We start from the raw sequence: 71,461 nt of genomic DNA, 5'->3' as shown, positions 1-71,461 counted from the left end.
GGCCTGCGTGCCGGGGGCGGGGAGAAACGTCTTTTCTGGTGGAAATTAAAGTTGTTCAATCAATCACTGCCGCTGCGAGAATGAAACGGCTGCGCGGGGTAGTACTAAAGGCGTCCCCACCCTGAAAGCCGAGGCGAGCGGGCATCCAGGCACCCTACTTAGAAGGCATGTTTCCGGAAAACAAACATCCACGGATGTTTCCATTTCGTCTCCACGTTTGCTGAGCGCACCAAAGTAAACACTTGAAGCTCCCGTATTTAACGCACTTAAGTCGAACACTGAGGCTGTTTTGGCGAAATGAAAAATTTGTTTTCGAGGAAAGGTAATCATACAGTAACTGACGCAGTGCCGTAGTGGAGGTCTCCGGAATAATTTCGACCACCACATATTTCGGTGGACACCTAAACCGCGCCTTAAGAGAAGGCATAAAGGAGGGAGTGAAAGAAGAAAGGAGGAAAGAGCTGCCGTGGTGGAGGTCTCCGGAAATAATTTCGACAACCTGGGGATCTTTCACGTGAAATGAAAATAAAAATCACTTTTCTAGGAAAGGAAATAGAGCAGTAATTGTCTCATACATCGGTGGACACCGGAACTGCGCCGCAAGAGAAGGGAGGAAGGATCTGTATCGTGCACTGACATCACACAGCACACGGGCGCCTTTTGCATGCGTTTCGCCTCGATCGAAACGCGGCTGCCGCGGTCGGGTTCGAACCCGGATACTCCGGCTCAGAAGACGAGCGCCTTAACCACTGAACCATCACAATAGGGCTCTTTGGCGTGCGCTGACATCGCACAGCACACCGTTTTTGTTTTACATAGTAAAAAGATTTTTCCGCCAAAACAACACACACAAGAAAGAAGACGACACTTCAGACAGCACTCAATGCTGCAGTTGCCTGTCTCAATGATATGAATCTATCCATATCATCTAAAAAAAACAGTGGCCTCGATGGTACGCCCTCGGCCATACAATATTTTAATCATGCCCACTCTCCACCACCACGGAATCGCACTCCCCTGGAAAAGAAGCGGCCAGCGGTTGACGGTTTGCCTATGGTTCGGTGATGCGCCGCAGGGTGTCAAACAGCCTCCGCGAGCTGACATCTTCCTCCATTCTTTGGCATAGTGAAGCCCACTGCCGGCGGTTTAACTTGTTGGCGTGGCGGCGCGCTGCTGCGTCCAAGCGGTTGTAGACAGTCCAGTCGGCGGCTCTGTCAGTCCGTCGCGCCCATCGCTCTGCGCGATCTCTCTTCTCGCGCAGATTGAGCAGCTTCATATCAGGTGTGGGCTGCCCTGCCCTCACCTCTGCTCGTTGGGTGGCTGCGAGAGCGCTTCGGACTTGACTTGAAAAGAAATCGGCCCCTTGCGCTGGAGGACGTGCGTGCGGCCATCCACGACCATCTCCGAAAGCAGCACCCCGACCCACGCATCGCGGGAGGTGAGCGCCCCACTCCAGTTGTAACCAACACAGTGCTGTGCGCGTGTGTGATTTAATTCCCCTAAAATGAACTAATCACGCGCACAACCTGCACACATTCCTTATTGTGGAAATAGTTTGTACTTATTACTTCTCCCCCTATCCTCTCTTCTTGTCCCCTCGCCTCTTTCATTTCATTTCTCCATTCTGCCTGCTATCCTTCATTTCCGCTGCCCCAGCTCAGGTGCTTCAGTATCGATGGCAGATGCCGGGGCTAGCAAAAATCTTTTCCTTCCTTTTTACTATCATTTTTAATAAAACCACTACCACCACCTGGAAAAGTAGCGGTGTATACCTGGGTAACACCATCGATTATAAAATCAACTGGGCCTCTGCAGTGCAGACGCTGCTGAGCGAGTACAAGCGCACCGCCTCATACGCGAGACGCCTCCTTGCTCTAGGCGAGGGAAGTACTCTTTCTCTCCCTCGCCGCTTATATGAGGTGAGTGCTTCAGCTCGTATCGTGTATACGCTCCCGCTAATAAAGTTTTGCCCACTACACTGGCGCCAGCTTGACCCCAGATAACCCCATACAGCCATTCGACAGCTCAAATACGGCATTGTGTATGTCCAGTAGATATCCAGATTTACCCACATAACATTGCGGGGATATATACTGGATTATCTTAAATGCATCCGTACCTCTAAAATAGGATGTAGTCCAGATGTCACGGCTGCGCACATGTAGCACATCTAGTAGATGTGCACAGAGGGACAGTTTCACGTCTAATGTACTTCCTATGCATTGCTATCTGTCTCTGCAAAGAACTGGCTTAAAACTTTGCTCGAAGCTGGTCAGCAATAATGACAACAACGAACACAAATTACGTTAGGTAATTAGGGCCGTGCATTCCGAGGACCTTCAGACGGGCATTGTATACGACCGAACCGTTTGTCGCAGGGGTTCCGGATGGTTCAAAGTATTCGTGCGTTGTGATGCACACGTTTGTGAAATTTATTAGCTGATATAATGAAGAAGTATACCGGATGTAGCGAAGTTGGCTGTAAGTCGCTCAATAGGAGTGCAAAATCCATGAGGTAGATGGCGTTCCTTGCGTCCTAGAAGTAGGACCTCGGGGCCTCGGAGCGGGCATCCAGGCACCCTATAGGGCCAGCCAGCGAGAAGTGCCCACGCGCGGTTAAGCCGGAAGATGGTCATTTCCGCGTCGAAGGCGTACAACATTCGACCGGATCGCGACCACACGATGCTGTTGCTGGACTTATCAGAGCTTTGCCCTAAACATATATCTTAGAATCTATGTTGCAGGGATGTGCGCGCGCTAACAGCATAGAGGAGCCGCTAAACATCACTGCGTGAGTTCTCTGGTGCCGCCAACACAGAGGGAGCATGTGAGCGGGATAGTTCACTTCCCTGCAGTTCACATACTGAACTCCCTCGCCGCACACCCGCCCCGCCACATGGAGCTGATATGGGGCCTAACCACTCCGGGAATCCCGGAAATGAGGTCGCCACGGTTCTCCCAACCGGGCACCGGTGGCCTCAGATCTGGGGTTCTTGAGGTGCGCGTACACCCATTCAGTGATCTGACGCGGGCACACGAGGACGAGTATTGGCTCTCGTCCTTGTACTGGGTCTCTTCGTCCATGAGTCTTTGTCTTGTCTCCACACTCACTTCCGGCCGCGGCTGCGCGACGAGCTGGGTGTTCGCGAACTCTGCGTTTCCTTTCGCAATCTCCTGCACGCCGCAAAGCTTATGCGACCAATTAGCCCGTTATCGCCTGAAGCAGTCACCCAAGCGGTGCATTGGTCACCACGATTATTATTTCTAGGACGTCATGTCGTCACATCAAACGATAGGATCGCCAGTGGCGAAAAGGTAGACAGAGGCCCGCGTTCGCACGCACCTGGCTCCGTTAAACGGTAATCAAATTTAACCGTCGCCCCCTCTCCACCGCATATGTTCCACCTCCCACTGCTTCGCAACTTTGCACTACGTCGCCGCACTACAGCAACACCTACGGGGGCGCGGCGGCCGAATTTCGGTGGAGGTGAAATACATAACGCGCCGCGTTGGCTCAGTGGTTAGGGCGCTCGACTACGGATACGGAGTTCCCGGGTTCGAACCCGACCGCGGCGGCCGCGTTTCGATGAAGGCGAAACGCCAAGGAGCCCGTGTGCTGTGCGATGTCGGTGCACGTTAAAGATCCCCAAGTGGTCGAAATTATTCCGGAGCCCTCCACTACGGCACCTCTTTCTTACTTTCTTCTTTCACTCCCTCCTTTATCCCTTCCCTTACGGCCCGGTTCAGGTGTCCGCAGAGATGTGAGACAGATACTGCGCCATTTCCTTTCCTCAAAGACCAATTTTCATTTTTTTTTCAAACACATAAGACCCCTTTGTGCTGTGCGATATCAGTGCACGCTGAAGAGGCCCAGCTCATTCAAGTTAAACCGAAGCCCTCTTCCTCCCTTTCTTTTTTCTCTCCCTCCTTCACCCCGCCCTTAAAGGGACACTGAGGAGAAATTGAAGTTGGCTTGTATCAATAGAATACCAGCTCCTGATCACGAAAACACCGCTCTTACTGAAAACAAAGCTCTTGTAAGGAAGAAAATAGCAAGAACCAAAATACAGGTATCGCCGCCACAGGCCAATCTCGCAAGTACAAGCGCGGTGACGCCATAGGACAAGAGACGCCAACTTGGAGGAATTTTCCTTCATACATGGTTGGGCGAATCTCTGAGGCTGACAAAGGAAGGTTGCGCGGTCCAATATTGCAGTAAGTTTTGTTTTAAAACCGATAGTGCACTTTTATCACACAAGAAAGGCAGACAAAAGACAACCTGAATATTGGAAGCAAAGAAAACCGATGCTTGGCGTTGCCACAGGTGGCCAGGAGAGTTTCGATTTGTTATGGCGCTTCGTGTCTATGAGCTTTGCGTGCTCTGTGGTTTTGTTTTTTGAGACGCCTCGGTTTACAAGCGCCGAACAGCAGAGAAACTCCAAGTACCGCTTCAAGTGCTAGTTAAACTTTGAAGGAGCCTGTTACTTATCAGATGATCGCCACGGTCGATGAAAAGCCATGATGGCACGATGGTCGGTGATCGTACAAGGCAGCACTTGTGTATTCGCACGCTTGCCCGGCGAAACATTCCCGGCTGTGCCAGTCAACTTCAAACTACTTAACATAAATTGTTTATTAGGGACGGGAGACAAGGTACAAGGCATTTCAGAAAAATTGCTGATGGCCTGGCTCTGCTAGGCCAGGATATACAAAGCGAAAGCGCGGATATTTCTGCATCAGAAGAGTGCATTCACTAGGTGCGCCTTTATTGATAGTTGCAACTTGAGCATCGGTTTTTTGAGAGGGTCAGAGCTGATGGCGATGTTCCCGAGTGGTTGTCAAGGGTGGAGCCTTTGATGGCGCTAAAAGAATTTTAATGTGACGAAGCCAGCCCTTGGCAGGCTGACTGCATCAATAGCATGTGTTCATTGTGTCCTGTAATTTTGTTCTAGTCATTCTTGTGCAATGCCAAAGGCAGGAATGAAAAAAAGCCGTCGTTGCGGAGTGGTAGCGTCTCCGCCTCAAACGCCAAAGGCCCTGGCTCGATTCCGGACCTCGGCACAGGATTTTCTTTTTTTATTCAGTGAGTGAGCGGGGGGTTTCAGTTGCTCCCAAAGATGCCGCCACCGAATACGTTGGTTAGCGGTTAAGCGCAGGCGCGTTAATGCTCCGGCGTAACGCGCGCGCGCTGCACGGCGACGTCACGTCGGCCGAAGCGAGACCCTCTATACTCAAACTGCGCTTGACGGAAGCTTGCGGCTTCGGCGGCTTCGGCGCACTCCGACCGCACTGGCAGGGAGCATGTCTATTTCGCGCCGAGTGCGCCAGCCGCCGCCGGCACGGGCAGACTGATTCGGCTCCGCGGCGAGGTGCGCGTTGTGACGTAATTCAATAGCTTCGGCAGTTGGGCGGAGCTGTTCTTTTCGAGCTCGGCTAATTTAGTCCATTCACAGTACATATCTGAAGGTACATGCAAGTGGGCGAGAGAGCCCGATCCAGTGGACCCGTTGGATCTAGCGGAAGCCGTTGAAGCGTCATGCGCCGGCTTTAGTTTCAAGCCGCCAACTTTAAACGCGACCGCCCTTGAGCATCTATCCGTTTTATGTGGCAAAAAAAAATAAATAACTTGGCCCTTGCAACCGTGGGAGACCTCGACGCCGCCTGCTGCGCCGTGCAACCGCGCCGTTCAAGGAATCACAATCCGTTGGCCCCAAAGCCCCAGCCAGCTTCCGATGGGCGCAACGCGCCGACTTTGTCCTGGCCCCTCGCGACTCCTCGCACTGGGGTTATGATATTTAGTTTGCAACGGCTGCTCACGGCGGAAGGGGGAAACGACCCGCCGGCGTCTAACCTAACCATGCTTCCTCAAAAGCATCGCATGCTCTGTGGGGCTGAGGTCGCGAAATGCAGGCCGGAGTTTTTGCGAGAACTTCGTCGTCGGGTTCGGGAACGGGATCCAGCGTAACGCTGGCAAGACGCCGGTGCATACGTAAACGAAGCGACGGTAGCGACCCCCGATAGATGTCTTCAACGTGCGGCGGCGGTAGCTTTCATTTCGGCAGCTGCTGGACCGCACCTCTAGCCACCAGAAATCACGGAGTCTCCGCTTACGTCACGTTTCACGTCAATCCGTCCTGTGACGTCATAATAGTTCTCCGTGGCGTCATAAGAGTTCTCGAGTTTGAATCGGAGCGGCGGGAAAACCTTTTCGACTTCGAATCCAAATTTCTTTGAAATAAATGCATCTTTCGCTCCCGGTCCAGCGGCAACAACGCCATGAAATGCTGAACTATCAGATTTTGATAACAAAAATTTCATGTTGTTCTCCTCAGTGTCCCTTTAAGGCGCGGTTCTGGCCTTCAGCGCGAAGTGGGACAGTTATTGCGGCTTTTCTTTACTCGACTGTTGCCACGAATTCAAGGCGAAGGCAACTAAACGTGTGTGCTTGGCTCATGATGCGCGTGAGGAATTATGCAACCCCTGTTAAAGCCGATGTCTCGCGGCATTGGTGTAGACAGAGCGTGCGTCAGACAGCAAACACCATACCTCGGTAAGTGTTCTCTCCAAAATCCGTAGATCATTTTTATTAAGCTTGCTTTTCAGATGTTCTACCTAACAGCTAAATTAACAGGCTAATGTGTTCGTTTACAAGCCAATCTCTTATGTGTGCGGGCTAATATGCGTAATTCAAATAAAAAGTGTAGTTAAGGAGTAGTTAAGCTCACAATGGAGCTCGCTTTTGTGTGTTCAAAAGCCCGGCATAGAGGAATGGCTGCAGCAACAAGCTGGATTTCAATGGCGATATAGGTAACTTCCGTTTCGTTGCACATCGTAATATATCAAACTTTTTTTCAACCGCATTGTGTCCGTTAACGCCGAACACATGTTGTCGGTGCAATATTTAAGAGAAAAAAATAGAGCCGCTTATGGACAAGATCAGAACATGGCTGACTCGATCGGCAGAAGCGTCAGCTGTGCAGGCGAAGTGAAGTGCGGCACCACAGTCCCGAGCAGAAGCTAATTGAAGTCATCCTCGCCAGGTATATATAAATACGGTTGCCAACTGTACCGTATATTGTGGCACAGTAGCGACGACTATTTGTCACAGCAGTCTTAAATGCTTATATATTTGTATGCGCTTATGCAATGGTTTGTAATAAAATGCTTTGTATTGCATTATATAAGCAATTTGAGCGGTAAAGAGAGGCAAGAGCCCCAAATGGCGGCGATTTCAGGTACCTCGTTCACAAGTCATGGTTCAATACAATTTTTTAGGATCGATCCTGATGTCCTAGACCAATTCCTTTCGAACTAGTGCACTAGAGATGTTGTAACACCCATTATTCTTGAGAAACCATGGCGTACGTTTACAACTCTTTGCCGGAGCGGACATCTCCCGTGCCAATCGTGGCCGTGCGGTTGCTGAGAAAGTTTTTGATGTAGTTGAAGGTCTTGGGTCCGCAATCGAGGGCGTTGAGCTCTTTCAAGATGGCGTCGTGAAAGACGTTGTCAAAAGCGCCTTTCAGATCAAGTGCCATAATTAGGTGCTCGCCGCCTCTCGGGATGTTACTGAGTACTTCTTCCTTGAGAAGGAGGAAAGCGTCTTGCGTAGAAAGACCTTTCCTGAAGCCGATCATAGTGGGTGGAAAGAGGTTGTTGTCCTCTATGTAGTTTTGGAGGCGGGTCTGGATAACGCGCTCGTATAGTTTGCCCAGGAAAGAGGTGAGGGAGATGGGTCGTAATGCTTCCAGGCTTGGTGGTTTGCCTGGTTTTGGGATAGTCACGATTTTGGAGTGTTTCCAATCTGCAGGGAGTTCTCCCGCCTCCCATAGGGTGTCATTTATGTAGGTCGTGAGGACCTCGACTTGCCCAGGTTTCGAATCATCCCATTTGTGATCTTGCCCGCGCCAGCCGCCGTGTTGCGTGTGGCAGATCGAGCCGCGGCGTAAACCTCGGCAGTGGTGATGGGGGCGTCCAGCCTCTCATTTGGGCCTCCCGTGTACGAGATTGTGCTGGGAGGATGGGAGGTGCCGATGTATTTGGTTTTGAGGGCGGTGAGGAGGGCCGCGTCGTCTCCGGGGTACAGATGGCCGATTTTCTTGAGTGTACGGTTAGTGGCAGACCGCGATGTTTGCGGATCGACGAGGCTGCGGAGGATCGCCCAGGTGCGGGAGGTCCCCAGCGTGATGCGTAGTGACTCGAAAAGTTCCTGCCAATTCTGTTGATAGAGGTGTTGTGCATACTCTTGTGCTTCTGCCGTGATCTGTGATATGCGGAGTCTCAGGGGACGATTGAGGCGTTGGCGTTTCCATCCGCGAACCAGAGTTCGTCGGGTCTGCCACAACTTCAGAAGGTGACGATCGACCGCCGGATTATCGGGTGTGCATTTTACTTCGGTGGTGGCCTCCTTGTGTGCTTTCCGAATCTGTTCACTCCATTTACTCATTGATTGAATGGGGTCTTCCGGAACGGGCTGTGCACGGTATTTAGTCCAGTCCGTGATTTTGGCTGTTCCGAGGGTGCGACGAATGTTTGCGGAGGTGATAGACGTGCTTACGATGTAGTGGTCGCTACCTAAGCTCTCTCCGAGATTTGTCCACGTAGCGTTATGGATGTTCTTGACGATTGTAAGGTCAGGGCATGAATCGCGCGTGACGCTGCTTCCTTCGCGGGTTGGGTATAAAGGATCAGTAAGTATTTCCAGGCCCAGGGCATCCCGAGCTCGTACCACGCTCAGACCACGCAGCGAGTTCGTTTTGTAGCCCCATTCCCTGCGGGGAGGGCGTTAAAGTCACCGAGTGCGATAAGCTGATGCGAAACAGCAAGCTGATCTGCCTCTTGAAGTGTGTCAGAGAAATCGGCCTTGGTTGCTCGTGGGGGGTGATACACGTTCAGAACGAAGGTGCTCTTGCGGCCCCTCTTGTTGGGAATGACGTCGATCATATTGTAGTGGATCTCATGTACTCTCAATGAGTGTTCGACCACCGTGATGTCCTTAAAAACAAAGGTGGCAACATTTGGCGAGCTCGCGTTGTGGACTGTGTAATATCCTGGGAGAGTCGGCGCCGGGTCCGCTCCTACCTCTTGCAGGCAGATTATATCGGGTCGAATGGGGGTGACATTGATGTGTTGTTTCAAGAGGCTTTGTTTTCTCCTGAAACTTCGGCAATTCCATTGCCAGATCTCTAGGCGGTCAGGAGTGCCTGATTTAGAGGGCGGAGCCATCCTGGTGGCTGGTAAAGCTCCTGACAGATTCGTTGTCGCTACTCATAGCGACCGCCGCGGTCGCGGACCAGTAGGTTTTTGCTCGAGGGTTGTCAGAGCTGGTAACAGGTTTTCTGCTAGGGGCTTTGGTGTTTATCAGTGCTTGTAGGGTAGAGAGAGAGAGAAAAACTTTATTTGGTCCATTAAGTGTTTAGCGTTCGGTCTTCGTCTGCATCGCTGCAGACTCTTGACCTTCAAAGCAGGGTTGGGCCCCTAGTCCAGGGCTCCACTGAGTCGCATTGCTTCGCCTGCGTGCTGCACCATTGCCCTTTGGGCGGCGAGCTCGCAGCTGGTGAGCCGGCTGTCCCACTGCTCCGCACTCGGGGTTTTGTGTTGGTAGAACGTGTAGTTTCGCTTACACTCCCAGGTTATATGGTAAAGCGTGGGGGTTGCCCCGCACCACGGGCATGTGTGCCCCAAAAATGGCACACACTATCGACAACCTACGATCCCAGGTAGCGGAGCTAGCCTGCAAGTGCACTCCCCTCACCACCCCCCACGTTCAACCTCCCCCACCTCCCGCACCCCGGAACGTTGAGACTTCCCCCAAGCCACTGCTACCACCAGTGGCGACACCCACTCCTACACCTCGCCAACCGACAACCACCCCCCTCCCCAATACATATGAAGAAATAAAGGGACGTCTCTTGAATAGCATTATGAACAACATAAACCCCCTTCTCACAACATTCACCTCCCAGCTCTCAGCCCAAATCGCACAAATAGGCGCGCGCATGGACGCACATGACGCCAAATGTGTTACCCTACAAGCAGGATACATCTAACTTACATATACTTAGCAAGATGTATCCTGCTTGTAGGGTAACACATTTGGCGTCATGTGCGTCCAGGCGCGCGCCTATTTGTGCGATTTGGGCTGAGAACTTGGAAGGTGAATGTTGTGAGAAGGGGGTTTATGTTGTTCATAATGCTATTCAAGAGACGTCCCTCTATTTCTTCATATGTGTTTGGGAGGGGGGTGGTTGTTGGTTGGCGAGGTGTGGGAGTGGGTGTCGCCATTGGTGGTACCAGTGGCTTGGAGGAAGTCTCAACGTCCCGGGGCGCGGGAGGTGGGGGAGGTTGAACGTGGAGGGTGGTGAGGGGAGTGCACTTGCGGGCTAGCTCCGCTACCTGGGATCGTAGCTTGTCGATAGTGTGTGCCATTTTTGCGTAGTCCGAGCATTTGTGTGGAGTGGTTGTGTTCGAGTGAACAGTGGGAGAGTTCTTAACGAGCTCTGCCCAGCTCACCTTTTTGTCCGTGGCCTTGGCTTGCCCCTGGTGTGGCCGGCTAATTTCCTTTTTTTGCTTGGGTGCAGGGGGAGGAGGGGTTGACCGGTTGGTGGAGACGGATCTCGATCTGCTCCTACTGCTGCAGCTTTGGCTCGATGACTCGTCGTCCGTGCTGAACCAGCGCGGCGTCCGAGTTCGGGCCTGGTTGTCTTTCCTGGACCGGTGTTGTTCCTTGATGGGTGGGGTGGAGGATCAGACGGATGGTGGCTTTTGCTTGAGTGGTTTGAACCAATTGGGGCACTCCTTGCTGCCGGTTTCGTGTGTTCCTCCGCACAGAGCACACTTCGGCAGGCACTGATGCCCGTGAGGAGGATTCTGGGCCCCGCATTTCCTGCAGGCCGCCAGGTCTGGTGTGGGGCACACATCGGAGCGATGACCCGGCTACATGCACACATAGCAGAATTGTCGTGCTGGGCGGTACAGATGGCAACGAAACTCCGCGCTCTTGAAGTACACAACCTTGGGGGTGGTCGGACCATTGAAAGTGATCAGCATTGACGATGTTTTGCCCATGCGTCGTACGTCGGGTACGGTGGTCCCGCGTGAGCGGATGTAGAGGCCCGTCTGGAGAGCTTCCGGTGTCACGTGGTCCGGAATTCCGTGGATTACGCCCCGTCTGTCGTGCTCTGTGAAAGGTATGTAGGCGTTCACGTCATGAGTGAGGTCTCCAAGGGACAGTGTCTTGATTTGTCGAAGTTCGTTGGCAACTTCTGCGTGCGGAGTGCTCGCTACGAGGATATTTGATCAGTAGTGGGGGCGGAGGAGGTACCTTCCTACCACCTGCTGCGGTTCTCGACAGGCGTTGCTTACTGCTTGGGCAAGATTGAGATTTGAGTTCTTTAAAGCGAGTCCTCGGCGAGGTCGAATCCGGATTTTGATGTCCGTTTGCGGTAGAGGCGGGAGGCGGACTCGAAGACGGCGTTTCTTTGGCGTAGGATGGTTGTGATTTGGTGGGGGGTCCTGGGAGTCGGTGCTGCCCTGCACTTGGCTGTTGGCTTCAGTCCGGGCTGCTTTGCGAAGCTTCCTTTCTTGATGTCTGCTCAAGGCTATCATCCAGCCGTTGGGCAGACGGGTAGTAGGCGGTGGCGAGGCCGGAGACGAACTGGTCGTCGGACCGTTCTCCGTTCGGTCTTGAGAGTCGTTTAAGTCCATGTCGGAATCCAAGACTTCATTTGTTGTGGGTGGCAAGGACGCCTCCGAGCTCATTTTCAGCGCCGCGCAGCGTGGCGCGGGGCGAGGCGTGGGCTGGAGGACCGCTCTTGTTGTGCTAGGCACAACGCGAGGCCTAGCGTTCCGCGCCTGGCTCGGAGCGTTAGTCTATTTCAGGCAAAAGTGGTCGGAATTGCACAGGAAATGGTGGAAACGGGTGCCGAACACCTTCACTGACCGATTACGGGTGGTATCAGTCCATTTCAGGTCGAAAATTCGCCGTCGCGAGTAAAAATCCACGGAGCCGAGGTGAAGTGCGTCCGCTCACGGCGTTCATTCGTTGGCTCTTCCAGTGACGCCGTAGGCGCTCCGGATAATTTCGAGCACCTGGGATTCTTTATCGTGCACTGACATCGTACAGCACATGGGACTTTAGCATTTCGCCTCCATCTAAATGCGACCGCCGCTGCCAGGATCGAACCTTTTGTCAATTTTAATAATGAAAAAAAAAATAGAAAGTCAGCATTTTAACTATTGTGTTTCCGGTGACAATTCTTGCACCAAACTGCAGAGCGGGCCAAAGAATGTCTATTCGATCACTTTTTTTTTATTTTGATGTGCGCTGTAGATAACCTTTTTTTTTTCGCGTTGAAAAGAAAACGCGCGAAATATGAAAAAATCCCACGTGACCAAGCTCTTACACGCCGCGACAGCAGCGCTCTCAAATGCAGAATTCGTGAACGTAGCATCCGACCGTGGCGGCTGCGTTTTTATGGAGGAAAAACGCTAAGGCGCCCGTGTGCTGTGCGATGTCAGTGCACGTTAAAGATCCCCAGGTGGTCGAAATTATTCCGGAGCCCTCCACTACGGGCCTATTTGTTCCTCTCTTCTTTCACTCCCTCCTTTATCCCTTCCCTTACGGCGCGGTTCAGGTGTCCAACGATATATGAGACAGATACTGCGCCATTTCCTTTCCACCAAAAACCAATTATTAATTATTGGCATCATTTGATCATGCCGCGAATGTGACGAGGCGGAAACAATCAAGGGGGCTCTGGAGGGGAAATTGAAAGCAGCACCTGTGACAGGGCGGCGTTCAGTGCGGAAGAGACCGCGGCCAAATTATGCCGAATTATGTCGAGCCACAGCACCAAGGGTAATTGCATTTTCGAAATTCTAAAAAAACTGATATGGCTATTACTAACGACCCGGTGCAAATCTCTAATTGCAACTAGGTGTCTAACTGTATTAACTAAAAAGTTATTATCAAAAATTAGTTAACCGGATAACTAGTTAACTTTACTTACCTGTTTTTTTATGTCTAACGCAGAAGGCCTCTTCATAACTCAAAAAGGGTATTTTTAAATATTAGTGTCTGGCTTCCCTGAAACACTTTTTCTTTTGTGTGTCCCATAAAATGAACGGACATTGTCGGAATATTACACCTTGAACGAAACCAAAGGACAGTAGGAGGCCATGCAGGTATTCTATAGCTCATCACCTCCTCACGCACTGGCGTGCCAAGCACTAGGCCCCGGCGCTTGCACAAGCGTCACTACGTAACTCTGCCAGAGCATATATACACGCGCGTTTCCTTTCCTCAAAACTGCACATGCGCTGTCCGTGGGTTTCACGCACGAAGCGATCGCTTCTCGACACGTCCTGTGCGGGTCTCCCGTCGATAGATCAGAACGAAGACTTCCCTACAAGTGGCCTCGTTGATCTTAATCCGCCCACGGATACACTCACATCGGGGGGCCGACCTTAATCTCGCCGTAGGGGGACGACGGCGCGGTTTCCTGCTTTCAGCCCAGGCGGCGGTCGATTCGAGCAGCGTTCCGAAGCCACTACCCCGCTTACGCCCGTGTCCCTCCTCCAGACGATCCGCGGCCGGGTGCGCTGCGGCAGCCGTCAATGCCTATCCTGCGGCCGCCGACACTTTCGTCGCTGCACTGACGAATGGCTTCCACGGACGGCGCCTCCCTACGGCACTGAGGAGTCAGCCTGCTTTGCAGACGGCGCTGCGGTCGTTTTCCCTCGAGCAATTCTTTTTTTCTTAAAGAGGCCTTTCTATTTCTCTTTCCTTCACTAAGAAGGTCCTGTTTTAATTTTTATCCTGCAAATTTAACAGACGCACTTCCGCACATGAATCTGAACGATCGTCTCTATGCGGCATTTGTGAGCAAGTGAAATAGAATAAAGAAAAAAGTTATAATAAAACGCTGAAGCTGGACAAAGCGAAAAAGACTGCTAATAGCGGTACAAAAAATACGACAGCGATATTAGTTAAGAAGTCACGTGAAGTGCAAAGCAAACAGGAATAAACTACGGGACGTGCTGAAGCAGCACAGGCGCTCTTGATCAGCACGCAGATTTTCACGAGCCGCATAAAAAAGGGCGGACGCTAAAGCCGCAAAATGATGGAAGAATATATGCAGCCCGCCCGTTCCGATAAATGCAAATTACTTCTTAGTTAGTTTATATTTCTCGACAGACGTAAGAAAGAAAGAAAGAAAGAAAGAAAGAAAGAAAGAAGGAAAGAACACTGAGACTGAACCTCTCCTCCCATAAAGGAAAAGGAGAATCGGATGCTAGCTGGGAGACGGCCTCCACATAGCCTGCCAACCAAAGTGATTTGCAGACGCAAAGCGACCAGTGGGTTGACGCGGTTTCATGAAAATGGGTCCGAATACGGTGGGCGTAATCGCAATATTTCGTCCTCTCTACTGCTGCGGCATCGAGGAGCGGCCGGCAGCGGCGTCCTGTCGAACCAACGCGTAGCGGGAAGAACGAAACAGGGGCGTCCGGGAAGAGACGAGCACAAACCGAAGAAAGAAACCCCCGCGCTCTGTCATTTTATCTTCTCTTTCTTTCACTCCCTCCCCTGCTCCGCCTTCAAAAAACGGAGAACGAAAGAGCAAGACACAAAGGAGGAAAGTGCTACGCAAAGGCAGGAGAAAAAAAAAAGAGAAATGGAAAAACGCCACTGACAAAAAATAAAGGAGAGCAAACAGTTGCAGCGCAAGGCGAGCGACCGGCGAAACGCAGCCGTTTTTCCGGTAGAGCGCCGCGCAGCCATCAGCTTCGCCGTTTCTCCACGCGACGGCTGTTAGCTGCCCCGCGGAGAGAACGTGTGTCCGGTCGCCTCCACCGGTCGCAGACAAGCGAGGCGAGCGGGGGCGATCGCCGCGCTCGGTCGGCCGATCGGGCGCGAGCTGCCCGGCGGGAGGGACGCGACGTGCACGCCACCCGCTGCGCGGACGACGGTCAGGGCGGTGGGCTGCGGGCACGCGATTGAGGAGCAGAAGGCCGGGGTGTGCTAAGCGGGCCTGCAGCAGCAGTAAGCAGGTGCCAGCTGCTAGCGCCGGCTCGAAGAGCGCATTCGTGTTGCAGGATGCCTCCAGGATCGAAGACTTTGTTGCGGCACAAATTCATGCTCCAGGATAACGGAAAATAGGGACGTGTCGCTGCGAAATGGCGGCCTAAACATGCTCCAGTATTGTGTCGGATTTCACTATGTGAGGTGAGGGTGAGGGAGGATGGGCGCGTGAAAATTCGTGAGGACAAGGGTGAGGGAGGAAAGACATGGTGAGGTGAGGGTGACGGAGGGAAGATATCATGAGGTGAGGGTGAGGGAGGGCAAGATACATTGTCTGAGGGTGAGGGTGGAGGCCCGCACCGTAATCAGGGCTAATATTTTTTTTCCTGTGCAGCCCGTTATGAATGCTCGTTTTAGAACGCTGTTTCTTTGGGTGAAGGTTGCTGTGGAAGACGTAGTTTCTGCAGTCTGGAGATGGATACACGTACGAGGCGAACACGAAAGGCGGGGAGCCGCACGCCTTCTCCGTCGCCGCGATGTACTACACCGCTGCGAATACTATGCCGAAAAGGCGCTCTTCTAACTCTGAAAGCTTTTTTCTTTTTTTTTTGAGAAACAGTGTAAACACTTGGGTAAACACCCTTCATAGTGGCTAACAAGGGGGCACTGGCCGGGCCGTGCGGGTGGCAGCTAGTTCAATGAGATCCGTGGTACCGCAGTCAACATTTTCATTATCTGCCCCGAGTCTGTCAGATTATCAGAGCGTAGAGTAAAACGTGTAAAAATCATACCTAGCAAGGCTGTTGAATTCCCAAGTTCTAAGCCTTGTTTCTCGGAACGAAGTCCGATTTCAGCTCAGTGAGGTTTCATGGAATTGGCTGCAGCGCAAAAAATACTGCTACGAAATTCCAATGTCAAATCAAAGCCAGTTGGCAGCGTTGTTGTGGATTTTCTTCATTCACACTGTGAGTAGTTCAGTACAGTCGTATCTTCTTTTGATTTTTGCTAGAATTGCGGTATAGGAAGCGTTGCCGCAATGTGGTGGGCAAAGCCAACCAGTGTAGATATCCTTGCCATGGAAATAAAGCAGCAGCTTAACAACCTTGGTCTCAATCATCGCTCGCTTGGCCTTGCATTGTACGATGTGCTAAAAAAGAAAGAGTTGTACTTCTCTCCAAATAACTGGAACATCTCTTGGTTCATTTCTGTCCCCGGCGAGACGTGTGACCACGTAATCACGCTCCTGATTTTATGAACCAAATTTCTTGCAGGCATGGTTAGGAATTTGCACTCAGCGTTTGGGTAATGCGTAGACATGCAAGCAAAAAAAATCACGGGCAGTTTAGCCTAGGGTTAACCACGAATTATCGGGCGCTAGCACCATCAGATCTGGTTTTTCATGGTTTATCTTGACTTTCTATGCTTTTGCTTGGCCTGAACTGGCTTACTTTTGTTGATATATCATATTATGTAAGTTTGCGTGATATTGCATCATTTTAGAAAAATACTGGGGTATAATAGGTCTCTGTCTACAATCACAGATCTCTGGGAGAACTTATTCCGCTCCTGAGCAGAGGTGCTACGCGCTACTGCCCTGCGATGGCAGGTGCTGCCATTGGTGGGGCTTGTGAGACCCATGTTGACCCTGAGGAATCTCTCGCGTCTAATCATTAATTGAACCGCCACAGTGGGCAGCTTGGTCACAATCAGGTGGGCAGCTTGTGATGACTTCACAACGTCACGTGACCAAGGTGGCCCACAGACATAGATCCGCTTTTCGACGGGCTGAAAGCGCTAGGGCACTACAATGGCAACCACAGGAATCGTTCACGCCAGCCACGTTGAGTTAGTGATTATTATTAATCAGCCCATATCCTGCATTTTAGCGACACGTTTGATTTTCAAGTGGCCTGAATAATTTTTAGTTTAAGAAGTAGCGTAAGAGCTTCACTGCAGCTGAAAGCTGTCGTCGATATAAGTGAAGACACTAAAGAAATAAAAAAAAACTTCATAGCTGAGGGAGCGGAATCCGAACCCGCGGCGGCGCTAAAAAATCAATTCCGCTGGCCGCTGCCTCTGATCACTACGCCAAATACGCTATCATCAGTTTTTTTTTTAAGCATGGTATTTATTACATTCAAAATATATTCTATTTACATTAAATTATTTACAAAGGTTTTATGAAAGTACACGAAACACATCGCAAAAAAAAAATTAGCCGCTGCTGCGGCAGCGATCGAATATCGTGCTTTAAGACACCTAACATAGGTCGCCTGTTCGAATCGCTGCCGCCAGCTAGACCCTAACTTGTAAATTTATGCCGCGCGAAACGTCAAATCGTATGCCACTACCCCAAACGCTCTGTGGCAGACGGTTGGGCCGCAATGGCTATAAGAAGATTCCTAAAGATGTGGAATTGGGGGTACCTAGGTTTTCCTGTTCGAATCCCTGCCGCTAGCTAGGCTCTAAATTAACTAGTCAGTTTGTGTTGTACAAAACGATGAATCGTTTGACACCACCCGGAACATTCTGTGGCAAACGGTTGGCCCTCAAATTTTACACGAATGTCGAGATCTGTGTGGCCCGACCTGACACTCATATTGCTCACAGCGCAACGGAGATGGCACGAAGGACGAAGGAAAAGAAGAACGGGGTATATATACCGGATCGACATAGTTTAGTTTTGAGTTGGAGGGGTGTGCGAATATTCGGAAATTTCGAATACCGAATCGAATATCCTCGCATTCCATTATTCGAACGAATCAAACAGTGTATGTTCAACACTATTCGAAACTAATGAAATGTGTCCAAGTTTTCGAATACTTTTTGAATGATTGGCGCTAAGTTCGAATAAGGCCAACTGTATTTTTCTTCCTTGACTTTTCCAAAAACAGGGACCATACACGCCGCATTACCATGCTGTCGCGATCGGTATGCTCGGGATGGAGGGTTCAGTTCCACGGTGCGGTCAGTTCGCGTGGCGGTGTTCGTAATCCTCATACATGGCCTCAGAGGTTCAGCAAATCCAGCCTTAATGCCTAAGCTCGGAAGTCATGCCTCATACGTAAGCCCTCGCCCATCTCATGCACTCAGATGTGACATTAGTTTATTATCTTCCGTTAAGAAGAGCAACAGGTACTTTTTCTATGCGAAAAACGTGTCAGTGACAAAGTTGATACACTTACTTTGTGCTGCGAACCCCCAGACTGAGATCAATGTTGCTTCTTTTAAAAGATAAGCTATAACTGCGAAGGCAGCGCGTCGCTGTTCTTCACGATTGCTCATTGCATATTCGCACAAGTAGCGAATATTCCTCAAAATATTCGTATTCGATTCGGTAGCAACGCCACACTACTCGTATTCGATTCGGTTTGGAAAAAGTACTATTCGCATACCCCTATTGAGTTGTGGTGCTCGGGCATCACGCTGCCGCCTGTTATTATTTTATTCCGTTATGTAACCACCTCGGTTACTATGGCAACCACTGAGTTACGGTTGGCGCTGTAACGCATAACGCTGAGACCCGAAACGCGAGCTTAACGCTCTAAAAGACACAGCAAGGTATGGCTGAGCACATCAAGAGGGAGTGCCACTCCGGGTTGAAGTCGGTCGGTTCATACACTCTCCTCAGATGAACAATCAGTTGGGGTAAATCAAATCTTATCATCCTGCCTGCAAGAACTGCCGAGCTCTCGAGCTGTGTGTGCAATGTCGTCGTCTTCGTCACTTACCCGCGTTCACGCGTGTTAAACTGCCAGTCTGTCACGCTGTAGTTAGAGAGCGTGGTCTTCGTGATCTTCCATCCGTGCGCATGAAAGCGTCATCAGGATAGCATGCTGCAGACCACGCGAAATGGTGGAAGATTAGAAGCAGTCAAATTCAGAAGACCCAGTGCTGTCAAATGTAATCGGGTTGTGGTAATTAGCATATAGACATTTTTCCCTGTTCACAGCTTGATCGAGCGCGCGTGCGCCTTGCGCTGTGATGCGCACGCGCAGTAGATGCCTGTGTGAAATCCGCAAATCAGATCGATGCTGGCACAGCCCGGAGGAAATTTGACTGCGCTCAAAAGGGCAACTGTGAAAAGGTGTATATGGACGGTTCGCGACTCCGGTCGGCGCCTTAGACGACACACGTGTCAGAGTGTCGCCTTGCGAATCCCATAAGCTGTCTTCTTGGAAATCTCCACGGCGTCGGACTGAGCCACTGAGGTCTTGTACTGAAGACTCCACGTGTTTTGCTTCAACCACCTTCTTCTTCCCTCTCAATAAATGCTCATTCCTTCCTTCCTTCCTTCCTTCCTAACCGCCGTCTATACCTTCCGAGAAGCTTCAGCGGCAGGAAGGACAAAAGTCTGCACAGGCGTCGGCGAATGCGGAAGAGTCAACTTCAATGGCTGCACCAGACGCTACCATAAAGTCTGGGCAAGTGTTTCTACCTGTGAGATGAAGACGACTTCTGCGCGACGGCTCAACGATTGGGACCCTGGCGGTGCCAACAATATTGGCAGCGGCAGTGGTCACGGCGACATCGATTTAATATATTCTTCCTGTATTCCTGTACCATCGCAGAATTCCGCCGAGATTTCCGCCGACGCTCCCGCCGAGATTGCCGACGCAAGCTGCATCACCGTCAGCGACGAAGAAATAGACCCGTTTGGCGGCGCTACCACCACCAGACCGTGGATAAAAAGCGGCGCTGTGGCATCTCGGGGCACATTGGCAGCGGCAGTGGTCACGGCGACATCGATTTAATATATTCTTCCTGTCTTCCTGTACCATCGCAGAATTCCGCCGAGATTGCCGACGCAAGCTGCATCACAGTCAGCGACGAAGAAGAAATAGACCCGTTTGGCGGCGCTACCACCACCAGACCGTGGATAAAAAGCGGCGCTGTGGCATCTCGGGGCACATTGGCAGCGGCAGTGGTCACGGCGACATCGATTTAATATATTCTTCCTGTCTTCCTGTACCATCGCAGAATTCCGCCGAGATTTCCGCCGACTCTCCCGCCGAGATTGCCGATGCAAGCTGCATCACCGTCAGCGACGAAGAAGAAATAGACCCGTTTGGCGGCGCTGCCACCACCAGACCGTGGATAAAATGCGGCGCTGTGGCATCTCGGGGCACATTGGCAGCGGCAGTGGTCACGGCGACATCGATTTAATATATTCTTCCTGTCTTCCTGTACCATCGCAGGTTGGTGCGCCCCTTTTAGTTTTCCTTGCATGCCTATTGTTAGTCAGCTGTCTGACCGCTGCTGCTGCCAAGTGTGTTACAATGGCTGGTGATGATAATGAATGCCCGGAGTGTCAGTCAGGGGTAGATGATCAAAATGGCGTGCCTTGCAGCGTATGCCACACTGTGTTTCATGTAGGCAAATGTGCAGGTGTGTCTGAAGCGACACTGAAATCTAAAAAAGATTATCGGAAAACCTGGAGGTGTCCTAAATGCCGAGGACTAAAATCCAGCACGCATGCGCCTGTGAAAGCTGCAGAAGAGCCAAACATACAGAACATGTGGCATATGCTGCAAGCCATTGACAAAAAACTTGAAGTGTTATTGCCGCTGAAACGTACCGTTGACGATATGGAAACAGCTGTGCAATTTATGTCTGATCAACTGACTGGTTTAGTTAACCGTGTACAAAAAAACGAGCAAGATATCACGGAAATCAGAAAGATAGTTGAGAAACTAGAAGGAATAGAACCTACTGAATCCCTGGTAACTCAGCTTGACGAGTTGGAATGGCGGAATAGGCGAGCAAACCTACAGTTTCATGGAATACCTCAATCTGAGAAAGAAGACTTAATGGAAAAAATTAATGCCATCGCTGCTATGATTGAGCTCCCAGAACTAACCTGTGATGACGTGGACACTATACATCGGCTGCCCTCGAAATCAGATAAGATTCCAACTATTATTTGCCGGTTCACAAGACAAAAAACCTGGGACCTGTGGTGGGCAAACAGGAATAAGATAGCAAATCAAGGTAGCAAAGTGCATGTGCTTGAGAACCTGACCAAAAAGAGCCGCGAACTGCTGAAAAAAACGAAGGAATGGGCAAAACAACAGGACTTCAAATATGTCTGGCACACAAATGGAAAAATACTGGTAAGGAAATCTGATGGCGCATCAGCGATAGTCATTTCAAAGGAAAGTACACTTGACACACTGCTTTAGGGGCTAGGCCCTTGCTCAGAAATGCACTTTTCGCACCCCTGATGGACCTGCCGCCCCCCCCCCCCTATTAAACCAAACAAAGTCTCAGTTCTTCCTGCCATCTGCTGTAAACACTGCGTCTGCTCATAAAAAGAGCCGCATGTCTTTTTTTCACGTCAACGCACAGTCCCTGCGCAACAAAGGTGACGAGTTCGAATCTTTCCTTTCTGCACTTAACTTCCACTTCAACATAATAATGGTTACTGAAACTTGGTACCAAGATAGCGGTGAAGCCTTACATTTGCCGAACTACACCACATATGTGCAAAATCGTATTGATAAACGAGGTGGGGGCGTGATGATAGCGATAGAAAACAAATTTAAATGCCGCCTTCTTGTCGATTTCACGTTAACTCATGATGACTATGAAATACTCTCCTTACAAAGTGGTAGAAACGTCTTTTCTGCATTTTACCGACCTCCAAAAAGCAACTTCTCGAATTTTGCCTGCTTCCTTCATGAATACCTCCAATGGGTCACAGAGAACAACCTTAACCTTGTTTTAGGGGGTGACATTAACATAGATTTTCTATCACAATCAGTTAATAAGTTAGAGGTTGAGTCGATATTGGAATGCAATGGCTTCATTAACGTTATAAATGTCCCCACACGATTACAAGCAGCGACAGCAATCGACGTCTTTTTTACTAACTCCCCACCGAATCGCCTGAACTCTGGAGTAATTAATGGCCACATAAGTGACCATCTTCCAATATACCTGGTCGTCGAGAGCCCCCCCCCCCCCCCTCTACTAAAAATCGTATGCCTCCAAGTATTACACACCGACGCATTAATCATGACACACTAAATCACTTTAGGGCAGCCCTATCAAATTTTGACTGGAGTGTTGTGCAAAACAAGGACCCAGAAGATGCTTACAATGTCTTTATTACCATATTTAAATCCATATATGAACAAAGCTTTCCTCTCGTAACCTCAAAGAAACCCTGCAAAGCTCGCAAACCGTGGGTAACCGCCGAATGCCTCAAAATGATAAAAACAAAAACAGACCTTTACAACCGTTTTATCCAAACCAGGTCACTAGATGACCTTCAGCAATTTAAAACATACCGGAACAAAGTTACGTATTTTCTTCAACAGGCGAAAAAAGAGTACATGGAAAATCTGTTCAACCAAGACTTATTAAAAAGGAGCGATCTTGTGTGGAAAAACGTCAACAAAATTTTAAATCGCGGTACAACTGTTCCTAGTACACTTGAAATTTTAGTCAACAACGAAACAGTGAGTGGGAAACGACTAGCAGATGATTTCAATAACTATTTTGTGTCTCAGGCAGACGTGAGCTACAATTTTATGAATATGAAGTGTCTTGACTCGCGGGTTGTTTGCAGTGCTTTCTTGTCTCCTTCTGATGCGAACGAAATCAAAAATTGTCTTCTAGCTTTGCGTAACAGCAAGTCGTGTGATATTGATGACCTGAAAATTTCACCAGTAAAATATGTCGCTGATGTAATTAGTCCTGCGTTAGAATGTATTTTCAATAGCTGTATTGAACACGCAGTGTTCCCTAAGAAAATGCAGTTTGCTAAGGTCACAGTTATTCACAAAGGTGGAGACAAAAACAGTCTGTCAAATTATCGTCCAATATCTATTCTACCTGTTTTTTCAAGGTGCTTTGAAAAGATCTTGTTCAACCAGATATCTAGTTTTTGTGACAAAAATAACATAACGCCCAGTCAGCATGGGTTTAGGAAGAACCTTTCGACGGAAACCGCGCTGCTGACACAAAAAGAGCTAATTTTAGAGTCCTTCGAGCAGGAACTTCTCACTCTTGGCATATTCATCGATTTTTCAAAAGCGTTTGACCGCATTAACCACAAAATAATGTTAACTAAGCTCGAGCATTACGGTTTCCGCGGACAGTTTCTTGACATAATTCAGTCTTACTTAAGTGCTCGATCGCAACAAGTAAAAATAAACAATGATTTATCTGATATTAGACACATCGTTTCTGGTGTCCCGCAAGGTAGCATCTTGGGACCATTGCTGTTTCTTCTTTATGTTAATGACATCGTCTGTATTAGTAATCTTCCAACCTTTGTGATTTACGCTGATGACACCACTTTATTCTTTAGAGCTGCACAGCTGCCAGATCTTGAGAAACAAGCCACAAAATGTTTACAGTTACTCCAAGAATGGTCTCAAAATAATTTATTAAACATAAGCACTGCAAAAACGAAGGCCGTGCTTTTCCGGCCTCGTAACAAGTTGACAAATATGCCACCACTCTGTTTGAGGATCGGTAAGTCGCTCATCGAAACGGTCCCTGCGGTCAAAAGTTTAGGTGTTATTTTTAATGAGCATTTGAGTTGGAATGATCACGTTGACATGGTGATGAACAAGCTGTCAAAGGTTGTCGGTATTTTGTGTCGACTGAGATATTTCATGCCGAAGAGTATCAAGAAAATGTTGTATAGTGCACTTTTTTCCTCTGTTATAAAATATTGTTTTTTGGTGTGGGGTACCACGTCTTTTACAAATATTAACCGCTTGTATCTTCTTCAAAAGAAAGCTGTTCGAAATATTATGAATGCTCCTCGACTAGAACACACCGAACCGTTTTTCAATGAACTTCGAATCATCCGTTTGCCACAGCTGTACGATGTTTTACTTCTACAACGGTATAAAACCGGTATTAATCACAATAATTGCAATATGCTAAATCTGTCAAGATTACAATGCAATGAGCCAAATTACACTACACGTGCGACACCCAAATGGTATGTGCCTAGGATGCGAACAAATTATGGTTATCAAATGTTGAGCTACACTCTCCCACATCAACTAAATAAGAAGTCCGAATTGATGTACAGCTAATGCCAAATATGTTACTTTTGTTTCATTTCCTTTTTTTTATCCCTCGAAGTGCTAACATGTTGTGTACCACTGCAATGCCCTTGTGGGGTGCGTCGGCCTCGTCAAGCCTTCCCAATGGCTTTTTGTTGGCGCACCCAACATCGTCATGATGTTAAATAAACATGATTGATTGATTGATTGATTGATTGATTGATTGATTGATTGATTGATTGATTGATTGATTGATTGATTGAACTAAACGACTGGCACATGCGCAGGCGAGAAGCCAGTCGGCCCTCTGCGCAGACCAGGACTGACCGCCGCTGCTTACATAAACATTGAACAATCTGCTTCGAAACGCAGCACTTGTTGAAACCTTCTGGGATCTCTAAATCAAGCCTAATTTGTGAACCGCGATTCAACGCCCTGCGCACAGAAAGAAATGTATTAGAAGGCGCGCAAAAAAGCCAGAAAGGTTGATTTTTGTCTTCATGGCCAAAGCTTCTGTTTTCTTTCTACGTGCTCCATGGGATCGCAGTTTCGAGCACTTAGAAGCGAAAAGGAAAACATAAACTAACGAGCCTGCCAGGATTCGAACCTGGAATCTTCTGATCCGTAGTCAGACGCGTTATCCGTTGCGCCACAGGCCCGATTTTTTTTTCTTTATTGCATGGAAGAACTTCTGTAGAAAGGAGGAAACTTCAATCAGACTAGTTCGCGTCTCAAGTTACCGGGCTGCTTAATATGAGCCCCCCATAGCCCTAACTCACCACTGCATCCCCATCAAAACATCAAAATTCAGGGAGGCACACACAAGCATCTAGGCACGGCAGCCAGCTTGGAGGTTCGTCGCGAGCAGCATATACACTCCTCACCAACGCACACTGTTCCCGAAACACAGATTTGGACGATCTTGGTGGCTCGGCATGTCTGTCCATCATACGGCTTTTCCAAAGACTGAATAGTCCCATCAACACAAACACGTCATAAAGCACAACAGAGTTTTTGTCAACAGGCAGAAATCTAATAGTGTATGGTGTAATTTCAATGTCCTTCGTTGTAGTATGTCCCAAAAGAACACGGCATCACGGCACAGGATGAAGCAATGATCAATTGTCTCAGGCACGTTACACAGACGACAATTCACATTCCAGGGTACAAACATCCCCTTGTCATTAAGAAATGTCTTGACAGGCAGCGTCGCTGTGTGTAGTTTGAAAAAGAACGTTTTAGCGGCTGCCTGAATGCACATCCGCCTAACACGCTTTAGAACACTGATGTCCAAAGACCCCAAATAAGGCTGCCGATACAATGGTGTAGGGAACAAAGACTCAGTGAGAGCCTGGGTCATATGCTTTCTCGAGAGGCTATACAGGTAATCTAAAGAGAAGCGCACAGTGAGAAAATTGAAAGTGTCAGCAACCTCCTTAAGAAATCCCCATAAAGTCCCCTCACGAGCCTGCCCAGTCGGTGCGAATAAGTAAGGCAAATGAAAACTAAGCCACCTAATGAGCACAGCTACCAGAAACGGGTCGTTTGCCGATTTGAAAAAGAAAAAACGGGAAACGAGTTGATGCACGAACAGGTGAACAAGGCCCACTCCACCACCCTCTAAGGGAAGGAACAAATTGTCACGCCTCATCGGCTCCCATTGAGAGCGCCAAACGAATGCTGCAAATATTCTATGTATTGCTTGCACCTTCCTCCTCGCACAATTCAAGACTTGAAGGACATACGCGAGCTTTGCAAACAAAAAAATGTTACAGACCTGTGCCCTCGCAAACACTGAGAGTTCCCTACCCATCCAAGCCTGCGTTTGCCGCCGTAGAGTTACAGTTTGTGAATCCCAGTAGGCTGTACTGTTGCGAACTTGGTGCAGCGGAACGCCTAGGTACTCAAGAGGGCTACAGTTCCAGCATATACCACCGAACTGGCTTGGCCTAGTTCCCCAATGACCCAACCAAAAGCCTTTGGATTTCTCTAAATTAAGAGCCGCGCCTGATACATCGCAGAACTGTTTAGTCAAGTTTAGAGCCTCGAGTACACTCTTTTTGTCAGAACAAAAGAGGGTGACATCATCAGCGTAAGCTAAAACTTTAACTTCACATTGAGCCAGAGAGAAACCGCGGATAGCTGCGCTGTTAATTATACTGAGACAGAGGGGTTCCAGATATAGGGCAAACAACAATGGAGACAGTGGACATCCTTGACGAACAGATGCTTCTAGTGGTACTGGTTTCGTTAGCTCCTGATTAACAATAACCCTTGTATAGGAGTTCTTATAGCACAGCCTTATGCCTTTGAGCAAGACGTCACCAATATTTGCATACTCCAAGACCGCGAACAAGAAATCGTGCCGAACTTTATCAAACGCCTTAGCCAAGTCAATTTGAATCAGAGCTACTTGGCCTATCTCATCTGATACTGTCTCTAATACTGAACGTGCAATATGGATATGTGTTTGAATACTGCGGCCTCTAATACCACAGACCTGATGCGGACCTATCAAGTCCATAATGACGAGCTGCAGACGACTGCTAAGAACCTTGGCAAAAATTTTGTAATCAACATTGCAAAGGGAAATTGGACGATATCCCTCAACAGTTTTCAACCGATTAGTATCTTTGCTTTTGGGAATTAATATTGTGTGCCCAGAATAAAAAGTGGGAGGCAGGACACCCACATCATAAGATGCTTTGAAAACTTCCATCAAAACAGGCACTAGGCAAGGCGAAAATGTTTTATAGAATTCGCTAGTAATACCATCTGGCCCAGGAGATTTCTGGCTCTGCAGGGCAGAAATGGCTGATTGAATTTCATCCAAAGTGATAGGTCCCTTCACTATAGCACACTTCTCATCATCAAGTCGAGGGAAGTTTCCGAGCAAGGAACTGTAATCGAAACCCTGACTTGGATCTTCGCAACTGCCAAACAGCTTCCGATAATAGTCGAAGAAAGCAGCAAGAATACCAGGCGCATCACTGTATGTGCAACCACCATACTGAATTTCCAATATTTCCTTCGCAAGAGCATTCTCTCTTTCATCACTCAGGGCCCGACGAGAAGGTTGCTCATCAAGAAACCTTCGGGACCTAGATCGTATCAAGGCCCCCTTATATCTGTCTGTCGCAAATTGTTGAAGCTGTGCTTTTACGTTATTAATCTCTTCGAGATAGGCACCCGGGCTTACCCTCACTAGCTCATATAGCTCCGTTAGGGTGCGGCCAAGCTCACGAAGGTGGTGTCTCTTCAGGAAAGCAATTCTTGCTGAGGCCTCAATTGCCAAGTTTTTGATCTCCTGTTTAAACAAGTCCCACTTTTGAAAAATGGAAAGATCACGGCGTGACCATACGTCCTTCAAACAAGTAGGTACAGCACGCTGAAAGATTTCGTCTGAGAGCAGAGTTATTCATCTTCCACAACTCCCATCGAGGGTGAAGTACATGCCGAGTGTACTTTCCTATCTGAAGAGACACCATACAGTGGTCACTGAAGAAAATGGGCCGCACCCAGTAGCCAAACACACTTGCTAATGCGTCAACAGAAACGTAAATTCTGTCAAGGCGAGCATTAGAGGAAAACTGAAAATGAGTGAAATGTATACTGTCGCCTTCTTCCTGCCCCACATCCACAAGACTATATTCAGAAACCAAATCGGTAAGTAATGCAGCACTATGGTCGTATCTCTTACATACCACTGAACGGTCCTCATCCCTACAAACGCAATTAAAATCTCCCAACAATATAATTTTGCGGTCCGTGCACAAATGTTCAACTAATGACAGAAAAAAAAGCCTTCTATCGCGCTGCTTTGTGGGGGCATAAACACAAATAATCCGCCACTGTACACCTGAAATTGTGAGATCACAGCATATAAGTCGCCCCTCGTCATCTATGCAATAAGACATGGCTGTCATCTCTAGCGTGTTCGCCAGGAATAGCATACAACCTCCGGATAAGCCTCTCGCGTGGCTAACAATAATGCTGTATTCCGACAAAAAAGGCTCAAGAGCAGCTGATGTCTCTTCATCAGAGGACAACTTTGTTTCCTGGATAGCGGCTACACACACACTCCATTTCTTTAAGAGATGCCGTACCTGCTGTTGCCTCCTACGATTACGCATACCCCTAACGTTAAGGGTAGCGACTTGATATGCTGCGACGCTCGCCATTTTGGTGCCAGTCTTAACAAACGCCATCCCCTGGAATGTGGTGGCCCGCCGCCAAATTGGCGCCCTCTCGGGCAGACATCGCCCTCCTCTTTAACACCACCCTTCCCGTGGCCTCTACACATTGTGCCTTCTGGTCAGCGCCATCGATACACACCTCGTCAGCATCTGCAGGACGTTTCAAAGGTGCGGTGCTGTCCATGTCTTCCTCTGAGACAGCCAAGGCCTCGGCCCACGAACCCAAGGGGAGCACATCACTCGCTGCCACACTGACAGCCGACAGAGAACCTGACACGCCAGAGATCGACGCCACACACGTCTCACCGTTACCCTCCAACGACGAAGCAGAATCAGCATCAGAGGAGGATCGGCGAGCATTCACTGGCTGTATCGCCTCGACTGACTCCACAGGAGGCATATCCGGACGTTGACCTGTGGCAACGAGGTGTTCCTGTGCAGCAAGCACAGCAGTCTTTGTAACACTCACGGGGGGGCCCGGGTCCGGCGGTTTTCGTCCTGGAGGCGTGGATGCTAGATGGCCAGTCGCTTCATATTCCGTGTTGTTTTGAGGTGTTGAAGTCTTCTGTTCCCCATCTATTCGATGCTCATGACTTAGTTCTCCGGTCGCGTCCACAACCTCAGACACATCCATAATGTGTTCTGATGCCACGTCATCTTCCCGCGACCACTGGCCTTGACGCAGCCTGTCAGCGTAACTCAAGACACAGTTCTCCGCAGTATGGCCAAAGCGTCGGCACTGAGTGCATCGAGGCGTGCGACACTGGCGCCGGACATGTCCAACCCGGCTACATCGGAGGCACAGTGGAGGTCTCCCTGGGATATGGACTAATGCCTGCACTCCATAAACATTAAGTGTGTGTGGAATGGTGCTAGCTGACACTCCATCCTTGAGTGTGAGGGAGAGTTCACGGTTCGCCGTTTCCATATGCTCCATCCCTGGGCACCGCCACTTTTCACGCTCCACAGACTGGACCGTGCCATAAGGCTCTAATGCTTCCACAATCCTCCGGTGTTCCATATAGCGGGGAAGCCAAAGGAGCTTAACCTTGACGTTCTTAGTATCCGGGTCAAACACCATGCACCGCAGTCCTTTGACAGGAAACTCCGCTTTGTTAACAAGCTTCTGTTTGGAAGAACTACTCTCGCAGGTAACCATCCACACGTGGCTCATTTGGTATTGACCAGTGCACAAAATTTCCCGGAGATCCAATATCTGTGCGAGTGCGTCACGGAAGTCGGGTGCTCGGTACGGGCGACCCTTAAGGTCAGCATGCAGGAAAACGGTATTAAGGACAACTGCGCCACAGGCCCGACTTAGCGGGTCAATACGAGCAATCGATGCAATGACCAACGCCCCTGGTTACTCAACTGATGCTAGCCTGTGAAAATGAGGCTACTAACGTTTTGCAGTTTTCACTGAAGTAGCTCAGGAAGTGCACAGACGTAGCTGCCAGCCTGCATGCACTGGTAATGAAGAGTGTACTTTGTCCTAGATGAAGCAAAGAAATTGAGCCAAGGTCACAAGTTCGAATAACCATTCATGTGCGGAAATGGGGCTGTCACGGAACACCCGTTTGCACATCAGCTTTATTTACGCTGTAGAGAGCAGGCCGGAAGACTCTACCCCATCGAATGAGCCACTATATATACTTGGACTCTGTCCGAAGAAGCCTTGGATTTGAAGCATAACATCTGCAGCGATAAGCACTGTCGGTGTCGCGATATGTAGTAACATAACGTGGCCCTGCTATGAAAATGCTGTTCGGGTGGGCCACTGAGAGCGGTCAATCATGCTTTGATGAGGTCACTAAGCGTAGTGCTAGAAAATCGTCTTTCGGCCTCAAGTACTTTCTTTTTCACCTTTCTTGTTCCGGGGCTTATGCTAACCCTCAGTATTGAATGGCATGCTGCCCGTTTATTTGCCTTAATCTCTTAATTTTACGTTTCATGTGCATTGTTTCCCGGGTAATCCACAGATTGTTCTTTCTTGTGGATTTCCTTAATTATCAAAGAAACAAATGTTATTGTGCAATACATGACATGGGCTTGAAACTGTACCCACAATGCATCAGTACCGGGGCTTCCTTGGATGTATAAATTATAACAATCATTGTATCCATGTGCAAGGTAAGTCACAACAGCCGCATCATTGATTCTGCTGAACGCTGCATATACTTTGTTGGGCCACGCAAATACAACCATCCATCATGCAGTGTAAATACTTATTTTGAGGCATTTCTAGCCACTTCAAGCACTTGTTGCAATATGGATGTTTCGAACATGTTCCTTTTGTTGTAAACCGTCCAGAAGTTACTGGTTATGCATAAGACAAAAGGTCCTAACGGCATAATAGAACGCCGCGCACATCACGCTTTCAGATTTCGAAATCGAAACTGATGAGCCTCTTTCAGTATTATATGAAAGATTTTACTGCACTTTGATACATTCAAAAACATGTTTTTGTCTTTATAAAAGTAAAAATTTTGCTCAAAACCCGATAAAAAGATGAAACAACATGATCGGGCGCCGCGCATCACAGACTCTAAGCCATTGAAACCGAAATTGAGTGTCTTCTTTTAGCGCCGCCTAGCGGCCAGTAAGCGCAATGTCAAGGCGATCTAGGGCAATACCTACTGAACTAGAGAACTGCGCATTTCGCACTTCTCCAGCGCGCATGTTCTAGTTCATGCATTTGCCGCTAGAAAACGACAGCTACGGGTGGCTTTGCGCTACAATTAACGTGTTGATCAAGTTGGCGTCATTATTTTACTTCAAGGATGTAAGTGTTTTGTTATTTGTCAACGTTGTGAGTATTCATCATTCATCCATTGCCTAGCAAAGATGCCAGAAAGTCTCACGCCTGGCATGCGCGCAAACTAAATATTCACCTCTAGCATTTGAAGAAATGTCATATTTGCATCGTTCATTACTAGGTTTCATAATAATAAGACATGACAAATGCATAAGGAAGCAGTGAGAGGAGAGAAATCATTTGTCGAAAGCAGACGATGATGATGACAATGACAGACGAACAGGTTTACCAAGCGCCCTAAACGGCCAAAAGGTAACGAAACTTGGCGCACGCAATCCCATAGCACCCCGCCAAATGTGCAGGTCTCTTGTTCCGTAGGTCTTGATCTAGGGTACAGTGCTCTAGAATATGGGTAGTGGGTTCAGGAGCCAGCGCGCTCCATGCGATGCGGTGAGGCGGCGAGTGTCGACAGGTCCCGGATGTAAGCGGTGGCGCTGTTGTATCGTGGGCTGTAGGCTCGGCGCGCCCGCGCGCGCGGCTAGCAGTCCCGCCAAGCTGCCTGCAGCTGTTTGTTGCTTTTTGTGCGGTGCATTTTTCCTCTTTGTGAGTTCGCGGCGTTAAGACTACGGTCATGCCGAATCGTCGGCGTCAACGGCATTGTTTTGCTCCCGGGTGCAAAACGGGATACCAGTGGACGAAAGGCGATCAGCCATCGCTCTTTGCTGTGCCAAAGGATGAGAACCGACGGAAGCAGTGGGAACGCAACCTTCATCGAAAAGATAAGGTTTGGACGAAACCTGCTGTGTGTGTGAGCTACATTTCGAGCCATCATGCATTGTGAGGAACTTTATACACATCATTGACGGCAAAGAAGTCCGCATCCCGCGTGGAAAGCCGGAACGTTCACCCGATGCGGTGCCAACTTTGCTGCCGAACGCGCCGAGCTATCTGTCAAAGAAAACACCGCTACAGAGACCACCTAGAAAGAGGAAAAGCACAAGTACATATCCTAATGAAGCGAAAAGACCACAAAATAATGCTTCCGACGTTAACAAGGAATCGAAGTGTCCGGGCATTGACACTGAGAGTAGCGTGTTGGCGAACGACCAAGACCCTTGTGAAGTTGACGAAGCATCTGTGCCGGACGATTTTTCTAAGCTGGATGTTCCTTCAAAGCCAGGACAGTGAGTTTACTGCAATTTGTGACAAAGGAGGGTTGCTCCACCCGTCTCGTGTGCTTTTTTTTTTGATGGTGAGAAGGCTGGAAAACCTTTTCACAACTTTTTTTTGTCAGGAAAAGCTGTGCAGTAACAGCATAGCAGATGTTATGGTGCTGGGAAAATCTCAGATTTCATGTGGTGTAGGGTGCAGCCAGCACTCAGAAGCGCTCACAGTCAGCATTCTCAAGATTTATGTTTTGACAAGGCTGCATTTTTATGTTAAATCAATCAATGAGTCGCGAGAAGCTGGCAGGAAAAAGAAGCTTCATGCTAAGATGGGCAAGTGCTCATAGTCGCGTGGCTAAATGTACTGTGCAAACAAGAAAACACGGCATTCCTTTGAGTAATTCAAGAATAGGTTTCACACTGTGCATAGTTGGAGCGCTGCAATAAAGGAGTGCTTTGTTTTATAAAAGTTATTTTATCTTGTCTTGCATTCATCAGCGTTTATACATCGGCGGCAATTGACCCTTCGTTTTGATGAAAAAAATGCATGCATCAAAATAACAATTAAAACAGGGGCATGAAATGTAAAGTTCGACGAAAACTCGTCCGGTCAGGTAGAAGATTCATGTAAAAAGGAAAGGAACGCCGACCAAAGGTCAGAACGTCTTCTTTTTTAACAACCTTTGGTCGGCGTTCCTTTCCTTTTTACAAAACAGAGGCATGCATACCACACTTAAAATTATCGCATTCACATATAGTACGCTGTACACACAACGGTCTCCAAGTGAAGCGTTTTTTTTATTGCAATTTCTTGTTGCCCCGCCCCTCTACTAAAACCCTTCCGATGGCTCAAGCTGGAGTACACTCGGCCACGTTTGCCGACAGCTTCGAGTTGGCCGCTGGATAACCCCGATGATCGATAGAATGTTTGCTCCTCTCCCTGTACTCAGCCTTTCCTGTGGGCGGCGATAATACTAGTATGCACTAACGTTGAAATATGGGAGCCGTACCTGCAAAAGAGCACGATCAGCGTTGCGAAGCATTAACGGGGCCGCTCGTCCGCACCACCGCGCTATCAGCTGTTGGCTACTACTACATCTAATTTTCTTGATTCGCCGACAATATCTGTGTACAGCTTCACCTGTTTGTAGGACCTGTTTTAAAAGACAGAGCCTTGCTTATTTCTCCGACGATTCTATGCACAGCGCGCATCCAGGGCGCGGCGCGCCGCATTTCATACAGCCCATGCTCTGGTGGCGCCATCTGGTATCGTCGACACAAGTCGCCTCACCGCTGGCCGCTCCCTGAACCCACTACCCATATTCTAGAGCACTGTACCCCTGCTCACTAAGCCGGCTGGCCAGAAGCGTTTCGGTGCAGGTGGGCTGGAAACGCTGATTGGTCGATGGGATGCGCTTCTCCGTGACGTTTTTCTGCTTCTCCCTCGTTCTCAACCGGACGTGGGTTCGCCGCGCCTCTCTCGGCCTGTCCCTAGAGTGCCTAGGGAATCGCTAGGGCCGGCTGGCCGGCCGCCGGGCGTGCGTGGTCTGCGGGCATTCTCTTCGTGAGCGTAGGCGGCGGCGCGCGCGTTTCGGAAGCTGTCCAGGTATGGCTTTTTTTTTTTTTTGCGTGGTGCGCTCGTCGGCGCAGCCAGCTGAAATTTCTGTACAGTTCTTGCTTCCACGACATTGCGATGACCCCCAAAAGGCGCTGACCCGCGAGAAATCGCCAGCGACATAAAGGTACGCATTTTATCTCAAATTTCGCTTCATGAAGTGCTGTACCGCTTACCTACATGCCTTGCGCATTCCAGGACCTCGTTTTCCTGCTGCAGGAGCACGTCGTGCTGGTGTTCAAAATTTTGCAACTCCATTACGACGACCCACATAAGGTGCGGTTTGAGGACCGCCGTCTGACAGCCACGATGAAGCGCTTGTCTGGCGTGCACGTTCTCAATCACGAGGTAAGGGTTGAACAACGTTTTCGCAAGTTTTCTCGTGCAGAACTCGCCAAATTGCGGCGCTTGTAACGTAACTTTTTTTGCAGCATCGTTTTTCGCAAGTTTTCTCGTGCAGAACTCGCCAAATTGCGGCGCTTGTAACGTAACTTTTTTTGCAGCATCGTTTCCTGGATGCTTCTGGCGAGCCGATGCTGTCCTTGTTTGCCGCAGACCGGGGCATCGACCAGATGTCAAAGATTATCGTCGCGGCCCTCGTCAAGATCTACGGACCAGGGATAGCGTCGGCTTCAAGGGCAAGACCAGGAGAGGTGTACGTCGTGCACCGGTGTCGTCGGTGCGGAGCCAAAGGGCACAAGACGGACCACTGTGGGCCTACTGCTCACCGCGCCGCCACGCCGCTGCAGGTCGCGGTTGAAGTGCTCCTGCAAACGGCCCTCTTTAGGGCCACCTCATTGTTTCCTGGCAGATCGCGAGCGTCCCGTTTCGTGCCCGTATTCCCTCTCTGTCGAAATCGACGCCAGACATCAAAATCGCGCGGTGTGAGCTAGTAAATCGCTGGTAGAGACAAAAACTCGTGCTTGTATACAGACTTACCCATCTCCAGTGCGCCTTTGTTTATTTCCGTGGGCACTACTCGCGCTTTGTAGAAATCGACGCCAGCCGCGAAATTTTACATGTTAGACCTCGCTACAGCATTAGCGCAGCGTGCCTTCGTCTCTTTACGTTCTAACTTTTATGCAGCGCACCTTTGTATGCTCGTTACTTTTGTTCTTTTCAGTCGTTTCCTGAATCCGTCCAAAGAGCCGGGCTAAATGGATGATTATGGAACCACATGGCGATTGCACTGCATACAGCACGACTTTGGTCCCTGTGTTTTTAAATAAAAACATCAGATGTCGAAGGTCATGGTCGTGTCCGAGGATGGCTTCCACAGCTGGGGCCTAACCATAGGGACCGCACACGCTGTGTCGTCGTTGCCAAGTGGAGAGGCGCAAGATGGCTGTCATCCTTAATAAAGATCCCTTCTCGGGGCCGCTTTAGTGTTTCCTGGCAGATCACGCGCTTTCCACCCTGTGCACATGCTCTCATTTCCAATTAAAAAGGTCCTTTAATAACAAGATGTTGCATGGTACTTGAACAATAGCGGCTACAATGACAAAGGTGAAGAAGTGCTGGAGTTACACGGAAATAAAAAAGGTTGGGGGTGCCCACATAACAACCTGAAATGGATTTGGACAGGACTCCTAGTTAATTGCATTTGGAAGAGAAAGACAAGGTTTAATTTTGCAGTGTAAGCTTGCTTCTCTAGAATGAACAGAGAACGTTGCCTCACACTGCTTGGGCCACCTTCCTTGACCCCATGAAAAAAAAAAAAAACAGGATGCCTCTGGGAAACTATTTGCGGAATCTCCGCCCCATTCAGGAGGGAAGGGGGGGGGGGGGTGACGGCCTCCTCTTTGTCGGGCTCGGCGCGACGCACGATGGACAAGACGGCGAAAGGAAGGGGGCTGTCAGTGACGCATGTTCCGCGCTCTTCGCTTAGCCAGCGTACAAGTCCCTTCGACAGCCTGAAATGCCTTCGGTGGGCATCGTCACGCATGTCGAAAGGATTGTCATGCACGTGCGACCGCCGATAACATTCCTTGCAAGCTTATTCATTGCCGTGAAAATCACGTCCTCCCCGTATCTCGCCCCAATTTTTTTGAGCCGGTGTGAAATTCAATGGATGTATGGAATGCCCACACCACTTGTCTACGTCCACCGTCCTCTTTTTTACTAGCATGGGCCTCCCTCCTTTGAACAGGATCCTTTCGGAGATCTGAGCCAACTCAGATCAGGATACCCGGCTTCTTTCAGCCTCTCTACCTGCCCCAGGAAGCTAGCCTCCGCTCTGTGTGTACAGGATTTCCCAAGAGCTCTTTTAAGCATGAAGTCGCTATACCCGCCTTGACGAGTGTGGAATGCCCCTAACTGACGTTCAAGAGAGGTTTTTTTTTTTTGTCCTATGGTGATATTCCCAACAGACCCTGCTCTCTAGATAATGGATCCGGAGGTATAAAAACTTTTTTTATGGCGCAAGGGCATCTATGGCCAAATACGCCTTGACACAAGGTATTTTCTTTTTCTCAAGGTGGGGTCAAAGACTCATTTCCCAAGCATTTCACCCTAAATAAGCCGAGCACCAGACCAGGGAAAAGCTTGTACCCATTGTATCCCCGGTGGGTACCCGGCGGCACTGGGGATCGAACCCCGCACCTCCCGCATGCGAGGCGGATGCTCAACCACTTGGCCACCGCTGCGGTCGGTCTAAAAACTGTAGGGTAGCTGAGCTGGGTAGTTCGAAGGTGAATCGCAGGCCACTACCTGTATCTTTGAAGATTTTGACGACGTCCGGAACTGCCCTGGGAGAGTTCGACTTAAGAATGATTAAAAAATCATCGACGTAACGGAACACTTTTAGCGCGAGGTCAGCAAGATTTTGTGCCAGTTCTTGATCCATCCTGCTCAAGTAAATATCGCTCAAAACGGGTGCCACACGGGAGCCGATGCACACACCCGATTTTTGGACGTACACCTTTTCGCCCCGCCCAACAACGGTTGACTCTAGGTAAAATGATAGCAGCTCCAGGAAACTTTCTATGGAAACCCCCGCACCCCGCCACGAACACCAACTCGTCATTGTCTTTTACAATGCAGTCTTTCACTCTCTGCATGAGCTGAGCATGGGGTAGCGAATAAAATAAGTCCTCCACATCGATGCTGAAGGTAGAGTACTTTTTCTTATCCAACCCAGACAGGTACTTATCCACACTTGCGGAATTGTTCACCAAGAAAGGATCCGAAAGCTTGAGTGAGCTCAAATGTCGCTGTAGAAATCCCGACACAACATGCTGCCAAGTGTTGCGCTCGGATATGATTGTCCTGAACGTTCAGGGAATGTAATTTCACACCGGCTCAAAAAAGTTGGGGAGAGATACGGGGCGGACGTGATTTTCATGGCAAAGAATAAGCTTTCAAGGATTTGTAGTGCTGTGCGAAAGAAGCTCGAGCCTGAGAGCAATCGTGCTGGAGCTGAGTGCTCGATAGCGCACAGACAGAAAACCAGGCTCACAGAGTGTAAGACTGGAGTCGTATACGAAGTCCCCCTCTCGTGTGGGAAGAAGTACATCGGCCAGACGGGTCGATGTATTAACGAGATGTTAGCAGAACATCGCAGGTCGTTGAAGGGCGCACCTTCCTCTAATCTCGCCCTGCACTGCAAAGAGTGCAAAGATTGCTTCCCACGATTGAACAAGACCAGCGTCTTGTTTAAACACAGGGATCAGGTTTGCAGGGAGTTGGTGGAAGCGTACCAGATCAAGGAATCAGATGACTGTGTAGCATCACCATCTGTAGGCCTCATTGATGGGGAGATACCTTTTTTGCGCAGTTTCTTTAGCGCAAGCAGGCGGTGTGGAGCGCTAGCTTGGCAGGAGTGTGCCTGTGAGTTCGCTGTTTGTTTGTTTTGTATCTTGTCTCTGACGATGCGGAGATTGCTTTCAGGTTGTGATCAGTGGCATCACGTTACATGTGCCAAGATGGTGTGTGATAGGGTTTGCGCTTTCGGGTTTTTAGCATGTTTTTCGCGGGATGAAGATGCATATATAGGCCTTTTTTCCTTGAAGAAAAAATCTGTTCATAGTCTGCGCTCGTGTCGTGCCTTCTTGTTCTCTGTCTTCGTTTCTTTTCGCAGTTAAACATGATACATACCCAGCTCCAGTGCGCCTTTGTTTGTCTCCGTAGCGACTACTTGCGCTTTGTGGAAATCCACGCCAGCCATGAAAATTTACATATTAGACCTCGCTACAGCATTATCCCAGCGCAGCGCGCCTTCGTTTCTTTGCGTTCTAACTTTTATGCAGCGCACCTTTGTTTGCTCGTTACTTTTGTTCTTTTCAGTCGTTTCCTGAATCCGTCCAAAGAGCCGGGCTAGGTGGATGATTATGGAACCACATGGCGATCGCACTGCATACAGCACGACTTTGGTCCCTGTGTTTTTAAATAAAAACATCAGATGTCGAAGGTCATGGTCGTGTCCGAGGATGGCTTCCACAGCTGGGGCCTAACCATAGAGACCGCACACGCTGTGTCGTCGTTGCCAAGTGGAGAGGCGCAAGATGGCTGTCATCCTTAATAAAGATCCCTTCTCGGGGCCGCTTTAGTGTTTCCTGGCAGATCACGCGCTTTCCACCCTGTGCACATGTTCTCATTTCCAATTAAAAAGGTCCTTCAAACCCTGCAGAAGGCTTGAATTAGCAACTGCTAATAACAAGATGTTGCATGGTACTTGAGAAACAATAGCGGCTACAATGACCAAGGTGAAGAAGGGCTGCGAGTTACACGGAAATAAAAAATGGTTGGGGGTGCCCCCATAACAAGCTGGAATGGTTGGACAGGACTCCTAGTTAATTGCATTTGGAAGAGAAAGACAAGGTTTAATTTTGCAGTGTAAGCTTGCTTCTCTTGACCCCATGAAAAAAAAAAGGATGCCTCTGGGAAACTATTTGCGGAATTTCCGCCCCCCGCCCCCCGATTCAGAAGGGGAAGGGGGGGGGGGGGTGACGGCCTTTTCTTTGTCGGGCTCGGCGCGACGCACGATGGACAAGACGGCGAAAGGAAGGGGGCTGTCAGTGACGCATGTTCTGCGCTGTCATTAGGACGAGCTGCCCGGCTTCTCCGCGGCAGCTCCCCTTTGAACCCCCCGCCTGTTCAATCGGAGGCGGGCGACGGCGGGGTGGTGTTGAAAAGGAGCGCCCTTGGGGTCAAGTGCCCCCCCCCCCTATAGAGACAGAGACGGCCGAGCGCTTTGAATCTCGCGCATTGTTCGCGCCCGAACCGAACAAGACGCGGCTGAGACCAATTTGAGTCAAACCAGGTCCAGATGTGGCGGTGGCCAGCCGGTTTACCGGCTTCGGGCTAAGCCGCGCGCGAGCAACGCGCAATTCCCCTGGAAGGTCAAGACAAGCGGTCATGCGGGCACAGCGAAAGCGCCTCGCGACAGACGATCTGGCGACACAGCTAATTGAATACAGCGGGAGCGGCCGATCGTCAGCGAAAATCAGTCGCATGTGTGCGCGCGATATGCAGATATGCAGCTAGTGGTGCTCTTGTAGCGTGTTTCGTCTTTGTTATTGTTTGCATAGGTCGTGATCGCTTATGCATCTTTTTCGAACCTCAAACGTAGTACTTGCCCAGAAGATGGCACGATCAAAAATGGCAGATGGCAAATGGGGCAAAAAGAGAACATTAAAAAAATAATCGCTTCACTAGCAAGAAGGACAGTGGTAAACCGGCACGATAAAGCGCAAGCTTCACGAAACCTGGTGAGAGGATCGGTGGTGAATCCTTCGATGTAGACGGCTCAAGTACAACTGGCTACGTCTCATCGAGTTTTCTCTTCCCTGCAGCTTCATGCAAGATGTTGCTGTGAACAACATATCTAATGCACGTGCAGCAGGGGATTCCTCCTTTCTGTTTCGTTCATACGCTTCGATCAGTGATTTGATGCTCCCCTGCTCCACGTGTTTTATAAATACTGTCGAAAATCGTACTCGAATATAACAACTTCGAATTCATCAATCAACACTATTCACAAATTAACGGCACAGCCATGGGTACAAGGATGGCCCACACCTACGTCAACATCTTCATGCATAGTAATAAGTAAATTTTTGAAAGATTGTCCCATTAAGCCCACCCTATACAAACGCTACTTGGATGACATCTTTTTAATTTGGACTGACACACCTCGTCCACCCCAACATATCTTTCACTTACACGTGCGCCCACACCACAATTAACTTCCTAGATGTTGAGATTTTGGTAAACGAAAGCTCACTCACCACCAGTAAACCGACGGACCGTCAACAATACGTACACTTCCAAAGCTGCCATCCTCGTCACTCTAAAACAAGCATCCCATACTCTCAGGCACATCGATCTAAAGGAATATGTTCCCAAGATGAAGACTTCGTAAAAAATTCCAAACGCATGCAAGAAGTCCTCATTAAGCAGCGATACCCGTCGCCATTGCCGACGATGCCATTCAAAGGACATCTAAACCCAACCGAGAGCAAATACTGGAGTGACGTCGATACAGCGAGCAAACAGACCATCAGGCAAATCTCGTACTCCCCTTCACCAGTAACCAGCCGCCTAACGTACGTAAACAAAATCTTCAAAAAAACATTTCAACATTCTCCAACAAAGCGAGCTAGCGCCTCGCCAAAATTTTCACTGCTCTCCCTCATGCAGTCTACAGACGACCGAAAAACATTCGAAACATTCTAATACACTCAGTCACATAAAGAGACGGTTTTGGGGTGTCCACCTTGTGGAAAAAGTAGATTCCAGGTCTGCAAACACATTACAAACATCAAGCTGTGAAATAAGCACAGCTTCAGGATTCAAATGGAAAATTAATGACAACTCTGATTGGGATTTCTGCAACGTAATATACCTCCTAGGATACAGTGTGTGCAGTACGCAGTACATTGGGCAGACCGTTAACTTTATACGAATTCGCTTTAATAACCACCGCGCGCACATTTTATCCCTACCTCCCCTTGTTAAAACACATATATTAATGAGAAAAACGACCCATTTGATGCAATTAAGTTAACAGTCCTACAGGGTGGGTTCCACAACAAAGAGATCTCGAGCAACGCGAGTCGTACTTTATTTACAAATTTAATAACAATTCCTCACGGCATTAATGAAAGTCCTGGTGTATTGACCTCCATCGCCCCTTGCAGAGCCAATGCTGACCTTAGGAATTCCGGCGCGACAAACCTCGGTCGTTTGTCGCCAGCGGCATCTTTTTCAAGCTTCGCTGCCCGCTTACACTAAGCTCTGAATTCATCCCCCACCCCTGTCTTGCCAGTTCGACGCACCACCTTGCCGAGCGGGGTGCAATTGAAGAACCAAGAACCCTTGATGGGCACAAAAGAAAAATACTAGAAAAAGGAGAAAGAAATAAAGGGAAAAAGAAAAACGCTTTGTCCCCTGCCGCCCAGCGAGCTTGCGCGGGAGGCCAGCCCGGGGGAAAAAAGGAATAACGAGGGGAGGGAGGGCATGCGGGCCCTCAAAGCAACAATAACAGACTTTGGCGGAGTCCCGGAGCAGATAAGAATCATAGATGCATGTACTGCCCGTGCCGCCGGCCAAAACGAGCAAACAAATAAACAATAAATTCAGACAGGGCAGGAGACGTTCCAGGAGCGTCTTCGGTACGAATAGTGAAGGCGGAATCAGCGGCGCAGTTAGCTTAACTACACACACGTGCACTGTGCATGAAACACACACACAAAGGAAAAAGAAAAAAGGCGGCAAAACATACGAGTTCGCGAAAGTGTCCTGTGGGGGGGTAAAGGTGAATGGCAGGAGCATTTAATCAAGGGTTCTTGGTTCTTCAATTGCACCCCGCTCGACAAGGTGGTACGTCGAACTGGGAAGACAGGGGTGGGGGATGAATTAAGAGCTTTGTGTAAGCGGACGGGCAGCGAAGCTTGAAAAAGATGCCGCTGGCGGCAAACGACCGAGGTTTGACGCGCCGGCACTCCTAAGGTCAGCACTGGCTCTGAAAGGGGCGATGGAGGTCAATAAACCCGGACTTTCATTAATGCCGTGAGGAATTGTTACAAATTTGTAAATAAAGTACGACTCCCGTTGCTCTCTTTGTTGTGGAACCCACCCTGTAGGACTGTGAACTTAATTGCATCAAATGGGTCGTTTTTCTCATTAATATATGTGTTTTGACAAGGGGATGATGGGTAGGAATAAGATATTTACTTATGCAAGAGTGACTAGCTATGAGCAAAAATTTCCGTGTTTCAATTTTCAAAACTGCGAACTTTGACCGCAGCGTCCCGGACAAATAATTCCAACTCCCGACTGCGTTTTTAAATTCATTCTAAACGGGGTACGTGTTTACTGGTACCTGCAGTGGTCGGCTGCGCAACTATATATATAAGCTATCGCGTGCAGCTGTCATATTATAAAAGAAAATCCGCACAAAACAAAAATTACGCAGCAACGGGCTGTGGCGAATGATTGCGCGCAATATTTTTTCGCGGGTTAGTGCTAACGAACAGTTTTGTTTTAAATCACGAGAGTTGTATCAAAAGCCTTTATATGTCGTCATTAATTACGATAGGTACGACGACACAGTGAATAAGAGTTTATATAGACTGTCGTCCTTCAAAGACCCAATGCTTTTCTCCTCCAAAACGTCGTGCAGAAAAAAACCGGACCGCCAAATTTTGACACGGTTGTACGAAATTTCTGCACTAACGAAAGCTATGAGTGTAGTCTCCTGCATGTAGAGAATGTAGAATACAAGGAAAAATTATAATATGTATGCTCTAGGTCAGGTTCATAGTCCTACAGCACTCGATTGTAAATGCAGGCACTCGACGGAGCGCTGATAGACGGGCGTGGTCACCTGTAGGCGCATTTGCGTGGCTCTGCATGGATAGTACGTGTTTAACCTCTCAGGTCTGCAAAAGCTGTATCGGGTCCGCCAGGCAGTGGCGATTATAATAAATGCACAACGAAGCGCGCCGTTCGAGCGCACTAAAATAATACACCAGCAGTTCAAGGATATCATATATAATAAAAATATAGAAACGCGCATGCAGTGTGTGAAAGCGCGGCGCATCAGGTGCGCTGTTTGAACCCGCGCGCGCTGTCAAAAACGTGGGGAATTCCGAGAAAAACCTAGGGAAAATATGTCTCTTCCCAACCGGACACGACGTCATTAAAAGTCACGTGACCATGACGTCACGTGACGTTTTAGGCGTGACGTCACATTTTGTTTGACCAATCAGCGTTTCCAGCCCACCTGCACCGAAACGCTTGTGTTTCTTCACCCTGAAAGCGGCAGCCGAACTAGCATGCAGCTGGAGTTACGATGGGGTATGGCCGGGTCCCGAGGGGATGGGTGGTGGAGAGGAGGACGGAAGGGTAGGAAGCGCCGCTGTCCCCCCGAAACGATGTAGAGGAGGAGAGGTGCTGTCTGGCCAAGGGGTGAGTGAAACGAAGGAGAGGAGTGGAGAGGAGGAGAGGCGACGGTGGGCGAGGAGACATATGCAACGCCAGCCTTGCCTCGGCCCCTGGCGGCCCCAGTGTCCGCTCAAGAAATGAGGACCAGCAAAGATCAGCCCTCGCTTTTTTGCTGCCTTTATTTTGTTTATTGTAAGTTGCGCATATACCCTCGCGTATGTAAGAACGAATACGCACAAAATAATCAAAAGGACACGATGCTGGTTTAGTCTGTGTGCTCTGTGTAACAGTTGAAGTAAAATACGCGAAGTGCATGCATTTCGAATTGGCCAGGTAGTAATGCACGATCAGCACGTCGATCGCAACAAGGGGAATCCTTATTGTTCTTAGTAGGAAGAATTTCATCGAGTTAGTTCCACAAGAACAAAAAATACAATGTGCAAAAGCAAACGCGGTTCAAAAGCGCGTGAGACTGCCGTTAACGCGAATGGTTGCTTCCATGCGCCGGGGCAGAGAATCGTGCACAGATTGTACAAACTCGCGGTATCGCTTAATGCGGTCCCATTCAGCTGCAACAGCGAGGCACAATGCTTCTTTGCTTGTTGCACCCAAGTTCATGTATGCCAAGTTGGATTTCAGAAATCCCCACACATTTTGTATAATGTTGAAGCCCGCGCCCTTTGGCATCCATTGCAGCTGTCGACCTCCTCACTCTTCTAGACAGTCTTGGACGACTTTAGCTTTGTGGACGGGGCTGTGGTCCTGCTAAAGCCAGTAAAAGCCATCTTTAAAGGGCCCGTCCAGGGCGAACGGGACGAGGTAGCTCTCAAGGACATTTGCAGTATTACGCCGCGTTAATCTTCGCTCGAAGCTACACAAGTGGGGCCGGTCCATCTCTGCAGACGGCTCCCCAAACATTCACAGCCGTGCCACCGCTGCTAAGCACATTGTGCAAGTACCCGGGCTGATACCTACGTGCAAACAAAAACAAAACGTTATCGTTAGAAATGTGGGCAAGCGCCCCTCTAAAACTCGTTTTGCTGACGTGCAGACGTGATCCTTAGCGTCCAGACAAAGGCCTCTGGAACAAATTCCCAAATGCCCACTCAAGCATTGCACACGGAAAAACAGCATCCGGATTATCACCCTTATCGCTCCGCCGTGGCATTGCCAGCCTGTCTTTATTTCACAAATTGTTCCACAGCCCTATGCACATCCCACCTTATAATCTTCGCCCAGAACGCATATCTCATCGCACCAGCCATCACCTTCAAGTTTTTGTCCTCGGTCACGCACCGTCACTTTTTCGAATTCCTTCTTGCTTCGTGCAGCCGCAGGCTGGAACGGCCTTCCAAACAACGTTGCCATCATCACTTGCCCGAGTCTTTTCGCTAAAAATGTAAAATCTTTCTTGCTGTTGTGAATTTGTGCTTTTAATTCTTTCCACCCCATATGTAAAACCCCCTTTTTTGGGACCTTTAATATAATAAAATGAAATGAAAGTATTCACCCACGTAGAAAATATAGCACTGGCAATTGCAAAGCGTGATATCATTAAGAGAATGTGGTTAAATCTTACCGGCAGTTGCACGGGGGCCATACCCGGCGCTGTTGACCCATCTTGAGATTACAGTGGACTCATCAATAGATATGACCTCACCCCAATCGACTACCGACCATTCTTCGTGGGCTCGCACAAAGCCCAGTCGAGCGTGCTTCTGCTGATCTGTTAAGTAAAGTAGGGTTTCTGAGCGACCACGCATCCGCTCAGTCCTGCCTCATGCAAGCGTCGGCGGATTGTAGCCACACTGATGTTCAGAGATAGGGTCTCTCGAATTTCTCGCGTACTCGAATGGATCAGCCACCACCGCTGCCACGATGAGTTCGTCGACTTCTGTCGATGTGGATCGTGGTCTTCCTGAACTTTGGGCATCTTCAACGCGGGCATCCTCATCTCGATATGCCTGCAAATCCTATTCACTGCGCCGATCGATCGGCCAACTCGGCGACTTATAGTGTGCTAAGGAACACCTTCAATTGGAGAGGCGAATTATGCTGCGCCGTTCATCTTCAGGTATTCTGGACAGCATCGCGTTTCGAGGAAACGGTGCAATCAATCCCTCCAACCTGAGCACAAGAAATAAAACGGGTGCTCCACAGCACGCCGCTCACGGCAAAAACGTAAACAGTCGTGGCATTGCTCGCTTCTGAGTATTATCAAACGGCTCGAAACTCTCATCAAACAAATTGCAGGTAGCGCCGGAGAAATCCTTAGCGTCTCATTTGAAAAGCAACAAGCATCTGTTCGAGCCGTCAAAAGTGATGACCGTAAACGCTCCAGATAATGGTCTGTTCGTACCGCGCGCTGCTTGTTGGAAACCGAGCTACTCAATTACCAGAGCCAGCGTTAGAAAGCGCTGCATCACGGTTTCCCACACTCTCGCACTATCCATTTACTTTTGACTTCACCTGTATGTCTTGTCTGCCCCATTTTGTATTTCCCATAATCACGAGAGTCAAAGTAACGCCCGTTTCGCCGGCGTGCCAGATGCTAAGCGTTCACAGAGACTCGCTTTATTCTTGCGACGCGCGAGCTACAGCTCGGCAGTTACCTCGTTGGCGTTGCTCCGCCACCCCTCCCTCTCTCCCTCCCTTCACGCGGATACGCGTCCATATAAAGTTTTGCTGTGCCTTTTTAAGATTTGGGCGCACCTCTGCGAGATGATTACTCCGGCTGTCGAGGTTCGGGGGATGCTCTACTTTCGATTTCAACGCGACTATCTTCCCGCCGGCGGTCGCCGGTAGCGCACGCCGCCTCGGAGGTCGATAGCCGGTCTAATCGGCTGGCACAGGCGTGTTCCAAGCTTAAAAGTCGTATCAAGAGACTATGCCGACGCGTATTCGCGTATCGGATCGTGGTACGCCAAGCATGCCGAGCCACGCGCGTTACCGACGGCCGTAGCTTGCGCATAATCGCATTGGAGCTGAAAGCAGAGTGGACACGGCTTTTTCCCGGCTCATTTGCCTGCCAGAGTTTTTGAACAGTTCTTCCAAACATACGGTGCCGTCAGCAGGAGAGACCAGTGGTGCGTTGACCTGGCGTTGGAGATGTTTCATCTTTTTAATGCACCAAGGAATTTACATGCATGCATCAGTGGCATGTGACTGCTGTACAGTTGGAAGTACCAATTGTTAGTACAGGTGGTGCAGTGTCCTGCCCTTGTGATCAATGTTTTTTTTTTTTTGCAGACTACAATCTGCTTTTTTTATTTTTGAGGTGCTCTAGGTTTGGCGAGACTGCACCAATGGGCCGGAGCTCACAAGCTTGCAACCCAGCTCTACTTGCAGTCAAAGTTTTTGTGATGTTCCATTCTGAGTTGCTGCTCTCATTGTGTATTAAATTGTGTATACATGAAACTGCTGCCTAACTCTCCATTCCTGGAACTTCTGAACTCTGGAGGGACAAGGAAGATTTCTGTCCATACCCTCCAGAAATCTGAACCAGTAGACACAATGAGACCCATACACCATTAAAACTACAATACAATTAGGAAACCAGTAGCCTATGAGATTGCTGACAGCTATGGGTGTGTGAGCGTACTGGTCTTATAGGCCTTTTGGTATCTACCAAACACTATTTCAAAGAGCGCACATTTTGCGACGGCCCGACCTGTGCAGGCACGGTGCTGCCGTGCGCGCATCACCTCGTGTGGACATGTCCTCTGCGCACACAGTTGAAATCGAGATGGTAGCTAGGTTTTTCATACTCAATTCAACTCGAAACAGCTGTCTTATCGCCACTGCAGGACAAAAACGTACCCCAGTTCTCTCCCTCCAATTATCGCTGTCCGCCGCGGCCACAGTATTCCAGGCAGCTCTTTGAACTCGTGCTCGTCCAAGTCCATTTTCTTCTTAATTTCCAAATTTTTGCCCTCATTAGCATTGCTCTCTGTCTCAAGGTTACGTCTGCTATTTTCCTTTTTATAGCATGCTGCGTTATTCTAAATCATGTAGTGTGTGTACCAGTTGCTCTGAATATTGGAATAATGTTAGGATGTTGAATTTTAATGGCGCAAGGGCAGCTTTGGCCTAAGAGCACCATAGCAAGAGGCATTTTTCTTTCCACAAAGCTGGGTCAGAGACCCTTTCTTTAAGCATTTCACCTCTGTGAACCAGAGCACCAGGCCAGGGTAAAGCTTTCAAAGTGGTGGAAATTTCATAAGTGGGGACGCATGTAGTGGGGTATTGGACAGGGGCGTCTTGCAAGAGGTACCATCTGGCGGAAGGGACCATTTGGAACTTGCTGGTTTAAGAAATCATTGGAAATTTCGGTTGGAACCGAGTGATTTTTTCAGACAATTCCAATCGGTTAAGGTTTATGTTTATGGGTTTAATGTCCCAAAGTGACTCAGGCTATGAGGAATGCCGTAGTGTAGGGCTCCGGAAAATTTTGTCCACCTGTGGTTCCTTAACGTGCACTGACAGCGCGCAGTGCATGGGCCTCTAGCATTTCGAAAACCTCTATCGAACTGCGACCACCATGGCCAGGGTCGAACCCGCATCTTTCAAACCAGCAGCCGAGCACCGTAACCAATGAGCCAAGGTTCAAATTGGGTTTTGAAATTGGTTCCAGTTATGCCTTTAATCACCTTACATATTATTAAGGTGCAAAAGGAAAACTTATTTGTGAGGACTGCAGGGCAGCGCCCAGCTCGGTACCAACATTTTCACAGGAGAATGGAAACTGAGAATTGTATATGCTGTCATGGAAATGAAGGCACGCTCACAAGAAACATACTGTAGTCGGGCACTAATAACATACTAGCTGCATGTATGCATCCACAGAGCACACTTCTGTCCCATATACAGGGCGTTTCACCTAGGACTTTACACAATTAAAAAAAAAGGCCTTTTGAGTTAGATGAGCGCTTTCTGCTTGATGGCATCGTCAGCTGTGTAGTACATCAGAAAACAGCTGAAAGGTGCTAACAAGCAGGCTGGTTAACTAATCTTGAATAGTTAACTTTTTAACTATCATAGTTAGGCTCCTTATTTATTGAGAAGCATATGGCCCACCGTAAGTAATATCCATATCTGTTTTTAGGATTTCGAAGACGCGGTAGCCCTGGGCACTGTGTCCCGACAAAGTTTTGCTACATCGCGCCAAAATGCATGCGCTTTCGAGAAGTTTGCGGACAAAAAGATCTTTTCAGTGGTCGTGATTCGTCGAAACAGCCGAAATTTTTTGGGCCACAGCGCTGAGGGTAACTGTATTTTCGAAATTCTAGAAACTGACATGGATATTACTTACGGTGGGCTACACGCCTCTTAGAGGAGGCTCACAATTGACGTTACAAAGTTAACTGTTCAATATTAGTTAACCAACCTGGTAGATGGCATGTCTTAACTGTATTCTAATGATGCCAAAAGCAGCGCTCCTCTAACTCAAAAAGCCTAAAATAAAAATTGTGTATTCTTGTGTGAAATACCCTGTACATACCCCACTTATGAGACTCCTGTACAGAGGTCAGAATTTTGATGCCTTTGACATATATAACGGAACGGAAGATTTCGTTCACTGCTGTGTGAAGCACCTTGGTGGGCCTTAGACCACTGTTGCGCATTGCTGTTTCAGTAGTAATAGTAGTGCCCTTAGCTATTGTACATCATAAGGAGGCGAGTTATTGCCACCTTCCAGGGATTTTGAGTGCTGGGAGTGACGTAAGTTGCAATATGTGGCCCAGAAGCAAACCCAATGGCATGTAAGCTTTTGAAAAGGACAGCACACCATGGTGTAGATTTCAGCACTCACTATATTTCTCAGCATACAGGCAGTGGGTTTCAAAAAACTCTTTGGATGTCTTTAAAAGTTCCTCGTGGGACATTCCTTGCTGTAAGTGCTTAATGTGCAGCACAGTACTCTCAAACACCGTGGCGGCGTCCGTGCTGCGATCCAAACTCGGCACCAGAGTTCTGAGGGTGTCGCAAGCGCTCTTAATCCGGGCTCGTCGCTTTCGTTCTACATCGTTATGGCGCGCTCGTCTGTCTTCTGGTACTTCTGCGCTAGACGCGCTGCTTGCTTCCGGTGATGTGCCTTGCTCATGACTTGTGGACGTGGTAGTATCGTCGACGCCGTCCAGGTTTAGGTAGACCGTATCCGCTTCGTAAACGACGTCAAATGTCGGGTCCATCGCCGCAGTACCGGGACCTTCGGCACCAGTCTTGCCCAGGGGCTGTAGTACGTGCGCTGCACCAAACTGATCAATATACAGCAGTTGCTGCTGGCTGTCCATCGTGAAATTTTGCACGTGCACTGAACGAAGCCTCTCCGCCTCCCTTTTGCTGCTGCCGTTGTGGTGTGCTGCTGCTGCTTCAGCTTCCGGTTCTCACCAAAGTGGAGTGCTAGAAATGTGATTAGTTCCGGTCGGCGTCCTGGCGGTCGCTGATCGCAACTGCTTGGTGAAATCCCCTTTGCAGATCTTGCGATAGTCATGGCGCAAATGGCTTTTCTGGCACTGACGTGAAACTGCTCTAGCAAACAAAAAAAAAAACCATAGGGAAATTTATTGGTCTTATATCTTCGTTAGTATTGGTGCTAGAGTTTATCTTCGGGTTGTATCTGCATTTGTACTGGACCAAAACAGAAACCGATACTATATATATCGATATGTCTTATAGGCTATGGTACTAACTGTATCGGTCTATGGGCTGAATATGAAAAACATTAGACCAATACAGAATCCAGTGCACCTTATCGACTGATTCATATTCGCCGCATAGACCAATACCTATTTGTCCATGGGACTGTCATGCACTAGTCAATGGGCCCTACAAAAACAGTCGGTTGGTGGTTCTAGTTGTTTTTCATTGCTTCGATCATCATTCATCTCAGGCTCTGATCTCAAAATCAACACATGCCGATCCCATGGCGCTTACGAGGCATTGCAGTAACGTAAAATATTTGCCACATTAAGAATAAAGCACGCTGAGGCATACAGAAAAACTGCCGCCTGAAGTTCCAGAGGATCCGGCGCGCAACGCTCTCAAACTACGTTTGAGTTTGACGCCACAAGCCGCGGAGAACGCGGTGCCGGCAGCGGAGAGAGAGGACCATCGCTCGCATCTGGGAAGTTACTTTCTCTCTCCTCAAGGCTGCAAGACAGCAAACAAGAAAGAAAAATGACCACCAGTGGTGGTTGCCCGCATGCCGACCCTCCAAGGTAGGACCATATGAGTATGGCGATAAGTATTTTTTTTCTTCTCTGTTACGGTCTAGTGGCCAAAACCGCAATCTGAGACCACAGTGATATTTTAGTGTTACTAACATACTCGTTTTCAGTTGTCGACTGAGTATTATGCAGAATTTAGCGAACTGGTAGCGAAAACGTAGTCGAAAGCCGGCAACATTGGGTAAGTTTGATTGTTTTTTTTTTTAGCTTTCATGTGCGCGCGTCAGCTGTTCGGTTTGTTGCGGCGTGCGCTGCCGTGAATTCAAAGTTCTGCAAGACGCTTCTCGTGGATATCAACATTCCAGCGCTAGTTCGGCTTTTAGTGAGGTCCGTATGCATTAGTTACAACCGCAGGCTGCGGTTTGTATTCTTTTTTGCGCTGCGGCGTTGCGTTGCTAACGGCCGTAGCCACGCGAACAAATGAATTTGAATCGCGCGTTATGATGAAATTAATGTGGGGGAGAGTTTTAATATTTTAGGCACGATTTCTTATTAGGAGTATTTAAGGTTTTTAACCTTAATTTTTCTTTCTACTGTGCTGCTATCTCTGTTCCTCAAGTGGCAAGTAGTGCCCCGGCGGCTCAGCTCGGCAGATTGTACAGGTGCAGTCAAAAGCAAATGGAAGGCGCGAGAGCATGGCAAACCGTGTCGCAACGCTTTTTAAAGGCGGCTCTTAACTGATTAACTCGGTCGCCAGCGGGCAGCGCGCGCTATCAGCCGACCCTTATCTGGAGCGTACGGCCATCGCTTTTGGAAGCTCGAACGGATGCTTGTTGCTTTTCAAATACGGCACCACGGATTTCTTTGGCCCTACCTGCGAAGTATTTGAAGAGCGATTTGCGCCGTATGATTGTACTCAGCAGCGAGCACTGCCACGACTGTTTAGTTATGCTTTTGCCGTGAGGGGCGTGTCGCGGGGCGTTTTTTTCTTCTTGTTCTTAGGTTTACATGGTATATCCTGGCTTCCCCAGTGTCCGCTCAAGAAATGAGGACCAGCAAAGATCAGCCCTCGCTTTTTTGCTGCCTTCATTTTGTTTATTGTAAGTTGCGCATATACCCTCGCGTATGTAAGAACGAATACGCACAAAATAATCAAAAGGACACGATGCTGGTTTAGTCTGTGTGCTCTGTGTAACAGTTGAAGTAAAATACGCGAAGTGCATGCATTTCGAATTGGCCAGGTAGTAATGCACGATCAGCACGTCGATCGCAACAAGGGGAATCCTTATTGTTCTTAGTAGGAAGAATTTCATCGAGTTAGTTCCACAAGAACAAAAAATACAATGTGCAAAAGCAAACGCGGTTCAAAAGCGCGTGAGACTGCCGTTAACGCGAATGGTTGCTTCCATGCGCCGGGGCAGAGAATCGTACACAGATTGTACAAACTCGCGGTATCGCTTAATGCGGTCCCATTCAGCTGCAACAGCGAGGCACAATGCTTCTTTGCTTGTTGCACCCAAGTTATATGCCAAGTTGGATTTCAGAAATCCCCACACATTTTGTATAATGTTGAAGTCCGCGCCCTTTGGCATCCATTGCAGCTGTCGACCTCCTCACTCTTCTAGAAAGTCTTGGACGACTTTAGCTTTGTGGACGGGGCTGTGGTCCTGCTAAAGCCAGTAAAAGCCATCTTTAAAGGGCCCGTCCAGGGCGAACGGGACGAGGTAGCTCTCAAGGACATTTGCAGTATTACGCCGCGTTAATCTTCGCTCGAAGCTACACAAGTGGGGCCGGTCCATCTCTGCAGACGGCTCCCCAAACATTCACAGCCGTGCCACCGCTGCTAAGCACATTGTGCAAGTACCCGGGCTGATACCTACGTGCAAACAAAAACAAAACGTTATCGTTAGAAATGTGGGCAAGCGCCCCTCTAAAACTCGTTTTGCTGACGTGCAGACGTGATCCTTAGCGTCCAGACAAAGGCCTCTGGAACAAATTCCCAAATGCCCACTCAAGCATTGCACACAGAAAAACAGCATCCGGATTATCACCCTTATCGCTCCGCCGTGGCATTGCCAGCCTGTCTTTATTTCACAAATTGTTCCACAGCCCTATGCACATCCCACCTTATAATCTTCGCCCAGAACGCATATCTCATCGCACCAGCCATCACCTTCAAGTTTTTGTCCTCGGTCACGCACCGTCACTTTTTCGAATTCCTTCTTGCTTCGTGCAGCCGCAGGCTGGAACGGCCTTCCAAACAACGTTGCCATCATCACTTGCCCAAGTCTTTTCGCTAAAAATGTAAAAACTTTCTTGCTGTTGTGAATTTGTGCTTTTAATTCTTTCCACCCCATATGTAAAACCCCCTTTTTTGGGACCTTTAATATAATAAAATGAAATGAAAGTATTCACCCACGTAGAAAATATAGCACTGGCAATTGCAAAGCGTGATATCATTAAGAGAATGTGGTTAAATCTTACCGGCAGTTGCACGGGGGCCATACCCGGCGCTGTTGACCCATCTTGAGATTACAGTGGACTCATCAATAGATATGACCTCACCCCAATCGACTACCGACCATTCTTCGTGGGCTCGCACAAAGCCCAGTCGAGCGTGCTTCTGCTGATCTGTTAAGTAAAGTAGGGTTTCTGAGCGACCACGCATCCGCTCAGTCCTGCCTCATGCAAGCGTCGGCGGATTGTAGCCACACTGATGTTCAGAGATAGGGTCTCTCGAATTTCTCGCGTACTCGAATGGATCAGCCACCACCGCTGCCACGATGAGTTCGTCGACTTCTGTCGATGTGGATCGTGGTCTTCCTGAACTTTGGGCATCTTCAACGCGGGCATCCTCGTCTCGATATGCCTGCAAATCCTATTCACTGCGCCGATCGATCGGCCAACTCGGCGACTTATAGTGTGCTGAGGAACACCTTCAATTGGAGAGGCGAATTATGCTGCGCCGTTCATCTTCAGGTATTCTGGACAGCATCGCGTTTCAAGGAAACGGTGCAATCAATCCCTCCAACCTGAGCACAAGAAATAAAACGGGTGCTCCACAGCACGCCGCTCACGGCAAAAACGTAAACAGTCGTGGCATTGCTCGCTTCTGAGTATTATCAAACGGCTCGAAACTCTCATCAAACAAATTGCAGGTAGCGCCGGAGAAATCCTTAGTGTCTCATTTGAAAAGCAACAAGCATCTGTTCGAGCCGTCAAAAGTGATGACCGTAAACGCTCCAGATAATGGTCTGTTCGTACCGCGTGCTGCTTGTTGGAAACCGAGCTACTCAATTACCAGAGCCAGCGTTAGAAAGCGCTGCATCACGGTTTCCCACACTCTCGCACTTTCCATTTACTTTTGACTTCACCTGTATGTCTTGTCTGCCCCATTTTGTATTTCCCATAATCACGAGAGTCAATGTAACGCCCGTTTCGCCGGCGTGCCAGATGCTAAGCGTTCACAGAGACTCGCTTTATTCTTGCGACGCGCGAGCTACAGCTCGGCAGTTACCTCGTTGGCGTTGCTCCGCCACCCCTCCCTCTCTCCCTCCCTTCACGCGGATACGCGTCCATATAAAGTTTTGCTGTGCCTTTTTAAGATTTGGGCGCACCTCTGCGAGATGATTACTCCGGCTGTCGAGGTTCGGGGGATGCTCTACTTTCGATTTCAACGCGACTATCTTCCCGCCGGCGGTCGCCGGTAGCGCACGCCGCCTCGGAGGTCGATAGCCGGTCTAATCGGCTGGCACAGGCGTGTTCCAAGCTTAAAAGTCGTATCAAGAGACTACGCCGACGCGTATTCGCGTATCGGATCGTGGTACGCCAAGCATGCCGAGCCACGCGCGTTACCGACGGCCGTAGCTTGCGCATAATCGCATTGGAGCTGAAAGCAGAGTGGACACGGCTTTTTCCCGGCTCATTTGCCTGCCAGAGTTTTTGAACAGTTCTTCCAAACATACGGTGCCGTCAGCAGGAGAGACCAGTGGTGCGTTGACCTGGCGTTGGAGATGTTTCATCTTTTTAATGCACCAAGGAATTTACATGCATGCATCAGTGGCATGTGACTGCTGTACAGTTGGAAGTACCAATTGTTAGTACAGGTGGTGCAGTGTCCTGCCCTTGTGATCAATGTTTTTTTTTTTTGCAGACTACAATCTGCTTTTTTTATTTTTGAGGTGCTCTAGGTTTGGCGAGACTGCACCAATGGGCCGGAGCTCACAAGCTTGCAACCCAGCTCTACTTGCAGTCAAAGTTTTTGTGATGTTCCATTCTGAGTTGCTGCTCTCATTGTGTATTAAATTGTGTATACATGAAACTGCTGCCTAACTCTCCATTCCTGGAACTTCTGAACTCTGGAGGGACAAGGAAGATTGCTGTCCATACCCTCCAGAAATCTGAACCAGTAGACACAATGAGACCCATACACCATTAAAACTACAATACAATTAGGAAACCAGTAGCCTATGAGATTGCTGACAGCTATGGGTGTGTGAGCGTACTGGTCTTATAGGCCTTTTGGTATCTACCAAACACTATTTCAAAGAGCGCACATTTTGCGACGGCCCGACCTGTGCAGGCACGGTGCTGCCGTGCGCGCATCACCTCGTGTGGACATGTCCTCTGCGCACACAGTTGAAATCGAGATGGTAGCTAGGTTTTTCATACTCGGTTCAACTCGAAACAGCTGTCTTATCGCCACTGCAGGACAAAAACGTACCCCAGTTCTCTCCCTCCAATTATCGCTGTCCGCCGCGGCCACAGTATTCCAGGCAGCTCTTTGAACTCGTGCTCGTCCAAGTCCATTTTCTTCTTAATTTCCAAATTTTTGCCCTCATTAGCATTGCTCTCTGTCTCAAGGTGACGTCTGCTATTTTCCTTTTTATAGCATGCTGCGTTATTCTAAATCATGTAGTGTGTGTACCAGTTGCTCTGAATATTGGAATAATGTTAGGATGTTGAATTTTAATGGCGCAAGGGCAGCTTTGGCCTAAGAGCACCATAGCAAGAGGCATTTTTCTTTCCACAAAGCTGGGTCAGAGACCCTTTCTTTAAGCATTTCACCTCTGTGAACCAGAGCACCAGGCCAGGGTAAAGCTTTCAAAGTGGTGGAAATTTCATAAGTGGGGACGCATGTAGTGGGGTATTGGACAGGGGCGTCTTGCAAGAGGTACCATCTGGCGGAAGGGACCATTTGGAACTTGCTGGTTTAAGAAATCATTGGAAATTTCGGTTGGAACCGAGTGATTTTTTCAGACAATTCCAATCGGTTAAGGTTTATGTTTATGGGTTTAATGTCCCAAAGTGACTCAGGCTATGAGGAATGCCGTAGTGTAGGGCTCCGGAAAATTTTGTCCACCTGTGGTTCCTTAACGTGCACTGACAGCGCGCAGTGCATGGGCCTCTAGCATTTCGAAAACCTCTATCGAACTGCGACCACCATGGCCAGGGTCGAACCCGCATCTTTCAAACCAGCAGCCGAGCACCGTAACCAATGAGCCAAGGTTCAAATTGGGTTTTGAAATTGGTTCCAGTTATGCCTTTAATCACCTTACATATTATTAAGGTGCAAAAGGAAAACTTATTTGTGAGGACTGCAGGGCAGCGCCCAGCTCGGTACCAACATTTTCACAGGAGAATGGAAACTGAGAATTGTATATGCTGTCATGGAAATGAAGGCACGCTCACAAGAAACATACTGTAGTCGGGCACTAATAACATACTAGCTGCATGTATGCATCCACAGAGCACACTTCTGTCCCATATACAGGGCGTTTCACCTAGGACTTTACACAATTTAAAAAAAAAAGGCCTTTTGAGTTAGATGAGCGCTTTCTGCTTGATGGCATCGTCAGCTGTGTAGTACATCAGAAAACAGCTGAAAGGTGCTAACAAGCAGGCTGGTTAACTAATCTTGAATAGTTAACTTTTTAACTATCATAGTTAGGCTCCTTATTTATTGAGAAGCATATGGCCCACCGTAAGTAATATCCATATCTGTTTTTAGGATTTCGAAGACGCGGTAGCCCTGGGCACTGTGTCCCGACAAAGTTTTGCTACATCGCGCCAAAATGCATGCGCTTTCGAGAAGTTTGCGGACAAAAAGATCTTTTCAGTGGTCGTGATTCGTCGAAACAGCCGAAATTTTTTGGGCCACAGCGCTGAGGGTAACTGTATTTTCGAAATTCTAAAAACTGACATGGATATTACTTACGGTGGGCTACACGCCTCTTAGAGGAGGCTCACAATTGACGTTACAAAGTTAACTGTTCAATATTAGTTAACCAACCTGGTAGATGGCATGTCTTAACTGTATTCTAATGATGCCAAAAGCAGCGCTCCTCTAACTCAAAAAGCCTAAAATAAAAATTGTGTATTCTTGTGTGAAATACCCTGTACATACCCCACTTATGAGACTCCTGTACAGAGGTCAGAATTTTGATGCCTTTGACATATATAACGGAACGGAAGATTTCGTTCACTGCTGTGTGAAGCACCTTGGTGGGCCTTAGACCACTGTTGCGCATTGCTGTTTCAGTAGTAATAGTAGTGCCCTTAGCTATTGTACATCATAAGGAGGCGAGTTATTGCCACCTTCCAGGGATTTTGAGTGCTGGGAGTGACGTAAGTTGCAATATGTGGCCCAGAAGCAAACCCAATGGCATGTAAGCTTTTGAAAAGGACAGCACACCATGGTGTAGATTTCAGCACTCACTATATTTCTCAGCATACAGGCAGTGGGTTTCAAAAAACTCTTTGGATGTCTTTAAAAGTTCCTCGTGGGACATTCCTTGCTGTAAGTGCTTAATGTGCAGCACAGTACTCTCAAACACCGTGGCGGCGTCCGTGCTGCGATCCAAACTCGGCACCAGAGTTCTGAGGGTGTCGCAAGCGCTCTTAATCCGGGCTCGTCGCTTTCGTTCTACATCGTTATGGCGCGCTCGTCTGTCTTCTGGTACTTCTGCGCTAGACGCGCTGCTTGCTTCCGGTGATGTGCCTTGCTCATGACTTGTGGACGTGGTAGTATCGTCGACGCCGTCCAGGTTTAGGTAGACCGTATCCGCTTCGTAAACGACGTCAAATGTCGGGTCCATCGCCGCAGTACCGGGACCTTCGGCACCAGTCTTGCCCAGGGGCTGTAGTACGTGCGCTGCACCAAACTGATCAATATACAGCAGTTGCTGCTGGCTGTCCATCGTGAAATTTTGCACGTGCACTGAACGAAGCCTCTCCGCCTCCCTTTTGCTGCTGCCGTTGTGGTGTGCTGCTGCTGCTTCAGCTTCCGGTTCTCACCAAAGTGGAGTGCTAGAAATGTGATTAGTTCCGGTCGGCGTCCTGGCGGTCGCTGATCGCAACTGCTTGGTGAAATCCCCTTTGCAGATCTTGCGATAGTCATGGCGCAAATGGCTTTTCTGGCACTGACGTGAAACTGCTCTAGCAAACAAAAAAAAAACCATAGGGAAATTTATTGGTCTTATATCTTCGTTAGTATTGGTGCTAGAGTTTATCTTCGGGTTGTATCTGCATTTGTACTGGACCAAAACAGAAACCGATACTATATATATCGATATGTCTTATAGGCTATGGTACTAACTGTATCGGTCTATGGGCTGAATATGAAAAACATTAGACCAATACAGAATCCAGTGCACCTTATCGACTGATTCATATTCGCCGCATAGACCAATACCTATTTGTCCATGGGACTGTCATGCACTAGTCAATGGGCCCTACAAAAACAGTCGGTTGGTGGTTCTAGTTGTTTTTCATTGCTTCGATCATCATTCATCTCAGGCTCTGATCTCAAAATCAACACATGCCGATCCCATGGCGCTTACGAGGCATTGCAGTAACGTAAAATATTTGCCACATTAAGAATAAAGCACGCTGAGGCATACAGAAAAACTGCCGCCTGAAGTTCCAGAGGATCCGGCGCGCAACGCTCTCAAACTACGTTTGAGTTTGACGCCACAAGCCGCGGAGAACGCGGTGCCGGCAGCGGAGAGAGAGGACCATCGCTCGCATCTGGGAAGTTACTTTCTCTCTCCTCAAGGCTGCAGGAAAGCAAACAAGAAAGAAAAATGACCACCAGTGGTGGTTGCCCGCATGCCGACCCTCCAAGGTAGGACCATATGAGTATGGCGATAAGTATTTTTTTTCTTCTCTGTTACGGTCTAGTGGCCAAAACCGCAATCTGAGACCACAGTGATATTTTAGTGTTACTAACATACTCGTTTTCAGTTGTCGACTGAGTATTATGCAGAATTTAGCGAACTGGTAGCGAAAACGTAGTCGAAAGCCGGCAACATTGGGTAAGTTTGATTGTTTTTTTTTTTAGCTTTCATGTGCGCGCGTCAGCTGTTCGGTTAGTTGCGGCGTGCGCTGCCGTGAATTCAAAGTTCTGCAAGACGCTTCTCGTGGATATCAACATTCCAGCGCTAGTTCGGCTTTTAGTGAGGTCCGTATGCATTAGTTACAACCGCAGGCTGCGGTTTGTATTCTTTTTTGCGCTGCGGCGTTGCGTTGCTAACGGCCGTAGCCACGCGAACAAATGAATTTGAATCGCGCGTTATGATGAAATTAATGTGGGGGAGAGTTTTAATATTTTAGGCACGATTTCTTATTAGGAGTATTTAAGGTTTTTAACCTTAATTTTTCTTTCTACTGTGCTGCTATCTCTGTTCCTCAAGTGGCAAGTAGTGCCCCGGCGGCTCAGCTCGGCAGATTGTACAGGTGCAGTCAAAAGCAAATGGAAGGCGCGAGAGCATGGCAAACCGTGTCGCAACGCTTTTTAAAGGCGGCTCTTAACTGATTAACTCGGTCGCCAGCGGGCAGCGCGCGCTATCAGCCGACCCTTATCTGGAGCGTACGGCCATCGCTTTTGGAAGCTCGAACGGATGCTTGTTGCTTTTCAAATACGGCACCACGGATTTCTTTGGCCCTACCTGCGAAGTATTTGAAGAGCGATTTGCGCCGTATGATTGTACTCAGCAGCGAGCACTGCCACGACTGTTTAGTTATGCTTTTGCCGTGAGGGGCGTGTCGCGGGGCGTTTTTTTCTTCTTGTTCTTAGGTTTACATGGTATATCCTGGCTTCCCCAGTGTCCGCTCAAGAAATGAGGACCAGCAAAGATCAGCCCTCGCTTTTTTGCTGCCTTCATTTTGTTTATTGTAAGTTGCGCATATACCCTCGCGTATGTAAGAACGAATACGCACAAAATAATCAAAAGGACACGATGCTGGTTTAGTCTGTGTGCTCTGTGTAACAGTTGAAGTAAAATACGCGAAGTGCATGCATTTCGAATTGGCCAGGTAGTAATGCACGATCAGCACGTCGATCGCAACAAGGGGAATCCTTATTGTTCTTAGTAGGAAGAATTTCATCGAGTTAGTTCCACAAGAACAAAAAATACAATGTGCAAAAGCAAACGCGGTTCAAAAGCGCGTGAGACTGCCGTTAACGCGAATGGTTGCTTCCATGCGCCGGGGCAGAGAATCGTGCACAGATTGTACAAACTCGCGGTATCGCTTAATGCGGTCCCATTCAGCTGCAACAGCGAGGCACAATGCTTCTTTGCTTGTTGCACCCAAGTTCATATATGCCAAGTTGGATTTCAGAAATCCCCACACATTTTGTATAATGTTGAAGTCCGCGCCCTTTGGCATCCATTGCAGCTGTCGACCTCCTCACTCTTCTAGAAAGTCTTGGACGACTTTAGCTTTGTGGACGGGGCTGTGGTCCTGCTAAAGCCAGTAAAAGCCATCTTTAAAGGGCCCGTCCAGGGCGAACGGGACGAGGTAGCTCTCAAGGACATTTGCAGTATTACGCCGCGTTAATCTTCGCTCGAAGCTACACAAGTGGGGCCGGTCCATCTCTGCAGACGGCTCCCCAAACATTCACAGCCGTGCCACCGCTGCTAAGCACATTGTGCAAGTACCCGGGCTGATACCTACGTGCAAACAAAAACAAAACGTTATCGTTAGAAATGTGGGCAAGCGCCCCTCTAAAACTCGTTTTGCTGACGTGCAGACGTGATCCTTAGCGTCCAGACAAAGGCCTCTGGAACAAATTCCCAAATGCCCACTCAAGCATTGCACACAGAAAAACAGCATCCGGATTATCACCCTTATCGCTCCGCCGTGGCATTGCCAGCCTGTCTTTATTTCACAAATTGTTCCACAGCCCTATGCACATCCCACCTTATAATCTTCGCCCAGAACGCATATCTCATCGCACCAGCCATCACCTTCAAGTTTTTGTCCTCGGTCACGCACCGTCACTTTTTCGAATTCCTTCTTGCTTCGTGCAGCCGCAGGCTGGAACGGCCTTCCAAACAACGTTGCCATCATCACTTGCCCAAGTCTTTTCGCTAAAAATGTAAAAACTTTCTTGCTGTTGTGAATTTGTGCTTTTAATTCTTTCCACCCCATATGTAAAACCCCCTTTTTTGGGACCTTTAATATAATAAAATGAAATGAAAGTATTCACCCACGTAGAAAATATAGCACTGGCAATTGCAAAGCGTGATATCATTAAGAGAATGTGGTTAAATCTTACCGGCAGTTGCACGGGGGCCATACCCGGCGCTGTTGACCCATCTTGAGATTACAGTGGACTCATCAATAGATATGACCTCACCCCAATCGACTACCGACCATTCTTCGTGGGCTCGCACAAAGCCCAGTCGAGCGTGCTTCTGCTGATCTGTTAAGTAAAGTAGGGTTTCTGAGCGACCACGCATCCGCTCAGTCCTGCCTCATGCAAGCGTCGGCGGATTGTAGCCACACTGATGTTCAGAGATAGGGTCTCTCGAATTTCTCGCGTACTCGAATGGATCAGCCACCACCGCTGCCACGATGAGTTCGTCGACTTCTGTCGATGTGGATCGTGGTCTTCCTGAACTTTGGGCATCTTCAACGCGGGCATCCTCGTCTCGATATGCCTGCAAATCCTATTCACTGCGCCGATCGATCGGCCAACTCGGCGACTTATAGTGTGCTGAGGAACACCTTCAATTGGAGAGGCGAATTATGCTGCGCCGTTCATCTTCAGGTATTCTGGACAGCATCGCGTTTCAAGGAAACGGTGCAATCAATCCCTCCAACCTGAGCACAAGAAATAAAACGGGTGCTCCACAGCACGCCGCTCACGGCAAAAACGTAAACAGTCGTGGCATTGCTCGCTTCTGAGTATTATCAAACGGCTCGAAACTCTCATCAAACAAATTGCAGGTAGCGCCGGAGAAATCCTTAGTGTCTCATTTGAAAAGCAACAAGCATCTGTTCGAGCCGTCAAAAGTGATGACCGTAAACGCTCCAGATAATGGTCTGTTCGTACCGCGTGCTGCTTGTTGGAAACCGAGCTACTCAATTACCAGAGCCAGCGTTAGAAAGCGCTGCATCACGGTTTCCCACACTCTCGCACTTTCCATTTACTTTTGACTTCACCTGTATGTCTTGTCTGCCCCATTTTGTATTTCCCATAATCACGAGAGTCAATGTAACGCCCGTTTCGCCGGCGTGCCAGATGCTAAGCGTTCACAGAGACTCGCTTTATTCTTGCGACGCGCGAGCTACAGCTCGGCAGTTACCTCGTTGGCGTTGCTCCGCCACCCCTCCCTCTCTCCCTCCCTTCACGCGGATACGCGTCCATATAAAGTTTTGCTGTGCCTTTTTAAGATTTGGGCGCACCTCTGCGAGATGATTACTCCGGCTGTCGAGGTTCGGGGGATGCTCTACTTTCGATTTCAACGCGACTATCTTCCCGCCGGCGGTCGCCGGTAGCGCACGCCGCCTCGGAGGTCGATAGCCGGTCTAATCGGCTGGCACAGGCGTGTTCCAAGCTTAAAAGTCGTATCAAGAGACTATGCCGACGCGTATTCGCGTATCGGATCGTGGTACGCCAAGCATGCCGAGCCACGCGCGTTACCGACGGCCGTAGCTTGCGCATAATCGCATTGGAGCTGAAAGCAGAGTGGACACGGCTTTTTCCCGGCTCATTTGCCTGCCAGAGTTTTTGAACAGTTCTTCCAAACATACGGTGCCGTCAGCAGGAGAGACCAGTGGTGCGTTGACCTGGCGTTGGAGATGTTTCATCTTTTTAATGCACCAAGGAATTTACATGCATGCATCAGTGGCATGTGACTGCTGTACAGTTGGAAGTACCAATTGTTAGTACAGGTGGTGCAGTGTCCTGCCCTTGTGATCAATGTTTTTTTTTTTTGCAGACTACAATCTGCTTTTTTTATTTTTGAGGTGCTCTAGGTTTGGCGAGACTGCACCAATGGGCCGGAGCTCACAAGCTTGCAACCCAGCTCTACTTGCAGTCAAAGTTTTTGTGATGTTCCATTCTGAGTTGCTGCTCTCATTGTGTATTAAATTGTGTATACATGAAACTGCTGCCTAACTCTCCATTCCTGGAACTTCTGAACTCTGGAGGGACAAGGAAGATTGCTGTCCATACCCTCCAGAAATCTGAACCAGTAGACACAATGAGACCCATACACCATTAAAACTACAATACAATTAGGAAACCAGTAGCCTATGAGATTGCTGACAGCTATGGGTGTGTGAGCGTACTGGTCTTATAGGCCTTTTGGTATCTACCAAACACTATTTCAAAGAGCGCACATTTTGCGACGGCCCGACCTGTGCAGGCACGGTGCTGCCGTGCGCGCATCACCTCGTGTGGACATGTCCTCTGCGCACACAGTTGAAATCGAGATGGTAGCTAGGTTTTTCATACTCGGTTCAACTCGAAACAGCTGTCTTATCGCCACTGCAGGACAAAAACGTACCCCAGTTCTCTCCCTCCAATTATCGCTGTCCGCCGCGGCCACAGTATTCCAGGCAGCTCTTTGAACTCGTGCTCGTCCAAGTCCATTTTCTTCTTAATTTCCAAATTTTTGCCCTCATTAGCATTGCTCTCTGTCTCAAGGTGACGTCTGCTATTTTCCTTTTTATAGCATGCTGCGTTATTCTAAATCATGTAGTGTGTGTACCAGTTGCTCTGAATATTGGAATAATGTTAGGATGTTGAATTTTAATGGCGCAAGGGCAGCTTTGGCCTAAGAGCACCATAGCAAGAGGCATTTTTCTTTCCACAAAGCTGGGTCAGAGACCCTTTCTTTAAGCATTTCACCTCTGTGAACCAGAGCACCAGGCCAGGGTAAAGCTTTCAAAGTGGTGGAAATTTCATAAGTGGGGACGCATGTAGTGGGGTATTGGACAGGGGCGTCTTGCAAGAGGTACCATCTGGCGGAAGGGACCATTTGGAACTTGCTGGTTTAAGAAATCATTGGAAATTTCGGTTGGAACCGAGTGATTTTTTCAGACAATTCCAATCGGTTAAGGTTTATGTTTATGGGTTTAATGTCCCAAAGTGACTCAGGCTATGAGGAATGCCGTAGTGTAGGGCTCCGGAAAATTTTGTCCACCTGTGGTTCCTTAACGTGCACTGACAGCGCGCAGTGCATGGGCCTCTAGCATTTCGAAAACCTCTATCGAACTGCGACCACCATGGCCAGGGTCGAACCCGCATCTTTCAAACCAGCAGCCGAGCACCGTAACCAATGAGCCAAGGTTCAAATTGGGTTTTGAAATTGGTTCCAGTTATGCCTTTAATCACCTTACATATTATTAAGGTGCAAAAGGAAAACTTATTTGTGAGGACTGCAGGCCAGCGCCCAGCTCGGTACCAACATTTTCACAGGAGAATGGAAACTGAGAATTGTATATGCTGTCATGGAAATGAAGGCACGCTCACAAGAAACATACTGTAGTCGGGCACTAATAACATACTAGCTGCATGTATGCATCCACAGAGCACACTTCTGTCCCATATACAGGGCGTTTCACCTAGGACTTTACACAATTTAAAAAAAAAAGGCCTTTTGAGTTAGATGAGCGCTTTCTGCTTGATGGCATCGTCAGCTGTGTAGTACATCAGAAAACAGCTGAAAGGTGCTAACAAGCAGGCTGGTTAACTAATCTTGAATAGTTAACTTTTTAACTATCATAGTTAGGCTCCTTATTTATTGAGAAGCATATGGCCCACCGTAAGTAATATCCATATCTGTTTTTAGGATTTCGAAGACGCGGTAGCCCTGGGCACTGTGTCCCGACAAAGTTTTGCTACATCGCGCCAAAATGCATGCGCTTTCGAGAAGTTTGCGGACAAAAAGATCTTTTCAGTGGTCGTGATTCGTCGAAACAGCCGAAATTTTTTGGGCCACAGCGCTGAGGGTAACTGTATTTTCGAAATTCTAAAAACTGACATGGATATTACTTACGGTGGGCTACACGCCTCTTAGAGGAGGCTCACAATTGACGTTACAAAGTTAACTGTTCAATATTAGTTAACCAACCTGGTAGATGGCATGTCTTAACTGTATTCTAATGATGCCAAAAGCAGCGCTCCTCTAACTCAAAAAGCCTAAAATAAAAATTGTGTATTCTTGTGTGAAATACCCTGTACATACCCCACTTATGAGACTCCTGTACAGAGGTCAGAATTTTGATGCCTTTGACATATATAACGGAACGGAAGATTTCGTTCACTGCTGTGTGAAGCACCTTGGTGGGCCTTAGACCACTGTTGCGCATTGCTGTTTCAGTAGTAATAGTAGTGCCCTTAGCTATTGTACATCATAAGGAGGCGAGTTATTGCCACCTTCCAGGGATTTTGAGTGCTGGGAGTGACGTAAGTTGCAATATGTGGCCCAGAAGCAAACCCAATGGCATGTAAGCTTTTGAAAAGGACAGCACACCATGGTGTAGATTTCAGCACTCACTATATTTCTCAGCATACAGGCAGTGGGTTTCAAAAAACTCTTTGGATGTCTTTAAAAGTTCCTCGTGGGACATTCCTTGCTGTAAGTGCTTAATGTGCAGCACAGTACTCTCAAACACCGTGGCGGCGTCCGTGCTGCGATCCAAACTCGGCACCAGAGTTCTGAGGGTGTCGCAAGCGCTCTTAATCCGGGCTCGTCGCTTTCGTTCTACATCGTTATGGCGCGCTCGTCTGTCTTCTGGTACTTCTGCGCTAGACGCGCTGCTTGCTTCCGGTGATGTGCCTTGCTCATGACTTGTGGACGTGGTAGTATCGTCGACGCCGTCCAGGTTTAGGTAGACCGTATCCGCTTCGTAAACGACGTCAAATGTCGGGTCCATCGCCGCAGTACCGGGACCTTCGGCACCAGTCTTGCCCAGGGGCTGTAGTACGTGCGCTGCACCAAACTGATCAATATACAGCAGTTGCTGCTGGCTGTCCATCGTGAAATTTTGCACGTGCACTGAACGAAGCCTCTCCGCCTCCCTTTTGCTGCTGCCGTTGTGGTGTGCTGCTGCTGCTTCAGCTTCCGGTTCTCACCAAAGTGGAGTGCTAGAAATGTGATTAGTTCCGGTCGGCGTCCTGGCGGTCGCTGATCGCAACTGCTTGGTGAAATCCCCTTTGCAGATCTTGCGATAGTCATGGCGCAAATGGCTTTTCTGGCACTGACGTGAAACTGCTCTAGCAAACAAAAAAAAAAAACCATAGGGAAATTTATTGGTCTTATATCTTCGTTAGTATTGGTGCTAGAGTTTATCTTCGGGTTGTATCTGCATTTGTACTGGACCAAAACAGAAACCGATACTATATATATCGATATGTCTTATAGGCTATGGTACTAACTGTATCGGTCTATGGGCTGAATATGAAAAACATTAGACCAATACAGAATCCAGTGCACCTTATCGACTGATTCATATTCGCCGCATAGACCAATACCTATTTGTTCATGGGACTGTCATGCACTAGTCAATGGGCCCTACAAAAACAGTCGGTTGGTGGTTCTAGTTGTTTTTCATTGCTTCGATCATCATTCATCTCAGGCTCTGATCTCAAAATCAACACATGCCGATCCCATGGCGCTTACGAGGCATTGCAGTAACGTAAAATATTTGCCACATTAAGAATAAAGCACGCTGAGGCATACAGAAAAACTGCCGCCTGAAGTTCCAGAGGATCCGGCGCGCAACGCTCTCAAACTACGTTTGAGTTTGACGCCACAAGCCGCGGAGAACGCGGTGCCGGCAGCGGAGAGAGAGGACCATCGCTCGCATCTGGGAAGTTACTTTCTCTCTCCTCAAGGCTGCAAGACAGCAAACAAGAAAGAAAAATGACCACCAGTGGTGGTTGCCCGCATGCCGACCCTCCAAGGTAGGACCATATGAGTATGGCGATAAGTATTTTTTTTCTTCTCTGTTACGGTCTAGTGGCCAAAACCGCAATCTGAGACCACAGTGATATTTTAGTGTTACTAACATACTCGTTTTCAGTTGTCGACTGAGTATTATGCAGAATTTAGCGAACTGGTAGCGAAAACGTAGTCGAAAGCCGGCAACATTGGGTAAGTTTGATTGTTTTTTTTTTTAGCTTTCATGTGCGCGCGTCAGCTGTTCGGTTTGTTGCGGCGTGCGCTGCCGTGAATTCAAAGTTCTGCAAGACGCTTCTCGTGGATATCAACATTCCAGCGCTAGTTCGGCTTTTAGTGAGGTCCGTATGCATTAGTTACAACCGCAGGCTGCGGTTTGTATTCTTTTTTGCGCTGCGGCGTTGCGTTGCTAACGGCCGTAGCCACGCGAACAAATGAATTTGAATCGCGCGTTATGATGAAATTATTGTGGGGGAGAGTTTTAATATTTTAGGCACGATTTCTTATTAGGAGTATTTAAGGTTTTTAACCTTAATTTTTCTTTCTACTGTGCTGCTATCTCTGTTCCTCAAGTGGCAAGTAGTGCCCCGGCGGCTCAGCTCGGCAGATTGTACAGGTGCAGTCAAAAGCAAATGGAAGGCGCGAGAGCATGGCAAACCGTGTCGCAACGCTTTTTAAAGGCGGCTCTTAACTGATTAACTCGGTCGCCAGCGGGCAGCGCGCGCTATCAGCCGACCCTTATCTGGAGCGTACGGCCATCGCTTTTGGAAGCTCGAACGGATGCTTGTTGCTTTTCAAATACGGCACCACGGATTTCTTTGGCCCTACCTGCGAAGTATTTGAAGAGCGATTTGCGCCGTATGATTGTACTCAGCAGCGAGCACTGCCACGACTGTTTAGTTATGCTTTTGCCGTGAGGGGCGTGTCGCGGGGCGTTTTTTTCTTCTTGTTCTTAGGTTTACATGGTATATCCTGGCTTCCCCAGTGTCCGCTCAAGAAATGAGGACCAGCAAAGATCAGCCCTCGCTTTTTTGCTGCCTTCATTTTGTTTATTGTAAGTTGCGCATATACCCTCGCGTATGTAAGAACGAATACGCACAAAATAATCAAAAGGACACGATGCTGGTTTAGTCTGTGTGCTCTGTGTAACAGTTGAAGTAAAATACGCGAAGTGCATGCATTTCGAATTGGCCAGGTAGTAATGCACGATCAGCACGTCGATCGCAACAAGGGGAATCCTTATTGTTCTTAGTAGGAAGAATTTCATCGAGTTAGTTCCACAAGAACAAAAAATACAATGTGCAAAAGCAAACGCGGTTCAAAAGCGCGTGAGACTGCCGTTAACGCGAATGGTTGCTTCCATGCGCCGGGGCAGAGAATCGTACACAGATTGTACAAACTCGCGGTATCGCTTAATGCGGTCCCATTCAGCTGCAACAGCGAGGCACAATGCTTCTTTGCTTGTTGCACCCAAGTTCATATATGCCAAGTTGGATTTCAGAAATCCCCACACATTTTGTATAATGTTGAAGTCCGCGCCCTTTGGCATCCATTGCAGCTGTCGACCTCCTCACTCTTCTAGAAAGTCTTGGACGACTTTAGCTTTGTGGACGGGGCTGTGGTCCTGCTAAAGCCAGTAAAAGCCATCTTTAAAGGGCCCGTCCAGGGCGAACGGGACGAGGTAGCTCTCAAGGACATTTGCAGTATTACGCCGCGTTAATCTTCGCTCGAAGCTACACAAGTGGGGCCGGTCCATCTCTGCAGACGGCTCCCCAAACATTCACAGCCGTGCCACCGCTGCTAAGCACATTGTGCAAGTACCCGGGCTGATACCTACGTGCAAACAAAAACAAAACGTTATCGTTAGAAATGTGGGCAAGCGCCCCTCTAAAACTCGTTTTGCTGACGTGCAGACGTGATCCTTAGCGTCCAGACAAAGGCCTCTGGAACAAATTCCCAAATGCCCACTCAAGCATTGCACACAGAAAAACAGCATCCGGATTATCACCCTTATCGCTCCGCCGTGGCATTGCCAGCCTGTCTTTATTTCACAAATTGTTCCACAGCCCTATGCACATCCCACCTTATAATCTTCGCCCAGAACGCATATCTCATCGCACCAGCCATCACCTTCAAGTTTTTGTCCTCGGTCACGCACCGTCACTTTTTCGAATTCCTTCTTGCTTCGTGCAGCCGCAGGCTGGAACGGCCTTCCAAACAACGTTGCCATCATCACTTGCCCAAGTCTTTTCGCTAAAAATGTAAAAACTTTCTTGCTGTTGTGAATTTGTGCTTTTAATTCTTTCCACCCCATATGTAAAACCCCCTTTTTTGGGACCTTTAATATAATAAAATGAAATGAAAGTATTCACCCACGTAGAAAATATAGCACTGGCAATTGCAAAGCGTGATATCATTAAGAGAATGTGGTTAAATCTTACCGGCAGTTGCACGGGGGCCATACCCGGCGCTGTTGACCCATCTTGAGATTACAGTGGACTCATCAATAGATATGACCTCACCCCAATCGACTACCGACCATTCTTCGTGGGCTCGCACAAAGCCCAGTCGAGCGTGCTTCTGCTGATCTGTTAAGTAAAGTAGGGTTTCTGAGCGACCACGCATCCGCTCAGTCCTGCCTCATGCAAGCGTCGGCGGATTGTAGCCACACTGATGTTCAGAGATAGGGTCTCTCGAATTTCTCGCGTACTCGAATGGATCAGCCACCACCGCTGCCACGATGAGTTCGTCGACTTCTGTCGATGTGGATCGTGGTCTTCCTGAACTTTGGGCATCTTCAACGCGGGCATCCTCGTCTCGATATGCCTGCAAATCCTATTCACTGCGCCGATCGATCGGCCAACTCGGCGACTTATAGTGTGCTGAGGAACACCTTCAATTGGAGAGGCGAATTATGCTGCGCCGTTCATCTTCAGGTATTCTGGACAGCATCGCGTTTCAAGGAAACGGTGCAATCAATCCCTCCAACCTGAGCACAAGAAATAAAACGGGTGCTCCACAGCACGCCGCTCACGGCAAAAACGTAAACAGTCGTGGCATTGCTCGCTTCTGAGTATTATCAAACGGCTCGAAACTCTCATCAAACAAATTGCAGGTAGCGCCGGAGAAATCCTTAGTGTCTCATTTGAAAAGCAACAAGCATCTGTTCGAGCCGTCAAAAGTGATGACCGTAAACGCTCCAGATAATGGTCTGTTCGTACCGCGTGCTGCTTGTTGGAAACCGAGCTACTCAATTACCAGAGCCAGCGTTAGAAAGCGCTGCATCACGGTTTCCCACACTCTCGCACTTTCCATTTACTTTTGACTTCACCTGTATGTCTTGTCTGCCCCATTTTGTATTTCCCATAATCACGAGAGTCAATGTAACGCCCGTTTCGCCGGCGTGCCAGATGCTAAGCGTTCACAGAGACTCGCTTTATTCTTGCGACGCGCGAGCTACAGCTCGGCAGTTACCTCGTTGGCGTTGCTCCGCCACCCCTCCCTCTCTCCCTCCCTTCACGCGGATACGCGTCCATATAAAGTTTTGCTGTGCCTTTTTAAGATTTGGGCGCACCTCTGCGAGATGATTACTCCGGCTGTCGAGGTTCGGGGGATGCTCTACTTTCGATTTCAACGCGACTATCTTCCCGCCGGCGGTCGCCGGTAGCGCACGCCGCCTCGGAGGTCGATAGCCGGTCTAATCGGCTGGCACAGGCGTGTTCCAAGCTTAAAAGTCGTATCAAGAGACTACGCCGACGCGTATTCGCGTATCGGATCGTGGTACGCCAAGCATGCCGAGCCACGCGCGTTACCGACGGCCGTAGCTTGCGCATAATCGCATTGGAGCTGAAAGCAGAGTGGACACGGCTTTTTCCCGGCTCATTTGCCTGCCAGAGTTTTTGAACAGTTCTTCCAAACATACGGTGCCGTCAGCAGGAGAGACCAGTGGTGCGTTGACCTGGCGTTGGAGATGTTTCATCTTTTTAATGCACCAAGGAATTTACATGCATGCATCAGTGGCATGTGACTGCTGTACAGTTGGAAGTACCAATTGTTAGTACAGGTGGTGCAGTGTCCTGCCCTTGTGATCAATGTTTTTTTTTTTTGCAGACTACAATCTGCTTTTTTTATTTTTGAGGTGCTCTAGGTTTGGCGAGACTGCACCAATGGGCCGGAGCTCACAAGCTTGCAACCCAGCTCTACTTGCAGTCAAAGTTTTTGTGATGTTCCATTCTGAGTTGCTGCTCTCATTGTGTATTAAATTGTGTATACATGAAACTGCTGCCTAACTCTCCATTCCTGGAACTTCTGAACTCTGGAGGGACAAGGAAGATTGCTGTCCATACCCTCCAGAAATCTGAACCAGTAGACACAATGAGACCCATACACCATTAAAACTACAATACAATTAGGAAACCAGTAGCCTATGAGATTGCTGACAGCTATGGGTGTGTGAGCGTACTGGTCTTATAGGCCTTTTGGTATCTACCAAACACTATTTCAAAGAGCGCACATTTTGCGACGGCCCGACCTGTGCAGGCACGGTGCTGCCGTGCGCGCATCACCTCGTGTGGACATGTCCTCTGCGCACACAGTTGAAATCGAGATGGTAGCTAGGTTTTTCATACTCGGTTCAACTCGAAACAGCTGTCTTATCGCCACTGCAGGACAAAAACGTACCCCAGTTCTCTCCCTCCAATTATCGCTGTCCGCCGCGGCCACAGTATTCCAGGCAGCTCTTTGAACTCGTGCTCGTCCAAGTCCATTTTCTTCTTAATTTCCAAATTTTTGCCCTCATTAGCATTGCTCTCTGTCTCAAGGTGACGTCTGCTATTTTCCTTTTTATAGCATGCTGCGTTATTCTAAATCATGTAGTGTGTGTACCAGTTGCTCTGAATATTGGAATAATGTTAGGATGTTGAA

The 71,461-nt window shown here is 48.6% G+C and overlaps 2 protein-coding genes and 1 non-coding gene across 4 annotated transcripts; 1 reads left to right on the top strand and 2 right to left on the bottom strand.

Annotated features, from left to right (window-relative positions):
* Nucleotides 1-24,478: 24,478 nt before the first annotated feature.
* LOC144097418 (uncharacterized) lies at nt 24,479-31,715 on the bottom strand. The gene is made up of 3 exons (XM_077630167.1): nt 31,691-31,715; nt 28,662-29,546; nt 24,479-24,486 (listed from the first exon to the last, which is right to left on the bottom strand). Exons 1-3 carry the CDS (start codon nt 31,713-31,715, stop codon nt 24,479-24,481), a joined length of 918 nt encoding a protein of 305 aa, XP_077486293.1.
* Nucleotides 24,638-24,710, bottom strand: TRNAR-ACG (transfer RNA arginine (anticodon ACG)). Its single transcript has one exon. It is a non-coding gene; the product is annotated as a tRNA-Arg (tRNA).
* Nucleotides 31,716-33,544: 1,829 nt separating the features above from the next.
* LOC144132937 (uncharacterized) lies at nt 33,545-35,491 on the top strand. 2 transcript variants are annotated; one of them, XM_077665694.1, is made up of 3 exons: nt 33,545-33,774; nt 33,840-34,131; nt 34,287-35,491. In XM_077665694.1, exons 2-3 carry the CDS (start codon nt 33,964-33,966, stop codon nt 34,674-34,676), a joined length of 558 nt encoding a protein of 185 aa, XP_077521820.1. In that variant the 5' UTR covers nt 33,545-33,774; nt 33,840-33,963; the 3' UTR covers nt 34,677-35,491. The 2 variants fall into 2 exon arrangements, with proteins under 2 accessions (XP_077521820.1, XP_077521812.1); XM_077665686.1 differs by having other exon boundaries at nt 33,545-34,131.
* The last annotated feature ends 35,970 nt before the right edge of the window (nt 35,492-71,461 follow it).

The sequence above is a fragment of the Amblyomma americanum genome, chromosome 1, assembly GCF_052857255.1.
Source record: "Amblyomma americanum isolate KBUSLIRL-KWMA chromosome 1, ASM5285725v1, whole genome shotgun sequence".
Classification (NCBI taxonomy): Eukaryota; Metazoa; Arthropoda; class Arachnida; order Ixodida; family Ixodidae; genus Amblyomma; species Amblyomma americanum.
The sequence above is the reverse complement of the archived record's forward strand: the minus strand, read 5'-3'. Positions and strand labels throughout refer to the sequence as shown.

Bases quoted from the DNA above. Each gene is read 5' to 3' on its own strand.
- LOC144097418 (XM_077630167.1), bottom strand. From the start codon at position 31,715: ATGGCTGATCGCCTTTCGTCCACTG. The intron at 29,547-31,690 runs GTATCCCGTTTT...CCTGTGGCGCAG, and splicing joins TGATCGCCTTTCGTCCACTG to TTGTCCTTAATACCGTTTTC.
- LOC144132937 (XM_077665694.1), top strand. From the start codon at position 33,964: ATGCCTTGCGCATTCCAGGACCTCGTTTTCCTGCTGCAGGAGCACGTC. The intron at 34,132-34,286 runs GTAAGGGTTGAA...CTTTTTTTGCAG, and splicing joins TGCACGTTCTCAATCACGAG to CATCGTTTCCTGGATGCTTC.